Genomic DNA, 72,089 nt, shown 5'->3' on the forward strand with positions numbered 1-72,089 from the left:
TTTATTTGACTTATTCCTCACAGCTACTCTGGAATCGAAATAAGCTACAATAAAGTAGAAAGTTCTCAATATGGCAAAGACATGTGAAGTTAGGACATTCATAATAATATTGATACAGACTATTAGTTTTCAACTTTACAAATATATCTGTACAAAAGGTCAGACAAAATTATGAATATAGAACATAATGTTTTTTTGTATATTTTTTGCCTCTGAGTCCTTGTGGGATTTTTTTTTTTATTCAAACAGAAAGTCACAAAAATTATAATCATCCTCATCAGTTCACTCAGTCCCATCGAATTAATTTTTTTTCATCTTGATCTTTTGTTAGCACTTTTATGAATTCATCAGTTTTCCATTAGAGTTCTGAAAATGCTTATTCATTCAGTTCAGCAGTATAGTCAGTTACCAGAAACCTGTACTCGTCAGTCTTTTCCATGAATTCCTTGAAGATGAAACCCTTTTATAGGAACATTTTTGCGAAAGCATCAGAGTACACCCAGAATATAAAGTTAATTTTAATCTTAAAAATATGCAAACAAAGAAATATTTGAGAAAAGATAGAAGGTTAAATGTAGTGGGAGAAGATGGGATGGAAGGGCATGGGTGATGATATGTCCATCTTACCTTGACAAAACTATTATACTGACTGAGGTTAATGACATAAGAAATAGAGCTATAAAAATTTTATTCAAAATTACCAAAAAATGACATAAAGAGTGCAATTGTGAGGATGGTTGCTTTTCATTATAATTTTTATGTACTCTTTAATTTTTATTATTTCCCGGTATTACTATGATAAATTATTAATTTATGTGCAATATGGAGAATCAATTTGTTTGCTTTTTATGTTACTTTATCTCTTATGTGACACTATGCAAAAGCAACATTTTTCTCGGTGTAATTATTTCATGATAGCTGGAGAATGGCTCCATTTATAATTGCTCAGAATTTTTAATCCATTTTATTATCAAAAAACAAAATAAACCAAGGGTGATATAAAAAAACCAAGGAAGACTTAAACTCTAAAACTGATTCTGAAAAGGATTTAAGGGCAAGGGGAAGTGGCTGAATAAATTTACAACGAATGTGAATTTTCAGGCTGCCAATAAATCTGTTAATTACTAGGCAATTCATTGTGAAATATTTAACTTATATAAAAGAAAAGGAAAATTTAAGCAATTACTTTTATAGCAGATGGTTTTAACTCTCTAGTTACAAATCTTATCTCTTTCTGGCTCCCGTATTTATGATCTCTTTTCAAATGTACTGTTAAGACAATTTCTTATTAAAAATAGATTGAGTAACATATGCCTCCTAATATATGAGTTTACAAAGTCAATTGTAGTTGTATTATCACAGAGCTTTTTCCATGTCTGTAATAAGACTTACAGTCTTATTTAGATGGCAATATTAAACACATTCGTAACATTTAGGCACAAATATTTTAGGGATTCAATGTGAAAAACTCTGCAGTTTTCATTTTGGTGTTTCATTTCAGTATGCTGGCTGTCATTACGTACTACGTGATGTGCTTTGAGCTCTACAGCTTAACAAAAGATGTGGGAAAATGAGAGAGTCAATGAAAAGGATTAAAGAATTGACAAGATTTAAGATTTGGATATAGAAATTGGGGTTTAGTTTGGCAAAAATGATTTTTGGAGAAATAACTAGTCATTTGTGCCATTTTAACAGGGTGACTTGTGTAAGTCACATTGAGGGGGTTAATTTCTCCATCCTTAAAATTAAAGGATTATTTTAGAAAATCTTTAAGCTCTCTTCCATATATAAAATTGTGTAATTTTAGGAAGCATTAGCACAGAAAAGGTATTGTCTTAAAATATTTTAAATTGAAGCAAGAAAAGGATAGGCTACATATTGCAAAGCAAAAAAAAAACCAACTGTTAACTTAGTTATATTCTTTTAAAAGAGTCTCTTTACAGATTTTTGTAACATCAGGCAGCTAATTTGTGTGGGGAAAATGTCTACTTATATGTTGGGACAGAGTGGACTGAGTCCACTTTAAAAATTGATACCTAATCTTAGAAATCTAAGTTCTAAAGAAACGAAAGCCAGCCACAGCTTCAGTCATTTGCTTTAAATAGTCCAGACTCACAGACCTTCTCCTGGTCCTAAGTATTCTTCATCAACCCCCCCCACCTTCACAGGATCTTTGCACATGCTGTTGCCTCCATTTAGAATATTTTTCCATCACCTTTTAAGTCTGCTCATCCTGAAGATCTCAGTTTAAGCATCATTCCTCCCTTGGACATTCCTTAACTCTCCTCATTACATCAAACTGCCCTAATATGAACTCTTTTAGCAGCAAAATATCTCCTCTACAAAGTACATGTCAGAGTTGGAATCTTCATGTCATTTGTGTACATACTTGGATGTGTTCTGTCTCCTTCTGTTCTCTAACTCCATGAGGGTAGGGACGAATTAGGGTTTGATCTTAGTTGCATTCCCAGTGTCCTGAGACAGACACTGGTACAAAGAAGGCACAAAACACATAGATGTTGAATGAAGGGATGGATATTTTTAAACATCTATCCATAATTTTGGAGGTCCTAGCTCTCTTTGCAATATCATTATTTTCTAGAATTCCCATTCTGAGGATTGATACAGTTCTTTATAAACTCACAATTTCTTCCTTCACTTTTACTCTCAGATGGTAGGTAATCCTTATTAATATTCAGGAAATAAATTGTTAGAATAATGAGACAGTGGGAAGGGCAATGTCATACAATATAAAAAATATCAGATATCAGAAAGACATAGGTTCCAGTCCAAGATATAACGTATTAGCCTTGTCCTTTCTTCCTTGTTTATCTGTAAAATAGAATTAATAATATTTGCCTTACCTGCTATGCTAGATGGCTTTATGAATAAAGATGAAATACTTCCAAATTTTATTGTTTTTCTGTTGTTTATTAAACTGTGTATATTTATCTAAATATAACCAGGAAAAACAATAAGCAAATCATGAACAGTTATGTGTTATTAGAGCTCTTTCAATTGTAAGCAATGCAAATGAAATTCAAATAGGCTTAAGAAAAAAGGGACTGTATTAACTCATTCGAACTGAAATGTTCAAAAGAGATTTGAGCACAACTGGATTCAAAGGCTTAAATGAACTCTTAGGCTTCACCTGTACTCTGCTTCCATTGTATTAGCTTTAGTTTCAGGTAGGACCACCACATATGTTGACTAAGATGGCCACATGCAAATCCATTGCCTACCAGGTTAGCATCCCCAGCTGGAAAAAAAAAAAATCTTCCTTAATTGCTGCCTCAAACGTCCCAACATTCACTGGCCTGTCTTGCCTCATACTGTCCCCTGAACCAATCATTTTGGGATTTGATTAGTTAGGCCTGAGACAAACATGCTTTTGTTGAGTAAAGGGTAGGGTACGTCATACCCACACTTGGATTGAATTGCAGAGGACTGAATTGAGTTTTCTACAGCAAAAACAGTGGGCTCTTTGGGAGGATGAAATACTAAGAAGGCAAAAGAAAATATGCCTCCAATATTTATCTTGTTACTAGGATTACCTATAATCTGTTATCTACTTTTTGCTTCTCTGTGTTTTTCAATAATTGTACAATAATCATGTACTGTGTGGGCAGTAACAAAAATATAAATGAGATACTGTATACAATAGTGTGCTCTAAACTCTAGGGAGCTATATAATGAAAGGGATTATTAAGAAGACTGGATTTTTTTTCAAATAGAAGAAACAGGGTAAGCAAAAACCTCAGCCAAAATACCTTTAATCCCCATTTTAGACTTATTGAGAGTGTTTTTGTAATTTTTTTTAATGTGCTTGACCTAAGAAAAGAATTTGAGATGGTTTTTCCAGCATAAAGCTGTCATTGCCTCTTAAGGAAGATTTGGTCTATTTGCTGTGAATGCCAGTGAATAACTGTGGTTTCTTATGATAACTCAGCACCTATTTCTCTACACGCTTTATGGCTTAAGGGAGCATTTTCTCATTTTTTCATATATTTCCAGTCGTGTTCTATTATTTTATCTTTGGCACTGCAGACTGGTGGTAGATGGAACCCACGTATGGCTCTTAGAGTTGGTAGAGTCTAGATGGAAAGTGGGTCTCAACACTGTCATTTGGCTTTCCATGAATGTGTTTTATTTAGCCCATCATACTGAGAGAAACAATCTAAGTGATTATTTTCAACTGAAAGTTGCTGTTATGCTTGTTTTTTCTCACCCCCTCATCTTGCGCAGTATTTTCAAAGGACTCAGCTTTAGAAGGGTTCTGTGTATGATAAACTCTCTTAGGTCAGGTTACCCAGGAAATAGACTAGGAGACAGAGATTTGCGTGCACAAGGTTTTTTGGGGAGTGCCTTTCGAGCAACACCTACCAGGGAGGGATGAAATAAGATCACGCAGAGAAAAAAGTTGTACTGTGACGTTGTGAGAACAGAGGCTGATTCTGTGGGGAGCTGTGGAGCTGCAGTGACCCTTCAGACTTGTCCTGAATTCCGGTGAGGCGGCTGGACTTTTGTACCCAGCACAGACCAGTCACTGAATGTGGGGGTCCCTGGGACAGAGGTGCAATGGGGGTGAGGGAGCCCCTGTGAATGAGGGCAGTTCTTGAGCAGGTCTCTTCTGTGAGTGTTCAGTAGCCAACAAGTCTTGGCAGCTGAGGAAATAAGAACTTTTGTCCTTTAGGACAAAAGTGACTTAAATGGTTTTCCTCCTCTCTTTAACGTATTTAAGTTTCGTTTGTAATGTCTTTGATTTTTTGCATTTTGATTATTATGTATCTATGCATGTTTTCCTTAGAATTTATCCTATTTGGAATTTTTTGAGTTTCTAGATTCTATAAATTTATGATTCCCACCAAATTTAGCATATTTTGAAATGTTATTTCTACAATTACAATTCTGCCCTAAACTCTTTATTCTCTTCTTCTGGGACAACAATGTAACTTACTTTAGACCTTTTCCTATTGTTCCACAGATCCCTAAGTCTTGTTCAATTTTTAGGAAGTATTTGGGCAGCACGACACAGCTTCTACTACATATATCTAGTGAATTGATGGTTTCATTTATAATTGAAATTAAAATAACATTCGAACAATCTCCATAGTTAGGGCCAAAAATCTAACTTAAGGTTTTGATATTTGTATCTAGCTATCCAAATCAATTTCATTCTTTTTATCAGCATGCATTTTGTTAGAATTTTCTCAATCTCTTCATTTATTCCTGAAGATTAAATTTTTCCTCTACTATTATTTTCCTTCAACTTGAACTTCCTTAAATTTTTTCTTGTAGTTTAGATTGGCTGGCAACAAACTGTCTTTGTTGTTCCTTGATTTGACAACATCTTTATTTCCCTTTCATTCCTGAAGGATATTTTTGCTAGATATATAATCGGAGCTTTTATGTTTTTATTTTTCCTGTCAGCATTTTATTTCACTAACTACTATTCTTGATGGATTTTTGATAAGAAATCCAGTGATTTATTTAAATGGCTTTCCTCCTCTCTTTAACATATTTAAGTTTTGTTTGTAATGTCTTTGATTTTTTTGCAGTTTGATTATTATGTATCTATGCATGTTTTCCTTAGAATTTATCCTATTTGGAATTTACTGAGCTTCTAGATTCTATAAACTTATGATTCTCACCAAATTTAGCATATTTTGAAATGCTATTTCTACAAATACACTTCTGCCCTAAACTCTTTATTCTCTTCTTCTAGGACAACAATGTAACTTACTTTAGACCTTTTATATATATATGTATATATATATATATACATATATATCTGTTTATATATATACATATTCTGGTTTTGAGCCCATTCAGTGAACTATTTATGTAAGTATGATAGTGTACTTTTTACTTTTAGAATTTTCATTTACTTATTTTTTTTAACATCTTTATTGGAGTATAACTGCTTCATTTAGTTATTTTTTATAGTTTCATTTTCTACTGATATTTCTCATCTTTACATTCATTTCAGTACATTTGTTATGAAAGTTATAACAAATAGTGATATTTAAAATAGCTGCTGGAAAGTCCTTGTTGGATAATTACAAAATCTGGGTCATCTTGACCTTGGCATCTGTTGTCTTTTTGCTTAAAAATGAGTCTCTTTTTCCTACGTCTTTCCATGTCAATTTTGGGTTGTATGTTGGTCATTGTTAATGTTATATTTTATACATTCTGGTTTCTATTATAATCCTCTTGGGAGTGTGGATATTTTTGTTTTGGGAGGCAACCAGTCTGGATACATCTGAACTGTAAGATCTGTCTTGTCTTTTGTGGGTGGTGGTTTAAATTTCAGCTCAGTTCTTTCAGCTTTTACTATGCTGTTTTTTTTGGTTTTGGTTCTTTTTTTTTCTTTTTTTCATCTTGCTCTATTCTCAGTAAGTTATACTCATGAGTTGCATTTTTCCTTATCATCAAGCAATATCATAAATTACCAATTACAGACTGACATATCTCAGCTAAATTTTCTGCATGTCATTGAACTAAATTTACATTAGGGAAATCTTGTCTCTATTAGATTTATCAGACAAGATAATATTTTAATATTTTTGAAAGCTGGTCCATTAACTTCTACAAATATTTATTTTTTAAGCAATGATAAAGAAATTCTGCTTCTAGTAATGACTAGGAGTTTTCGGAACAACCTTTTTGCTGAGAACAATGAAATAAGCTAGAAAAATATTTAGAAAATTATCAGTTTTAAGACATAAAAAAGGTACCAATACATTGAAAACTTAAAGAACCAGGAGACAGAAAATGAGGAATACCAAGGGAGGTTATTTCAGTATCTGGAGCCACTTTTACCAGTAAAATTAATGCCAAATGCTAAAGCAGTGGTTGAGAGGATATCAAATGCCAAATGCTAAAGCAGTGGTTGAGAGGATAATCAACTGAGCAGAATATGGGCTGTCTTATGTTGCTGGGGAAACTATGGTATTAAGGGCTCTGGGTAAATACCCCGATCTGTCAGTTGGTATCTAAAGGTAGTGCATTCTACATGTGATGTTGAATGGGAACTAAATAAGCTCTCATAATAACTAATGCCCAGCTTAAAATCATCTCATCTCCTCTGTGGATTATGGCGATGTACCCCCCTGCTTCATGATAACAAAAATAATTCCTCTCTGGAGAAAGATGACGTTAGTTAAAGCTTCAAATGATTGATACTAATTTTCTATACAATGGTAGGCAATGTGGGTGAGCAATAAAAAGTAATCAGGCACTTATAAAATAAATAAGATACAAGGATGTATTGTACAGTGAATATAACCAATATTTTATAATAAGTATAAATGGAGTATAATCTATAAAATATCAAATCACTATGTTGTACACCTGAAACTAATATAACACTTTAAATCAACTATACTTCCATAAAAAACAATCAGGTGCAAAACATCAAGAACCGGCCAAAAACAAGAAAAAAAAGCCAAGAGAAGAACCACATATTAGAGTTATAAACTATAGCTTAATTAATATGTTCAGAAATTGTGACAAGATGGAGAATTTTAGCAGAGAACTGGAAATTTTAAAAGATGGGAATTCTAGTACTTAAGTAATAAAATGAGTGGTTAAGATCTCAACAGTGGAGATTTTATTAAACTAAGTGGTTGGGTTTATCAACAGACTAGATACAGCTGAAGAAAGAAGAAGCTGGAAAATAAGTCAAAAGAAAATATTCAAACTGAAGGTGAAGCTCCAAAAGGATAGAAAATTTAGAGAAGAACATAATGGATATTTAGAATATAGTACAAAAATGTCTAACAAATATGTAATTGGGGTCTTAGAAGCAGACAAAAGAGTGAATTGGGCAGAAACAATAGTTGAGAATATTGAGATTAAGAATGTTAAAAAAACTGAATAGAGTGTTCAAGGCAGAGAATCAAGAAGTGGTATAAAACCGAAGAAACACAGATACAAAGAAAAATATGAGCTATGTCATATTGCTGAAAACAAAAGATAAATAATAAATCACAAAAGCAGTCAGAAATCTGTAGATTCAACTCAGTCCCAATCAAAATTCCAGCAGTAGTTTTTGAAGAAATTCATGAACTTATTCTAAAATTAAAATGCAATTGCAAAGGATATGTATATTTACATAAAATATAATAAAATATATGTTTATATAAAAGCATGTATATATTTTTTCTTAATGAACAAAGTTGAAAGACATATTACCTACTATTGAGAACCACTATAAAGCTACGTTAATTAAGACTGTAGTATCAGTATAAGCAATAACAAATAGATCAGTTGACCCAAACGGAGTTGAGATATAGACCTATATATACAGCCAGCTATTTTAAACCAAGGTGCGAAATTAAATCCATGGGATAGGAAAGTTTTTTTTAAACAAATAATGCTGAATCAATTCCATATATCACTCCAAAATTAAATTAATTCAAGATAGATCAAAGGCCTACATCTAAAATCTACAACCATAAATCTGTAGGAAAATGTCTTTGTCATCTTGAGTAGGCAAAGATTTATTGGACAAACACAAAAAAGCACTAGTCATTACAAAAACTGATAATATGAACTTTATCAACATTAAAGATAAAACTTCTGGGCTTCCCTGGTGGCGCAGTGGTTGAGAATCTGCCTGCCAATGCAGGGGACACGGGTTCGAGCCCTGGTCTGGGAGGATCCCACATGCCGCGGAGCAACTAGGCCCGTGAGCCACAACTACTGAGCCTGCGCGTCTGGAGCTTGTGCTCCATGACAAGAGAGGCCGCGAGAGTGAGAGGCCCGTGCACCGCGATGAAGAGTGGCCCCTGCTCGCTGCAACTGGAGAAAGCCCTTGCACAGAAACGAAGACCCAACACAGCCATAAATAAATAAATAAATAAAATTTTAAAAAACAAATAAAACAAAAAAAACCCTTCTATTTTTGAAAAAAATTAGGAAAATGAATAGGCAAGTCACAGACTGAAACAAAATATTTACGATGCATAAATCTGAGAAAGGACTTTTATCTGGAATATATAAAGAACTTCTACTTATCAATGTTATAAAGACAGATTACTCAATAAAAAGGGTAAAACTTTTGAACAGACACTTCCCAAAAGGAGATATAAGAGTGATCAATAAGCACAAGCATGTAAAAAAACGCTTAACATCATTAATTATCAGAAAATTAAAACCACAATCATATATCATTTTACACCCACTGCAATGGATATATCCGTTAAGAGTGACAATGCCAATTGTTGGCAAAGATGTGGAGCTACTGTAACTTTCATAAATGCTGGTAGGAAGGTTAAATTGTTCAAATACTTTGCATAACTGTTTGGCAGTTTCTTATCAAATTAAATATACATTCTATCTCACACCCTGAGAATTCCATTCTAGGTATTTACCCAAGATAAATAAAAAGCTCTGTCTGCAAAAGATTTATAAAAATGTTCATCATAACCTAATTTGAAACAACTCAAATGCTCATCCACAAGGAGAACGGAATAAACAATCTACGGTATATTCATACAATGGAATATTGCTTGACAATGAAAAGGAAATTAATAATGCTGACACATGCCATGACAAATGTTATAAACACAACATCGAGCACACAATGTTGAGCAAAAGAAGCCACACATAAGTGATTTTATGCTGTAGGATTTTACTTATTTGAAGTCCAACAAGAGAAACTATAGTGACAGAAATCAGGACAGTAATTCTTAAGGTGAGAGTATGAAATTGAATGGAAAAAGGCAAGAGAACTTTCTGGGATAATGGAAATATTCTATATATTTTGCTTTGGATAGTAGTTACATGGGTAAATAAATTTGTCAAAACCCATCGATACTTATGTGCCTTTTGTTGCATGTATACTATACCTCAATAAAACAGGAACCCAGTGAGATGTCATTACATATAAAAAATGGCTAAAATTCAAAACAAAGTAAACATGGTAATACTAATGAGGGGTTTATGGACCCATGGAAACATCCAAGCAGTGCTTGCAATAGCGTAAGTTAGCACTATCAGTTTGGAAACCTAAAGGATGAGCTCCACAGTGCTTTGACCCAGCAATTCCACTCCTAGTTATATTCCAAAAATACATAAGTAGAAAAGGTGGTCCAGGCTATTTATAACAATACACTATTTTAATGGCAAAACTTGTGGTATATACATTAGAGCAATGAAAATTACTACTACATGTAACAACATGGAAGAAAATTTCACAACCACAATAATTTGTGAAGGAAACCCCAAAAGAAAGTATACATATTGTGTGAGTCCATTTATAAAAGCTTCAAAAATGATTATAAATTTCTGTATGCATTTTTGTGTGTGTATGTTTTATTTCAGTTTCAGAAAGTGTATTATAAAAGAGAGAAAGTAGAGGCTGTGCTAAAGGATGGGTTTGGGGTAAAGAGGAAGAGGAGACTTGGATGAGAAGCAAGTATTTTATATTTAATTGCCATTTTTATTATCAGAAAAACATAGTATCTCTCTTATACTTATGTTCAATTTTTTCTTCATTGATTTTTACTATATTCATCCCAGAAAAAAGTCACAAATCTTTAGCCATTGAAATTTTTTTTTGTTCTCTTCCATATGCACTCTGCATTACAATTTTTAAAGTTCACCAATGCTATGGGAATGTAAGTTGGTACAGCCACTGTGGAAAACACTATGGAGGTTCCTCAGAAAACTAAAAATAGAACTACCATATGATCTAGCAATCCTACTCCTGGGCGTATATCCAGACAAAACTATAATTCAAAAAGATGAATGTACCCCAAAGTTCATAGCAGCACTATTCACAATAGCCAAGACATGGAAACAACCTAAGTGTCCATCAACAGATGAATGGATAAAGAAGATGTGGTACATACAATGGAATACTACTCATCCATAAAAAAGAACAAAATAATGCCATTTGCAGCAACATGGATACAACTAGAGATTATCACACTAAGTGAAGTAAGTCAGAAAGAGAAAGACAAATACCATATGTTATCACTTATATATGGAATCTAAAATATGACACAATGAACCTATCTATGAAACAGAAGCAGAATCATGGACATAGAGAACAGACTTGTGGTTGCCAAGGGGGAGAGGGTTGAGGGAGGGTTGGAGAGGGAAGTTGGGGTTAGCAGATGTAAGCTTTTGTATATAAGAATGGATAAACAACAAGGTCCTACTGTATAACACGGAGAGCTATATTCAATAACCTATGACAAACCATAATGGAAAAGAATATAAAAAAAGAATGTGTGTGTGTGTGTGTGTGTGTGTGTAACTGAATCACTTTGCTGTATAGCAGAAATTAACACAACATTGTAAATCAACTGTACTTCAATAAAAAAATAAAGTTCACCAATGCCGTATTACCTTATTATCTTGCTGAATATTTTATGCATAGACACTTCTTTCTGTATTTGCTTTCACAACTTTGCAGGTTTTTCATTGACTTCCAAATGCTAGCTTTCTGCAGAGACTAATACCTTTTGCAAGTCTGTTAGACCCTTATCAGCTTTTGTAAAGTACACTGACCTTTGTGATTGCACTGTTAAACAGCGTGATTAACATACACATTTTTGAAATTAGGACATTAACGGGCTCTAAAAGAAGTCATAATTTAATTAGATTATTAATGTGTTTCATTTATGCATATTATTTACTTATAAAAACATGATTGCCTCAAATTATTGCACAAACCCAATTTTGTTCTATTGTGCCATTCCATAATTTCAGTGTGAATAACTGCTTTATAAAAAATAAATAACCTGATTAGGAGGACGGGTTAATTAGATATTTACATGATTCTAAGCATTTTTCTTCTGAAACTCCAGTATTTTAACTATGACAACAATATAGGATTCTGAAAAATCAAGATTTTTCCTTTTATAGATCCTTTCATGTATACATTTTGTCTGGGAAAAGTAAATTCTGTCTTAAATATGTGCATTTACAGACAAAGGCAAATGTAATTGGCAAACAAATGTAAAATGTGTTTATAGAAAATACAGCAGCTATAATTTAATTAGTACCTACTGTATTATGGCGCCACATAGACCATTTTCATATATTATTTTATACTGAGTGTAATTTTCACTGCAAATCTCTATAATATATCATCTCTATATTCTATTCCTTTTTGCAGATGAGTAAACTTAGTCTTAGGGAGGTAAAATGACTTGAACAAAACATATATGACTGTACTGATTTCCATTGTTACTGTTCATGGCTTTTCATGGTTCACAATGATGTGCTCAAGGGTTTGGCCATTCCAGGCCCCACCTGTTCATCCATACAGAGAAAGGTCATCAAGTAGCTCAGTGTAGTGGTTGGAAAGCTCTCAACCGATAAGTGGTAGAGGTATTTCTTAATAAGGTAAAAAATATGGAATGAATATTAACATAATGGACACCCTGGCTCATGGCAGAGGTAATATCAGTGGAGAAATAGTTTTGTTGGAGTAGTTTAGTTTGAGTTCTGAATAAAACTGTAGATCTCACATTTTGCTAAATCATTCCTAACCCCAAACACTGCACTCAAGTACATGAAAACATGTCTTCTACCTCTGCTCGCTTCCCTTTTTAATGCCCCTCCCGTCACCAGCCCCCCCACCTCTCTGTTCTGGGTACCTGATTATTCTGCATTCCATTCAGAGCCTATGGATTGTGCTTACTTTTCTAGATTCTTCCTCCTCCTCCCTCACAAAATGTTTCTGTCAGGTATCACATATCTTCAAAATTTTGATGTCTGATAAGCATATCATAATAGAGCTTTCATTACGTTTTGAGCATTTGTAAAAATACCTTGTCCTTGTGACTATCCTCTTGCAAGTGACAATAACCCATCTCTAAACAGCTTAAGCAAAAAGTGAACTTATTAACTTCAACTAACTGAAAAGTTACGGTGGTTCTTCCATTAGGTAGCACTTCACTCTTGGACTTAAATGATGCCCTTTGGGATTTGTCTTTCTGAGTCCCCTAACTCTGCTCTTTGTGCTGACCGCACCTTCAGACAGACTCTGCCTTTTTGGAGCAAATATACTCAAAGCTCCAAGGTTACCCATGAGCAGGTGGGCATCCTCAGTGGAAAGAGAATGCATTTCTTCTAAGAGTGGTAAAGAAAGACCTGTCTCCAGCTGGTTTGTTTGTCATATGCTGACTGCTGGAACAGATTGCCACCTCATGGTGACACAGTTTTCTCCTTGGATGGATGCTTGGTCGAGAAAAAATATATCGAACTCACTCAGTATATTTTCAAACAAGCCTTAAGGCAGTCTTATCAAGACATATGTAACTGTAGGATTAGTGAAAGCATTCCTATTTGCATTTTAGCAGTTTCAGTACCAGGAAATTGACATTCCAGGAGTGTAATTTACAGATATGAGGGCTGATGCAAATGCTCCTTTGGACTATTTGGAATTGGAATGGGGGCCACAACTTCTTTCTATAAGTGGAGCAACATGCAGAAATGAATGAATTGTTCTTAGTAAGATCTTAACTGGGAGATATGATTCTCTCATCCACATTGCAATCCTGTTTTCCTTGTCAACAGCTTTCTTGTGCTGATTTTAAAATATTCTAAGGATTGTAGTTTGTTTTGCTTTTCTGGTAGCCAAAAATGTGTTCCTCCTTTGAGGGGGACTATATTCTGCTCTGGCTTGGGGTGAACACTTATACATTTTCAAATTCATGGCTTTACTCTTGAGTTTGTTGAAAATATGAAAATTCTTAAGGTTTGTGTGCCTAACAGTGAAACATGGTGCATGATGAAACATGACTAGTTTATTTAAATAGCACAAGTGAAATGTCTGCAGCAACTTGCACACCATAGAGATATTTCTCAGTGGTATACCCTGCTGCCTAATATGTCTCATGTAACTGCTGGAAATTTGATCAGGGATTCCCTGTGCAGTCTAGAGTTTAGGATAAAGTATCAGAACTTGAATTTCACATCTAAAATATCCTCCTTCCACCCAATCAGGGAAGATTGGAGTAATCAGTTTGCGTGTAAAAAACGGAAACATTATCCCTAGAGTTTAATTCAGAATCAGGGAAAATACAGTATGCTCTTCCATTAAGCAAATAGCCTTCTTTATTGAAAGTGGGTCATCCAGAGCCCAAGCTGCTTAAGGAAAACAGATGAAACACAGTAATTCCAAGAACAGACCAATAAAGGCCAAGTGCCCAGTTGATCTTTCAAAGGACAAGTCCCTCAGTAGCCATGAATGCCTGTTAAGAGTTGAACATGTCTAATTTATATATGACTCCAGCGTCAACATGATTTAGTGGGAGGGGAACAAGGTATATATAATTTGTAGAAACCAATGCAAGGGAAACTGTTAAGGAAAGTTTTAAGGTTTAAAAGATTTTAAGGAAACTTTTCAAGAAAAAGTACATGTCATAGCCTCCAATTGACAGTTGCCCCACAGAGAGTAAATGAAAAGGTTTCAGCTCATTAACTCCTTTTTTAAAGGTCTAAATAGAAACAATATAAAGTAAGATGCCCTAAAGCAGGAGAGGACACTCCTGGCATCTCAACTGTTCTGAGGCAGCTTGCCTGATAAACACGTCATTTTCAAAGGTCAGTTTGAGGTATGATATCACATTCCTTTTATAGCATGAGAAATTCAATATGTATTAATAAAATATTAGTTTCCTTCCCAGTGATTTACAAGCTAGGAGAAAAATTTCTGGGTTTTTGGAATTTATCTTTAAACATTCAAATCCTCCTTGAAGCATGCATGCCATATTCTAGAACATGGCAACCTTTTTCTGTAGAGGACTGATAGCAAATATTTTCAACCTCTGGGGATAGATGGTCCCTGTAGAAACTGTTTAACTCTGCCATTGTAGTGCAAAGGCAGCAATAAGCAATATGTAAATTAATGTGCATGGCTATGTTCTGATAAAACTTTACTAACAAAAACAGGCATCAGGCTGGATTTGAACGATAGACCATCATTTGCCAAATCTTACTGTAGAAAATTGTTTACGTAACTGGTAACTTAATGACTGGCTGTAGAGATTGGTGGGTTGCCGGCATATGAACAGCCAAGTTTCAAATGACTGGTTAGTGATGTCCCAGTATGACTTTGAATAATTCTGATATCACTAGTAACTGATATAACTCATAATTCTGATATAACTAGTAAGAGCTGTGGATGGTTCTCATGTTTTGATTGTTAATAACTCTTTTGGAAACACTGATTTCTAATTTTCTGTGTACACACACATACACATCCATACATGTAAATATCTATTGTGAAAATCATTTTTTGGAACACTGTTGTATTTTGGAAATAAGGTAACTGAATTATTTAAGACACTATGATACTGATTTTGTCACAGATCGGTTATGGACATTATTAGTCAACCATATTCTACTATACTCTTCTGTTGTTACAAACAAACATCATTTTTTGAAGCCACGTAATGAAGTTATTTCACTTTGCAGCTTCTGTTTTCTTGTATTCTCTGAAAATAAGATATCAAGTTAGTTCTTATGGAAGCAGTATAGTGGTTAAGAGTCTCAAGAACCTGAACTGGGAAATCAGATAAATCCATATTGTATTTTAGCTCTGCCTTTTATTAGCTTTAGGGATTCTGTGCAAGTGACATCACTTTTTTGAGCCTCTGCTTCTTCATCTTTGGGTTAAGATAAAGTAGATAACATGTGTACAGCATTTAGCACAATCCCAGATGTATAGCAAGTGCTCAATAATTTACAGCTATTATTATCTTTAGTAAGATGGGGAAACCACTTTGTCACTTACCATTATGTCGTTACTGTTAATATTCGTCTTGATAAGGTGGATGACTACTGTTTTTTGCTTGCCAAATATTCATTCTCGAATCTTACAGTAATTTTACTGGATTTTCCTTGTGGTTTCTAGGTGTTTAAAAGTGAGGCTGCCTTCATCTCTGGTTCAAAGTATAAGCATATGGCCTATCTTGGCCATAGGACTGCTTCAAATGTGGCACATGGCCCTTTCTGGCCCATGAGATTTAATTCTGGGACATCTCTCTGGGAAAGTGAAGATGAGCGTATAAGCCTAGAGCTTTGCCAGCAGGCAAAGATATTTGCCTGAAGCCATACCACCCATGAACTTTTCATTTGTGCATATCACTAAATATTTTGTTGTTGGTTTTTTTGCTTTATCCATTTTGAAAGGGGTTTCTGTCACTTGTAACTGAATAAGTCCTAACCAGTACAGCTAATTATTTTACATTTGCTAGCAAGACAGATTCAATCAGCTAATCAACGTCTGAACTTTCTTATTTTGATTTTTTTATTTTTCTTTTGTAGAATAGCACATATGATTGACCAACTTTCTTTCTTTTCTTTTCTTTTTTTCTTTTCTTCCTTCCTTCCTTCCTCCCTCCCTCCCTCCCTCCCCCCTCTCTTTCTTTCTTTCTTTCTTCCTTCCTTCCTTCTCTCTCCTCCCCCTCCCCCTCCTCCTCCTCCTCCTCTCTTTCATTCTTTCATTTTTTTACCTTGGGGACCAAAATTCAAAGTAATCATGTGGCAGGACCTAAACCTGTTATAAAGATCAAATATTTTCAAAGAGTATTAACTCTGGGGGAGGGGTAATGCTAAAGACCAACAGCCCCTTTTTCCCATAAGGGAACACCTTGTCCTATGAGATTTGTCCTAAAGTGACCTGCCCAACGTCCCATAATTAGTTACAAAATAGGATTAGAATTCAGGTTTCCTATCCATACAGGACTTGGCTTTTGATGTGCATTTATATGTTTAGCAAGCCATCTTGTCTGTGCTACATGAACCCGAATTAGTAAGATTTCTTGGATAAAAACAAGGAATAAAAAAAAGAATAAAATACAAACAAACAAGGAATAGACACAGATATATTTCTTTTGCACATAAAGCCTAATTATACCTGTAAAAATAATAGCATCTATTTAAATGCAGGTAATAGTTTAATATAGATGTCAAAATGTGTTAACATTTCAAGTACTTGGGGTGCTTTGGATGGCTCTATAGCTGCTAGCATTTAACATACATATTGCTTAAAGTTTGCATGGGGTATCTTTGGACTCAGATTCAAAGTAAATAGGAGATGGCTTTGGAATAATAACAGAGGGACTTTGGGAAGTCACTTAACCTCAGTGAGCCTCAGTTTCCTCATTTGTAAAGCATTTATAATATTAGTAACTTTAGCTTAGTAATAATGTAGGTAAAGATCAAATGAGACAATATCTGTGAAGTATGTAGCACTGGGCATGGCACATAGTGTCTTAGTCTGCTCATGCTGCCATAAAAAAAGACCACAGACTGTGTGGCTTGTACAACAAAAATGTATTTCTCTCAGTTCTACAGGCTGGAAAGTCCAAGATCAAGATCAAAATGCCAGTCAAACTGATTTCTAGTGAGAGCTGTCTTCCTGACTTGTAGATGGCTGCTTTCTCACTCTGTCCTCACATGGCCTTTCCTCCATGCTTCTGTAGACAGAGAGAAAGAATGTGTGTGTGTGTGTGTGTGTGTGTGTGTGTGTGTGAGAGAGAGACAGAGAGACAGAGACAGAGAGAGAGAGAGAGAGAAAGAGAGATATCTTTCTATTATCATACCAGTAATCCCATCATGAGAATCCCACCCTATTAAAGAAAAAATTATTGTGAGCCTTGTTAAAGTGGTAAGGCAAGCTGTGTTCAGGATTATCAGGCTAGGTATGAGGGCTACTGCAATGAGGTTTTTGAAGTAAGAGAGGTGGCTCAACTCTAAATACAGCAAGAAATGGTGGGAATTTGTAGCCAAGGATCAGGGTGGGGGTCAGTAGATGGAATATTGCTAAGAAGAAACATCAGCGGTAAGAGAGGATTCTAGCTAAATGAACCTAACAGAATTCTTGCTTAAGGGGCCAGGGAGATCAGATGTCACCTGGGGTAAGGCGGGGAAGAGGAACCCAATTAGCTATTGAGGGTGATCAGATATTGAGGTGGGAAATTCTGGCTAAATTGACTTAGCAGGACTCTTGCTAAAATTGTACAATGCAAGAGGTAGAAAGAGTAGGACAAAAGTTGAGGCCCAGTTGGTAAGAAGATCAAAGGAACCTGACTAAAATTTGGTCAAGGAGAGACACTTTGTCAAATCTCATGACCTCATCTGACCCTCATACCCCACAAAGGCCCTCTCTCCCACTACCATCACATTGAGGGTTAGGGCTTCCACATATGAATTTTGAGAGGATACATTCAGTCCTTAATGATTAGTAAGTGTTCATTTTAAGATTATTATCATTTTGTTATCCTCATCTTTCTTTAGCTCAAATATTAAACCTGAGCCTAGGTTAGCTATTTGGAAGTTTTTTCTATCCTCCCATATGTTATAATGCTTTGTTTAGAAGTCTGGGATTTTGGTGAGCTTCCTCAGGTATTTTGTCATGTAATAGACTGTGTAATAAAAGTGGAGTGGAGCACGCGTCGGAAATGGGTACCAACCACAAGTTGATCTATTTGTATAATAACAGTACAGTTAAAAATAAATAGGCAACCATACTTCTAAAAAACAGAACTACAATTTCAGGAAGCCAGTGAGTTCATTAGTTTCTTTTAATGATCTAACAAGTAACATTTCACCGGGAACGCTAAAAAAGATAATTAAGCTTTTTGCGTCACAGCCTGTATTCTGTTGGTATGATACGTAGCAATCCTACTCACAACAGCAAGACATTAGAGAGGGATAGTACAGGGGAAAGGATGGGAAGGGAAGGCAGCAGGGCAATACCTGGAAATCATGTTTGGAAAGAACTGTAAGACAATCTTTTTCCCCCCCAGATGTAAAGCATTTGACTGGAACCAAGTGGTGTGTATATTTCACTGAGTTCCTAAGGGGACTTGAGGAGATCTCATAAAATTGAGGCCCAAATTGGTACCAGGCAATATCCTCATCTCTTCAGTCATTCTCTATATTGGAATTTTCTCTATGCTTTTCACCCCATTCAAAGTAGCAAATGAGGGGCTTCCTGGTGGTGCAGTGGTTAAGAATCTGCCTGCCAATGCAAGGGATACGGGTTCGAGCCCTGGTCCGGGAAGATCTCACGTGCCGCGGAGCAACTAAGCCTGAGCACAACTAAGCCCGTGCGCCACAATTACTGAGCCTGTGCTCTAGAGCCCGACAGCCACAACTACTGAGCCTGCATGCCACAACTACTGAAATCCACACACCTAGAGCCCATGCTCTGCAACAAGAGAAGCCATTGCAATGAGAAGCCCGCACACCTCAACGAAGAGTAGCCCCGGCTCGCTGTAACTAGAGAAAGCCCGCGTGCAGCAATGAAGACCCAATGCAGCCAAAAGTAAATAAATAAATTTATTAAAAAGAAAAGTAGCAAATGATTAATAGGACTCCATTAAAAGGTCAGTTACCTTTTAGAATATGGTTCTCAAACTTTAATATGCACAGGTCACCTAAGAATCACCTTCAAATGCAGTGTGGGACTTGACATTGTGCATTTCTGACTAGCTCTCAGGGGATGTCTGCCATGCTGGGGTCTGCAGACCACACTTTGAGCAGCTGTGCCAATAGAACTCTCTGGGACAATGAATATTCTGTATCTGTGCTGTCAGATAGGTAGCTACCAGCCACATGTGGCTTTCAAAATGTAAATACTGTGACTGAGAAATTGAACTTCTAATTTTATTACATTTAAACATAAATAGACATGTGGCTAGTGGCTACCTGATTGGACAGTGCAGCTCTAGGATAAGACTAATGTCAACTATAACACTGCCAGTGTCCTCTCCCCCATTAAAGCCTCCAAGAGGTTCCCTCTGTATTTGTAGAATGAAGGAGGAGCTAGTCTACAAGACTCAGCTGTCACCTCAATGGCTTCTTCTCACAATCTGCTTCCCCTTCCCTGTTGCTATCACACCCTGGGCTTTGTGCATTAGTCCTTCTCTCTGCAAGCTCCTTTACCCACCGTGTGATTTATGACATCATTTTCCTCTTGGCTGGAACACAACCCCCTTTTCCCCTCTTCCTGAGTTCATTTATACTCAGCTTTGGGTTTCAGTTCAGAGATGCCTTCCTTGAAATTCCTGCCCAACTGTCCGTATTTCTGAATTTCTCTCCTTCATAGCCCGGATCCCTGTTGAGAGTCTGTGCTTGTTTGTGTGGTGGTTGTTTACAAATATCTGGCTCCTCACTAGGCTGAAATTTTATGAGGACAGGGATTATATCTCTTTCTGTTTATTATTATATTCCCAGAAATCAGTATAGGAAATGGCATCTAGTAGAGGCTGAACATTTATTTGTTGAATAACGTTTAATGTATATATTATACACACACAAATTACTTGGGGGTACTTGTTAAAAATGCAAACCCTTTTGTCCTACCTCCTCAAATTTCAGTTCACTAAAAGGTCAGGATGAGGGGTAGTGGTCCTCCTTTTTTAACAAGCACTCAAGCTGCCTGTGATGCAGTTGTTGTCTGTGGGTTCTATTTTGAGAAACAGTGTTCTAGGTAGTCCTAGAGGACAGCTAAGTTTAAGTGTATTTTTGTTTTCTTTTGGTGAGAGGGGCAGTGAACAGTAGTTTCTGTCACTCCCTTTCAAGAACTAAAGGAGAAGCCCTCCTCCCTCCCTCATATGACATACTTAAGCAAAGCTAGAGCAGAGCTGGGCACAGCTAGAAAGTATTGCTTTCGTAATACAGCCCTGTGGAGTTTCATAATGCATCCAGCAAGCAACTCGTATCCCAATAAAAGAAATTATATTAAAGGGCAGTATGTATAGAGTGGCAAAAGAACACAGTATTCCAGTGAATTGAACACAGTTATGATGTAGTTGTTCGAAAACTGCTGCTATTAATAGTATACTAGCAAGTTGTGCTATATTTATTGAAAATTAAAAGGTAACATGCCCAAGTTAAAGGGAAAACACACTGGCTAGCAAAGGTTATTTGCTTTACAGATGCAAATCATTAGTGTGGAGCTGGAAACTGAGTGAAGGTGACGAAAATAATAAAGGAAAATCCAACATATTTGGACACTCAGCCAACAGGAAGGTGGCCCATCTCATGTTGAAGGTGAGATGAGAAATGAAAACCTCACTATTCTACCTTCTTGCCTGCATTCCTCTGGTGAGAAAAAGATAATCTTAGAAGAACTAGAATTCACTTTTTTTCAGAAGGAGGTAGGGACTACCAAAGAAACGTGATCCTGTTGATATGACAGCCCTTCCTTCTTTGGTTGGTTCAGTTCATTCAATCGATACATATTCAGTAGAAGCATAGCATAGTGATCAAGAATATTCTGTCTGGAGCCAGACTGCCTGGGTTCAAATTCTTTCACCACTTACTAGCATTACCAGTTGGGAAGGCTGCTTATGTATTTGAACGCCCCAACTTTCTTATCTATAAAATGGAGATCATAATAATAATCCCTATTCCATGGGTTGTGGCAGGAGCAAATGATTAATATATTTTAAAAGCTTAGGACAGTGATGGCATTCTAGGTTCTATATTAGTATTAGTTTTTTGTGTATATGGGTGTATTTTTTAGTGCAGTTTTGTTTGAGGAACACTTCAGGGTGAAAACCTACCTTTGTAGAATTTACAATCTAGTGAGAGGAGATGAGACAGTCCACAATAAACATAATGTATCAGTAAATTATAATAATAACAGTAATAACCAGTAAGTAATAGAGTATGCTATGAAATACAAATGGACTGTGGAAAAAATAGCATTAAAAAAAGAGCTGGGGACTTCCCTGGTGGTCCAGTGGTTAAGACTTCACCTTCCAATGCAGGGGGTGCGGGTTCGATCCCTGGTTGGGAAGCTAAGATCACACATGCCTCATGGCCAAAAAACCAAAACATAAAATAAATAGAAGCAATACTGTAACAAATTCAATAAAGACTTAAAAAAAAAAAAGAGTGGAGTTTGGGCCCTGAGAATAGTTATTGTTGTTCCCCAAAGGACAGAGAGGTTCAGCAGTTTTCCCAAGGTCACACAGCTAGTATGTGAATTCTGACTCCAGAGACCATGACCACAGTCACCTGATAGGTCATGGTACATCCCACAGAACTTTGCCATTTGGAGGAGGAGGTGGAATGAACCATGCACGTCAGGAGAGGAAGGACTGCAGGCCAAGGGGACAGCTACTATAAAGGCATTAACTTGGGTCCATCATGGCACGTTGGAGGAATTGCAGTGGATTTGTTGCGACCAGAGTAAAGTTAAGGAGTGGGAGGTAGTTGGGTCAGATAGATAATGAGAGGATGTAATTCATGTAGACCACTGTAAGAATTAGGCTCTTACTTAAAGTGAGATGTATGTTTATTGAAAAAAATTTTTTTTAAGCAAATGATTGGCATAGGAAAATATCAAATATAATAAGTGTATATTAAAAAACAAGATGCAGACGATTATATATACAATTCTAGAAAATAAATTCTGGAGAGAAATACAATACACTGTTAACAGTAATAACTATCTTGTGTTTGGAACATGGCAGGCTTTTATTTCCTTAATACCTTTCAGTATTTTCCAAATAATATAAAATGATATGCATCATATAGTCAGAGAAATAGAATATTATTTTCTAAAATATAGGTGGCTGCTAAGCAACCAGAAGTGAAATATTAACATCTGATAATATAATTATCAGGTGCTTGGCCACTTTACTGATGGTCGCCAAAGAAAACTTTTTACTGTGTCGAGGCAAGCTGATTAAGTTTTCTTTACTCAATTACAGAAAAAACACTTCACCTATATTATCTAGAAAAATAGGTTTATGTAGACTTGACTCTAGGACAGATATAATTTATTCTCTCCTTCATCTGAGGTGTTTTTGTGCCGTGTTTATAAACCTGGTATTAAATTTGTTCATTTTAAATTTAGTAGAGTTTTAGATAGTCTTTTTTTTTTCAAGTTAACAAACTGTAATTGTGTTCCCAAAGATACATTTTTTTTCATAAACATCCATCATACACTGTAACCAAAAAAAGCAGTGTACATGAAATAAGGGAAAATAAATTAAAAATCCATAGCATAGGTAAGGAGGCTCTAGTCTGGAGCACAGCTGAGTTTCCAGCCGTATAATGAGGCTCGAAAGTTTCTTTTATAAGAATGCCTGCTAGCAAAGGTTACAGCCAGGTGGCTGGTTGGTCTGTAAGTCCGTCTTGAGTACTTGAAACAGTTCTGTGTCTGTTTTTCTTTTTTTTTTCCTTAGCGTTTAGAATAGCCATCATTGTCCTGCAATAGGCAGAGCTATCATGTCCAGGAAAAGTGAGGGAGGGAACCACAGAGGCAGAGGGAGATCCAAATACAGCATTCAAAGATAACTGGTCCAGGGGCTTCCCTGGTGGCACAGTGGTTGAGAGTCTGCCTGCCGATGCAGGGGATGGGGGTTCGTGCCCTGGTCCGGGAGGGTCCCACATGCTGCGGAGCGGCCAGGCCCGTGAGCCATGGCTGCTGAGCCTGCGCGTCCGGAGCCTGTGCTCCGCAACGGGAGAGGCCACAACAGTGAGAGGCCTGCGTAGGGCAAAAAAAAAAAAAAAAAAGGTAATTGGTCCAGTGATGCCTAGGGAAGGAGGAAGGGGATGGCACTCCCGGGTTAGCCATCTTCCTTCGGGGGTGTGTACCAGCCGTTTTTTTCATGGATCTGCACCAAGGACTTGTAGGCCTGCTGTGCTCTTGTCAGGCTGTATTGAGATTTGTTGGCTCCAAACTGCACTCGTGCTTTTTCCTTCACCCGTGTGGCACTGATCTGCATGATCACTGACTCTATTGAGTAGGCACTGCTCCAGTCCTGCTTGGTGAGAAGTTCCATGCAGATGGCACCTCTGCCCAGAACATACCCTCGGAGAGGACTGGAGACACAACCCTGACAAACGGCACGTCAAAGGGAAAGTTATCTGTAAAAGAAGAGTTAAGTAGGATGAAGTCGGCTCCTTTCTCTGAGGATCTGGAGATGGTTGTGCAAAGCACTGTCCTGGTCAACTTTGAGGAGTTTGACATTCCAATCATACAGGCTGTCATTCACAAGTTCGACGGGATAGTTTCTGCCTTTGAAACTCAGTGATCAGTATATACCCCTGAGCTCCTTCATCACCTGGTCAGTAGCCTGCGCTGAGCCAGACACTGCACCATTTAAGTAATCTTGCCTCTGGTTCTTTTTAATTTTCTCTGGTATGGCCAAGTTTTCTTTTCCAATGCCATCATCTTCAGATTTCTTGCCCTCAGCTGGCGCTTCTTCTTTCATTTATTTCATAGTGATCTAGGTCTTCTGTGTCCTCAGGCATCTCTTCATCTTCACCTTCCGAAGATACATCTTCCTGTGTACACTGCTCTTCTGGCAAGGGCTGATCCAGCATCTCCACATCTGGATGCTGAAAGAGGTTACAGAGTTTACACAGGTCGGAGATGATCCTCTTCAGATGCTGCAACAGCAGAGTATTCCCTTTCTTTATGTCCACCAGCCTCTCCAAGAGAGCAGCCAAGTTAGGGTCATCGGACTCCGCTGACCAGATGGGGGGCACAGCTGGGTATGACTCCGTGATGTTGCAGTGGACGCAGACGGGATCCCCAGGCACCGACCCCTGTGGGGAGAAATGCAGCCCGGGCGCGGCCCTCGTCCCGGCCCCTCGGGCCTCAGCCAGCGGGAACTCGCATCTCAGCTGGTCCAGGAAGGCGCTGGCAATGCGGAAGCGCTCGTGGCCGCGGGGGAGAAGGAACTGGAGCAGTTTCAGCTCCCCACTCAGGCAGGGCCCCCGCTCTGGGCCCCGCCCCCATCCCGGGACTGTCTCCCTCCGCCCCGCCCCCCCAGCTGCTGCCCCGGCCCCGGCTGCTGCTGCTGCTGCCCCAGGGCCGGCGGGCGGGAGCCTCCGGCCTCCGCTCCAGGCTCCACTGTCGCCCCTGCTGTCCACACTTCCTGATCCCCCCTTCGACAAGATGGCGCCACCGCCACCTCCGGGACAGGCCCCCCCCCCCCTCCTCGCAGGCCGCCCCCAGCCGCCGGAAGCCAGGCGCCCCTCCTCCTCGGTAGCCCCGCCTCCCTTAGATAGTCTCTTATACTTCCTGTGAAGTTTGGAAGATTATAAATTTAGGTTGAACTGGTAAAATATTTTGGCCTGCAGGAAAAATATTATAATTCTATTATATCTTTGAAATGTTAATTTTACATTGGGATTTGGATAAACTATAATTATGTCAAAATGATACTCACTTTTACAAGAAAATTATATGAATAGAAGACTTAGACATGTATTTTGCATACGCTTTTATAATTATTCTGTTCCTGTGATAAATTCTTCTTTTTATACACATTACAGAATAACTGAGTGTTTCAGTTCAAATAAAGGAAAATTGTGTTTAAGAAAAATATTTTCTCTGGATAAATGCCCAGAAGTGGGATAACGGGATCATATGGTAGTTCTATTATAAATTTTTGGGGGAGAACCTCCATACTGACTTTCATAGTGGCTGCACCAATTTACATTCCCACCAACCTCATCCTCACCAACACTTGTTATTTCTTGTCTTGTGAGCACATTGTAGGGTATACAGAAGTATAATGCTGTGCACATGAAACATATAATGTTATAAATCAGTGTTACCTCAATAAACTAATTAATTTTTAAAAAGACAAAAAAAATATTTTCTCTATTTCCTATCCTTTAAATTGACACCATAGATACCGTATCCTTTACGAAGCTCTCTGTGGTCAGAGACCATTAACTCAATTAAAATTAGATTAAGGAATAAATGGAAATTATCAACACATATAAATATCCAGAGCTAGATTAATTTTCAGGTATAGTTGGGTTCAGAGACTGGGCCACCTCCTCAGGATTTGTTTCTTTCTGTTTCTTGACTCTATTTTCAACTTTGTTGGCTTAAGTCTAGGTAGCACTAGATTTCTCCTTGTGTCAGGAAGATGTCGGAAAGCAGCTTAAACTTCCCATTTTTCTAGTAAGAGACTATAAGGAAACAGTGAAATTCTTTTCTGGTAGCTTTTCCAGAAGTCCTGAAATTTATTGTGATTGGCCGAACTAAAATCTTATGTCCATAACTGAATCAAATTACAGTGACCAGAAAAATGCCAAGACTTGGTTTACCCCAGAAACTCCTTCCTAAAGATATGGAATGAAGGTGGATCTTCGATTAAAAATCAGGGAGACAAATGCTGGGGCGGTAAACATGAAACATCCATAGTATAAACATTTCTGGAAAAGCCTTTATTAAGGGAAATAGTAATTTCTGCTGTTAACAAACAAGTTCAAAAATCTCACTGTCTTACAACGACAAATATCTTCTTTGCTTTCAAGTCGTGGGTCAGCTCTGCATTTCTCTAATTAGTTAATAGTCACGTGAGGCATGTTTCTCTAATAGCAAATGGCATGAAAACAAAAAAGGTGAGCAGAGTTATGAAATGCCTTTAAAGGCTTCAGCTTGTGTCTAGGGCCCATCACTTTAATCCACATGCTATTGGACAAACAAGTCATGTGGCTAAACTCAACATCAGCTGAATGAGGAAACATATTCATTAGTGCGAGGTAATGCAAAGTCCTGTGACAAATGGTATGAAGTAATTCGAATACAGGACAGAAGTGAAGAATTAAGAGCAATGAACCGATTTACCAGAGGACGTTTCTAGTGCTCACTTGATGACAAAGTCAGCTGTCAGAAGAATTTTCTCCAATTCACGTCTCTGTAGAGTTTATTATTAAGATCCAAGAAGATAGTGTTCATCAGCATTACATTTCTGTTCAGATTAAATTATACACGAATATCTGTATATAAATTTGTTTTATAACAGATAAGTAACCAAAACAGTAACAAATGTAATTTATTTTTAAATTATTATTGATATTTTCCCATATTACAGTTTTTGAATACCAAACTTTATTGAAATCTTTTTTTTTTTTCCGTACGCGGGCCTCCCACCGCCGCAGTCTCTCCCGCTGCGGAGCACAGGCCCCAGACGCGCAGGCCCAGCCGCTCCGCGGCATGCGGGATCCTCCCGGACCAGGGCACGAACCCGCGTCCCCTGCATCAGCAGGCAGACTCCCAACCACTGCGCCACCAGGGAAGCCCTATTGAAATCTTTTATACTAGTTCCGGAAGAATTCTGATGTCAATTTCAGGTTTCCAATTAAGATTTTTATACTATCTTTGGTTTATTCCTGTGGAGTATATTTTCTAAATCCCCACAAAGGAAAGTTAGGTCAAATCACCATTAATTCTGAATATGCTTGTGTTTGGTTAGTGTCGTAACTTTAATATGAGCTAAGTGTATTTTTATGCAGTAATTTGGTAAATCATCTCAGTAGATGATAGCAAATTACCCACCTCTTTTCTGCCTGATGGATAATATGTTCTAGTTGAGTAATTAGGTATTAGTTAGACACAGCTGCAGCTTGTGTTCGACAAGTACTTTTTCAGTCACACATTTATCTCTCTCTTTGTGGATGAATTGGCAACATGCCTCATACGGGTCTTTAATGTACTGTTTTTATGCAGCTATAGGCTGCTGGTCCAAAGGGTATGTATACAGTTTGATATATATGTAATACCATCTTTGAAGAAGAGGACTTTTTCTTAAAAATCATACATGGTAATATTGATATATTATTATTTTTTATATAATACAATATTTTTGATCTTTCAATCATCCCTACATAATTCTTTCTTTTAGGCTGTCCTTTCCAACTGTGAGAGTTTAAGGGTTATATTTCATGACTTTGCAGATAACATTTGCCTATGCATAATTAGTATGTCTGAAATGCTGGAGACTATGCCATTGGCTGGAATGCCATTGTGCTACAGTGGTGCTCCTTTGAAGTGGTGTATGTCAACCTGGGCATAACTGAAATTTTGGGCCAGCAGATAATTTGTTGCGGGAGGCTGTCCCGTGCTTTGTGGGATGTTTAACAGCACCCTGGCCTTTACCCACAAGATGTCTGTAGTACTCTGCCCTACCCCAGGTTGTGTCAATCCAGAATGCCTCCAGACATCTCCAAATGTCCCGGGAGGGGCAAAATTGCCCCCACTGAGTGCTACTGCTTTAAAGTAATTTCTAATTAATGGTGACATATATTATAGCAACCTCTCCCTCCTATCTGCCTATCATACTTAAAATTGTTGTCCTGAAAATTGATAAAGGAATGAGGAAGAAAGAGGCTAATATGTCTCATTTAACATAAATCTCTGAATCTGGACAATAGTGAATTACATGTTAGAAAAAATTGTTTACATTCTTTTATTCAGGTTTTTCATGTAGACCTTTATAGGATAGGAAGGTTCTGGTCTACCAGTTTTCTCTTTCCTTTCATTAGAAATGTCTCTCTCCATTGTTATTTGTTGTTATTATTGTTCCCTTAATGGCTATTAATTTAAAAGGTTGCATTTATTCATTTTCTTTGCTGTGCAAAATATTTTAGAATAGATGTTGTAAGCGAATTCCGTTATGTCTATGAAAACTTACTCTGAGTAGGTGGTTTCTGTAAATTAGGAGGGTCTGGGGAGTAAGATTTTTTTACATTTGCAGAGAGAATGATTTGGGGTTAATTGAACATAGTTATTAAACAGTCTCACTCCTTCAGTGTGCATGTTGAAATGGATAACAGATGAGGTTTCATCTCATTTCTCTGCAAGAATATTTTGCCTTCTAAGTTCACGATTTTTGGAATCTAAAACAATTTCATGAGGCTTGAATTCTGGGCTCTCGAACTTAAATTCTAGGGAAAATCCAATCTAGCAGAAAGAACATGGGTTTTGATTAAACAGAACTGGATTCCAGTTCCAACCCCTAAGTACTTGCTGTGCAACTTTGGCTAAGTTACTCAAAATCTCTGAAACTGTTTCCTCCTCAGTGAATGGAGATAATACATTTTATTGCTGAGACTGGGGCAGGAATGAGTTGGTGGTGGGAAGGTGACTGCATTTATTCTCTCCATTTTCTTTTATCCTATTCTTTATATTTAGCATCAACCGTTTTACTGAAAACTCCTCTCACAGAGTCTCCCAAAACCTACTTGCTGATAAATCCAAAGGACTCCTGGTAGTCCTATTTTTAATCAACTGCTCTTTTGCTTTAAAAAAAGGACTGGCAAACATTTTCTGTAAAGAGCCAGATAGTAAATATTATTGACTTTATGAGATAATGTCTGTCTCAATTACTCAACTTGGTCATCATATGTAAAAGTGCCCATAGACAGTGTATTAATGAGTCGACTTGGCTGTGCTCCAATAATACTTTATTTATAGTAGTAGGCTGCGGGCTGGACTTGTCTCACAGGTGTAGTTTGATGATCCCTACTCTAAGCTCCTCATTGGCTTCTATTTCACTTTATATCCTCTAGTTTTCTGGCTACAAAGGATTCGTCTCGTCATTGATAACTCCTCCTCTATCTCCTTCACTGGGTTTTCTTTTCTTGCTCACATATTAATTGTTTAAATTAAGATAGTGCCGGTTGGGAAGAGGAAGCAGATGTGAATCAAAATGAGACCATCATTTTCTCTCTCAAGCCTTTATCCTCTGTGTGAAGGCCAAATCTCAGAGGCATATAAGGCTCTTTATTATTTAATTTCTGCTCAACTTTGCATCTTCTTCTCCTTAAATTCCTCAAAGCTGTTACCCTCCCAAGCTATTTACATTTTCTCAGTTTGCCTGGTGCTCCCTCTTATCCCTGAGCTCGGCACATATGACTTTTTCCTCTCGAAAGACTTTTTCTTTATCTTTTTTTTTTTTCCTGGATGGAGAAAGTTCATTCTTTATACTCTACCTTAATTGGCTTCTGCTCTCAGCAGATTTCTTTAAATCCCCACCCAAGACTGGATTAGAGCTTTTTCTACATGATTTCTTTGAGTGTATTTTAAATTATCTAGAAATAAAACTTTAATGAAAATATCAACGTAGTCTGTTCCATAATAGAGTTATGGTTGGATTGCTACGGAACTGCACAGAAAGGGTACTATCCCTATTCTTGGAGACAAAACTGCCAGGGAAGGCATAAGTGGAAAGTGATTTTTGAGTTGGGTCTCGACACAGAGGACCAGGGGAGGAAGGTTCTGCCAAGCTGATGGAATGTCAGAATTCAAGACTGTGGGGCACTGGGCAGTTCATGGGACAGTTCATATTCTGGACGACATTCTATGATTCACGTCTGTTCTCTGCAGTAAAGCTTCACTTAGATAACTGATGCTCAGTAAATGTGCATGGTGAGATGACAAATTTATTGTTAGAAGTTACAAGTTAGGCTAATTTTTTTTAAGGTAGGCATTTACTTTTGATTGATCTTAATACATTCATCAATTAAGATAATTTAAAATGCACTGACCTTTAATCACAATACTCTAGGTGAGCTTTCACAGATGTATGTATGACTAATTCATCTCCCCTCCACCCATTCATCTCCCCTCCATCAAAACCCAGCATAGTGCACAGAGAAGGTCTTCATAAATATTTGTTGAATGAAAGAAAAACGCTGAATGTTGCAAGGAGGTGGCACCAGATAGACGACAAAGAGTAAACAATTTGCCAAACTCAAGAATGCACATATGCAAGGCATAAAATAGATCTTGGTACTACTTGTTTATAACAAAATAATTACCTTTTAATCATAAAATGTAAAAGCAACTAGAATATTAAGCAAAGGAGAAATACAATAAAGAAAAATGCTTATGAAAATTCTAAACTCTGAGTTGAGATTTATAATAAACTTCCATTTTAACTAAGGCAGTCCAGTGATATTCATCATTTTCTCTTGACGTTCATTCATTCATGCATTCCAAAAATATCTACAGAATACTACTTATGCAAAGGCACTACTATAGGCTCTCATTACCCTTATTAAATTCTGAAATCTTGGTATTAGCTATGTGTATATTTACACACACATACACAATTATGGATACACATATGTGTACATATACATGCATTCAGTTTAACTAAAAAGCTGGCTATTCAGGATGAAATTGTTTCTCAACACCTGCAATTACCATGTCTCCTGTACTGTACATTCCTTGACTACTTCTGGCAAAATGGCCTTATATTTCACGCTAAGTTCTTCTAAAAGCTCTTCATGAAGTTATTTATGCTGGGAATAAAGTTTATGAGAGAAAATAGCATTAAAAAAATAATTCTTATTGCAATGTGACCAAAATCCAGGAAAAGACAAAAAGAGGGAAGCTGGATTTTCTTACAGACCCCCTTCTACTTATTCTCTGAACTGGAATTAAGAGATATAACTTATGGAGAACATACACCATTGAACAGGTGCCTAGGGAGTTAGAGCCAAATTCTTGTTTCAATGGGTGAACAGTCAGTCGCTGCCATATGGGCAGAACACAGTTTCTTCTCAGATGTCTCCTAGGTATTTTGTGCCCTATCAACTGTGGCTACATCCACTCCATTTCTAGGCCCAAAATATTAAATATAGTTCAAGTATCTTATGCTGTATTTTCCAAAAGAATGTTTTGATAAAACAATGCATATCATATATATTCATAACCCATTAAAGAGTTCATCACAGACTAATTAGTTGCTCATTTAATATTTGCTGAGATCAAAAGAATGCATTATAACTCTATCAATGTAAAAGATTTGTCAAAGTCCACAAATGAAGCAGGAAGTTATCACTCTTTACAGACATATACGATAACATCTGACTGTTGACAACTTCTTGATAATTCACAGATCACTCATGCTCAGGAAATAATAAGGGAGTACACACAGTATGATTTGATTTGGGGTGATTAAAAAATGAGGATGTTCTATCCTAGGATAGATGTAGTAGTAGAACTCGGTGTCTAATTTCAAGTAATTCTGCCAGCTAGCTGTAATCCCTCTGAATATAGGAATAATAATAATTTCCTCAAAAGTTTTTAGTGAAATTTAAGTGAAACAATGCAGGTAATGTGTTTGATTCAATACTTACCACATCATAGAATCTTATATAAGAGAAATACTAAGATGAGATCATGAAATCAAAATAAAATAATAAAAATAGTGTTCATCTGTAAATGTTTGTACTACAGTTTCCTGTGCTTTTAATAATTTTCTATAAAATAAATTTGTGCTAATCATTGTCAGGTTTTCAGTGTTCTGATACTCCAGGGATGTAATAGTAACCATATAATTTGAGAAAAGATAACAATATTGGTTGTAGCCTTTTCTGTAATTCTCAATGGCTATTTCTTTCTTTGCATCAATCTTGGGACCCATGAAGAGTGGGAATAAGGAACAAATAAAATCTTTAAAAATGTTGTCAGCTTGAAGGTTCTCCTTTTTCTATATTATTCCTTCAACACCCTAAGTGATCAGTGCTGGGGAAGAGGTCATCATCTGACTAGGAAAATGAATTATTTTTATAAGTGTGGGGATAAAATCACTTAAATTAAGTTATATAGAGAATGATAAAAGAAATTCCTTGAATATATGAATATTTACTATACATTTTTCTTTGAGCCCTTCTCTTTTCTATTCTTATTTTTTAAAGAAATGGTAAACAATCATTTTATGTTCTCCTTCTTGTTCTAATTTTCCTTAACCTTTCCCAATTCTCATTTTCTCATTTCCAACCACCCCATCACCATAAGCACCAAAAAAGAAAAAAAAGGAAGTCAGACTTTGTTATCATTGTCCCAGAAGGGAATTACTTATCACAATTTCTTTTCTTTCTATTCCACAGCTAGTTATTTAAAATTTCTGTTGGAACCAGAGAGATTACTTTATTCTAGGATTTCCCCTAAGACAGAAACCCTGGTAACCATAGCAGCATTGCCATCCAATCTCTTGAATCCACAACAAAATGCGGCTAGAAATGCTTAGCGCAGTCTCCCAAGGCAAACATTGCTATGATGAGTGACAAACTGAAACAGTAGGAGCTGCTCCTGTTGCCATGGAAACAGGCCTTTCCATCTGAGAGGTTCCATCCCAGGATTCACAATCTAAAGCTTTGTAAAGGTATGCTGGTCTTCACTCCCCTACTGGTTAGCACTTACCACCAGACTAACACTGCTGAGATGACTGACATGGAAAAATAAGGGCTATCCCTCATTGCCACAGTAACCCAGGTTTCCAGTAATTTGCCTTAATGGAAAGTTGAAAGAGCTTTGTAGCAGATGTCTACAGTAGCTAAATCAAATGACAGTTAAAGAGAACAAATTGTGATTTAAGTTCCTTAAAAGTTAAATGCACACCTTTTGGGGTATCACTGGGGCTGTGTTTTCTAAAAAAATATATACTCCACCATGCTTTTAAGGAATCACAATTTACATCATGAAGCACTGGAACAAAATATGTTTTATCCACTTGCAAAAATGTTTATAGAGAATACAAAGTTCTCTGAATATAAATAGAAAGCACTAAGTTATTAAACACTTTTTCTTTGGGAGTCCTTCAACAGAAAGGACTCTGTTGAACAACAAAGGACAGAAATCTCATTGAATTAACTGGCATATTTATGACTAATCATATATCCTAATGGCATTTTTTAGCAAATGGCTAGTCAAAATATTAGATTTGGAAAGTTATGATGAGCTGATAATCCATTACCATTACTAGGGGATTACCATTACCATTTAGATCCAAGTTACTAGGCTTTTTCCAACGTAACTGGATTGTCAAAGTGTACATATAGTCAGATGTGCATGAAAATTATAGCTTAATTATTTTATGCAACTGACCTAAACATTGTCACAGACTCTTATCCTTCTAGGCAGTGAGGAGACACATGTTGTTTATCAGCAATATTTCAGCATCTTCCAGTTTTAACAGCACCTTTCAGTTTTAAGTAGACCCTCTATGTTAAATATTTAGTCAGGTTAGAAGTCAAGGTTCTATCAGGGCTGCCTCACCTTTCCCCTTCAGTCTTCCCCCAGGTGGCATCTGGACGTAAGTGACAGGTCTTCACTATGTTTCATGGAGTAAGAGCTGTCTGAGGTTTTACCTGCTACTACTGGTCTGCTCTCCAGGGCGACAGATCTGGTACTCGTGTTTTCACTGGTGGTGTCTGCTGAGGTACAGTTAGTTGAGCTTTATTCCAGGACAGCCAGCTCTTTCTGCTACTATAGTCTATGGCTGGTGACCTTGGGGTCTGGTTTCTTAGCTAAGGCTTGATGATTTAGCCCCACCTCAGTAACTGCTGGTGTTACAGATCCACCCTGAAGGTGGCTGTGACTGCCTCCGAGCTTCATCCTTAATGACCAACCTTCTTGTTCTCGGCTACAAGGCCACTCTGGCCACACTGTTCCTAACAGTGATTCTCTTTTGGTAGTTCCCCCAGCAAGATTTTTAATTCATTATCTCACTATTATTAATTTGTGATCCATATCACATATTTCTAACATTTTGTTTATCTTTACATTGTTTCTAAACTCAAACCCAGTTTTTGTTAAAAAAAAAAAAGGGAAATGAAAAAGACATACACACAGACAAAAGTTAGCTGAAGTTTACACAGCTTATATCCATTGAACAAGGTAACTTTTGCAATGCCTTTCAGGCTCTGTATGATCTATTCATCAATACTTTTACCTATAGGAATAGGATGCTGCAGTTAACTTTGAAATAAAAGACTACTTTTATTTCAAGTAGAAAGAAGATGAATAACTTAAACTGGGCCAATCATATTTTTTCCAAAGGTGCCCTTATTTATCAATCAGAAGCAAAAGGAAGAACGGGTAGTTTCTCAGAGAAAAAAAATAGAGATCAAATAATTCCTGTTTTCCAGATACTTTTCTCTTCCTTGTTACCATCCTTCTCTGAGGCCTTGCTACATCCTCACCCTTGGAAAATACAAAACACTTTGATTCTTCATAATGAATTCCCATTATATCTCTATAAGCTAGCTCAAGTTGATTTCTAGAATATTTAATTAAAGAGTTATGATGAACACATCTGTGGGGTTTATTTCTTTCATGGCCAAATTACCTCGCTGAAAATGAAATGGAAATTTTGGCCTTTATTTTGGATTCTATACAAGAACAATGGCTCTAAGAATTTAAGGAAGGATAATCTCCATTTGTAATTCAAAGGTGTGACAACGGTTCCAGTGGTGAGTAGAATCTTTCTGTGTTCTTCAACTGAGTCTCCATATTGTCTGCTTTATATTACCATATTGAGTAATTCAACCAGTTACTGCAGGTACAGCAAAAAAGAAAATCTATTTCTGTTGGCTGATGTTTGAACATTTCCTACCTGTCCTTAATATGGGTATGCTGGTGAACATTTTGCTTTAACTACTGCTGGAATTTTTTAAAAAGCAAAACAGTATTATTATAATTTTTTTATTCTTAATGTAGTCTTAGCAATGATTTCCTGCTGTCTTGGATGGTGATACCTAATAGCTTTTCCTACCTACATCCGTTTCACTTTCTTCCAGTTGCTGCAACTCTATTTTCCTTTAGGGAACTGTTCCTCATTTCTTACAGCCTTGGTGAGACTGATAATCCAGGTACTCTAGCTTGATCTGAGAAAGTCTATCAGCTCCTCTCCTTCTCTAGATCCTGATGTAGTTACTGGACTTTCTGAGCCCAGGTTGTGCTAACTTTCCTTCAAAATTTGCTACTTTCCATTTATTTGTGTCATCTTCAATTTCTTTCATCCATGTCTTATAGTTTTCAGAGTACAGGTCTGTCACCTCCTTGGTTAAATTTATTCCTAGGTATTTTATTCTTTTTGATGCAATTTTAAGTGGAACTCTTAATTTCTTTTTCTAATAGTTCATTAGTAGTATATAGAAAGACAACAGATTTCTATATATTGTATCCTAAAACTTTTCTGAATGCATTTATTAGTTCTAATAGGTTTTATGGGATTTTGGGGTTTCCTATATACAGTACCATATCATCTGTGCATAGTGACAGTTTTACTTTTTCTCTTCCAATTTGGATGCCTCTTCTTTTTTTCTTTTTTCTGATTGCTGTGGCTGGGACTTCCAATACTATGTTGAATAAAAGTGGCGAGAGTGGACATCCTTGTCTTGTTCCTGATCTTAGAGGAAAAGCTTTCAGTTTTTCACTATTGAGTATGATGTTAGCTGTGTGTTTGTCACATATGGCCTTTATTACGTTGAAGGATGTTCCCTCTATATCCACTTTGTTGAGATTTTTTGTATCATAAATGGATGTTGAAGTTTGCAGATGCTTTTTCTGCATCTATTGAGACGACTGTATGATTTATATCCTTAATTTTGTTATGTGGTGTACTGCTTGATTTGCAGATATGGAACTATTCTTGCACTTCTGGAATAAATCCCACTTGATCATGGTGTATGATCCATTTAATGTATTGTTGAATTCACTTTTCTAGTATTTTGTTGAAGATTTTTGTATCTAGGCTCATCAGGCATATTGGCCTATAATGTTCTTTTTTGTAGTGTCTTTATCTGTTTTTTTTTCATTTATTATTATTTTTTAACATCTTTATTGGGGTATAATTGCTTTACAATGGTGTGTTAGTTTCTGCTTTATAACAAAGTCAATCAGTTATACATATACACATGTTCCCATATCTCTTCCCTCTATCTGGTTTTAGCATCAGAGTAATGCTGGTCTGGTAAAATGAGTTTGAAAGCGTTCGTTCCTCTTCAACTTTTTTGCAGCAGTTTGAGAAGGATACGTACCAACTCTCCCTTAAATATTTGGCAGAGCTCATCTGTGAAGTTGTCTGATTATGGACATTCTACTCCTGAGTTTGGTTAGCATCTTTATGAGTATTACTTTGAAGTCTTTATCTATTAAATTGTTTATCTTCATTTTGTTTAGTTCTTGTTCTGAGGTTTTGTCTTGTTCTTTTTTGATTGTCTTTTGTTTTGTTTTTTTTCTTTTGGAAGGTGGTTTGTCTCATTTTGCCTAACTTTCTGCATTTGTTTCTATGTACTAGGTGTTATCCACTACCTCTGTCGGTCTGGAAACAGTGGGCTCATGTAGAACCTGCTCTGTGAGGCCCAGTGGCGCAATACCCTCTGGTCTTTAGAGCCAGGTGCTCCAGGGGTATCTCCTGTGTGGACTGTGTGTGCCCTCCTGTTATGGTTGGGCTGCCATTGCTACATTTGTGCTGGTGGGCAGGGCTGGCCCCCGGCTTAGCTAGCTGTGTGGCTTGGCCTCAACTGCTGTGGATTCCTTGTTGGGCAAGTCTGGCACCCGGCCCAGCTGGCTGAGAGGGCCAGCTATGACTACTGCAGGCACGCTGATGTGTGGGACTGGCCCTTGGCCCAGCTGGCTGTGAGACTTGGCTGAAATTCTTAGGGGCACACTGGCATGCAGGACTGTCCCCACAGGATGGGAGCTGCTGTGGAGGGGTGCCAGTGCTGGTAGAGACGGCCCACTGGGTGAGACAGGCCAGGAGCCATGTTGAAGGGGCAGGCCTGGATGGGCAACTTAGGCAGGTTGGGTCCTTGGGGGAACTCTGGGGCGGGGCACAGGATATTAGTTAGTTGATGGAGAGTGACAGATATGCACAAAAATCATAATGGCACCTGCAAGCACTTCCATCTCAAGAGAAAGCTCCATCAGATCCCTGCCTCTCTAGCACACACCCTAAAATTAGTCAAGGAATTTCCTTCTCATATAAACCAGGTGCTTTTCAAGATGCTGCCTCTGCACTGTGAGTATCAGCTAGTGAGTTTGTGCAAGAGTCAAGAGTGGTGTCTCAGTTTCCCACAATCTTCCAGGTCTCCCAGATGCAAGCCCTACTGGTTTTCCAAGCCAGACTTACGGTGGCTCATCTTCCTGGTGCAGGTCCCCTGGGCTGAAGAGCCAGACATGGGGCTTGGAGTCCTTGCCTCTTGGGGAGGGGGGACCTCCACGGTTGTGATACCCCTCCTGTTTATGGGTCACTGCACAAGGGGTGTGTGTTCTGGTTAGACCATGCCCAAGCTCATCCTCCCTGTCTTGACATGGACTTTGCTTTATATCCTTAGTTTCAGAAACTCTATTCTGCTAGTCTTCAGGTTGTTCTCAGAAATAGTTGTTGTGTATGTAGTTGTAGTTATCGTGTGTCCATGAGCAGAGGGAGGTGAGCTCAGAATCCTCCTACTCTACCATCTTGATCCAGACTCCACTTCTGTAATATTTTGAAGCAAATCTCAGACATATATATTTCCTTTGTAAATATTTCAGTATACATTTGTCAAAATTAATAAATGTTTCTCTTCTTTAGATATAACTGGAACAACATTATCACATCTAAAAACAAAATGGAGTTTCATTTCTGGTAATGGTGGAATAGCTGATATCAGACCTGCCGTCTTGATGAAATAATTATAAGCTTTGGACAAAACACATTAGGAAAAAAAAAAAGAACAATTGTTTCTAGTCAGATAAATCTAGAGGGTATGCTCCATAGTGAGAGAGACCGTGACTCAGCAGCTTGCCTGGATATGGGAAGGCCAGGCTCTAGGGTCAGCAAAACTCCTCATTTGAGGATTAGGATACGTAGGATCTGCACCCTGTCAAGTTCCCTGGTCAGGGTACACCCAGAACTTGGTTCTGCAGGTGAGTGAAGCTGCTGGTTGGGATTACAACTTGGGCACTACAGAATAAGAAACAAACATGTAATAATGAGGAGGTGCTTGCTGTACTAAGCCATGAACTGGGGCACTGGAATTTGGGACACACAAAAATATCGTTATTAGCCAGATGAATTATTTCCTGTGTTTTTTCTTGTTTGCTGTACTAATTGATTGAAAAAGAGCTTTTTGCTGTATTTGGTTATTATGGCAGCCATTATGCTCTAATTGGACTACTGATCATCTTCCAGTTTATTTTTCCACCTTATCATGATGGTCTTTCTTTTCACCTAACAGCCCTAAGCCACAGATTTGACTTTCAAGCTGATGCATTTGCTAAAAAACTTGGAGATGCTAAAGACACATGCTGCTTTAACCAAACTAAACAAAGGTAACTTGGGATTCCCTGTTTTTGACTGGCTGTTTTCAATGTCACATTATTCTCATCCTCTAGTACCAGGGAGACTTCAAGCTTTGGAAAATTCAAAACAAGACAAGTTGTCCAGAGTCTGTGACTGAAGACACTTCCGATCGGTTTTGTCCTGGTGGCATATTCTAGCTCTTCCTGCTTTTAATTTTTTCTTTAAGAAAAATTATTAAGTACAGAAAATCCAAGATTTAAATAAATTTAATATCTCATTTCAAAAATGATTTTAATAATCCATTTCTTAAAGAAAATGGATGAAATTTTTAGGCTTAATGTTTTAAAAGGCATAGTTTTTCTTGAAGTATAGTTGTTTTACAATGTAGTGTTAATTTCTACTGTACAGCAAAGTAATTCAGTTATACATATACATACATTTTTTAAAAAAGTTCTTTTCTATTATGGTTTATCACAGGTTATTGAATATAGTTTCCTGTGCTATACAGTAGGATCTTGTTATTTATTCATTCTATATATAATAGTTTACATCTGTTAATCCCAAACTTCCACCCCATCCCTCTGCTATCTCCCTTCCCCCTTAGCAAACACAAGTTTGTTCTCTATGTCTGTGAGTCTGCTTCTGTTTCGTAGATAGGTTCCTTTGTGTCAAATTTTAGATTCCACATATAAGTGATATCACATGGTATTTGTCTTTCTCTTTCTGACTTACTTCACTTAGTATGATAATCTCTAAATCCATCCATGTTGCTGCAACTGGCATTATTTTGTTCTTTTTTATGGCTGAGTAGTATTCCATTGTATATATGTACCACATCTTCTTTATCCATTCATCTGTCGATGGACACTTAGGTTGCTTCCATGTCTTGGCTACTGTGAGTAGTGCTGCAGTGAACATAGGGGAGCATATATCTTTTTGAATTACAGTTTTGTCTGGATATATGCCCAGGAGTGGGATTACTGGATCATATGGCAATTCTATTTTTAGTTTTTTGAGGAATCTCCATGCTGTTTTCCATAGTGGCTGCACCAACTCACATTCCCACCAACAGTATAGGAGGGTTCCCTTTTCTCCACACCCTCTTCAGCACTTGTTATTTGTAGACTTTTTAATGATGGCCATTCTGACCATTGTGAGGTGGTACCTCATTGTAGTTTTGATTTGCATTTCTCCAGTAATTAGCAGTGTTGAGCATCTTTTCATGTGCCTCTTGGTCATCTGTATTTCTTCTTTGGAGAAATGTCTATTTAAGTCTTCTGTCCATTTTCCGATTGGGTTGTTTGATTTTTTTGTTGTTGACTTGTATGAGCTGTTTGTATATTTTAGAAAATTAAGCCCTTATTGGTCATATTGTTTGCAAATATTTTCTCCCATTCTGTAGGTTGTCTTTTCATTTTGTTTATGGTTTCCTTTGCTGTGCAAAGGCTTGTAAGTTTGATTAGGTCCCATTTTTTTCTATTGCCTTAGAAGACTGACCTAAGAAAACATTGGTACGATTTATATCAGAGAATGTTTTGCCTGTGATCTCTTTTAGGAGTTTTATGGTGTCAGGTCTTATGTTTAAGTTTTAAAGGAATAGTTTTATCTTTAAAATCAAATTTATCATCAACTTGTAAAATTATTTGAGAAAATACAGAACTTGTTTTACTTACACACTTATATGGAATCAGGTCAGTTTGGGGTCATATGTTTAAAAGAGGGAGCATCACCTCTAAGTCCTCTCTGTAAGACAGAAATAGTAGTCCCAAATTATTGTGCTCATACCTGAGTTGAGACTTGTTATTACTTTCATGCTTTTATGATTTAACCTGCAATCAGTGTTTTAAATGAAAAAGAAAAGTAACAATTGGTAAGGCTGATGTTATTTAAATGAAAGTAGCTAGAAATATGCTCTACTGTTACACCAAATTTCTCTGTTTGCTCTCTTGCTACAAACTAATCAGGAGTTTCTAATGATGCTTTGAAATTAGAAATTATGTGTAGAATGTTTTACATCATTGGGCTTTATTTTTGTTTCTAAGAAAATCCCAGTCTTTATTTTTCCATCTACGTACTGGGAATGATCCCATTATGGGTAAATTAGTATTTTTTAAAAATATTCAGCTTTCTCCTCATTCATAATCTTTTAGTCAATAAACAGTGCATCTTTTCACTTAGCAGAAGTTGCCATATTGAACAGCTTTTACTGTTTTTAAAGTGGCAGAATGTGGATAGAAGAAGAAATGACATTTTAAGAGACACAGGGCGAAACACTGGTGGCTCTCCTATAATATTGCAGGAAAAAATATAGTCTTCTATCTCTTTCAAGGACAGAAGAGTTTCACTTTTTATTTATAATCTTATCAGTAAGTTGTAAGTACTGTTTAAGCAGGCCTGATTCTGTTCTTGATAATTATAGTTTTTGATATGCAGATAATTTTTATTTTCAAATCAAATGTCATAAAATTTTTCTTTTCCAGTTTTCAAGGCTCCATATTTGACTGCTTTAAATTTCTGTCCACTTTCTGAATGAGAACTGACTTTGTCCCTAGAGCTCCCACCCATTGGTGATATCTGCCTTCTGGGGATTTATTCCAAAGTAAGATCAATGATGCATCCTTGGTATCTGCCCAGAAAGTCTGTGGCTCAGCAGATATTTGGGTGATGTCTTTACATGGAAATATAATTAAAAATAAATATCTAATTTAGTGCCACATTATTTATTTTCCTAAGGCTAAAGAGGAGCAGTCCTATGATTTTATCCAGCATCCTATATCTTTGAATTCATGCTGTGACAACTGCCTTTCCTTCCTTCTGTGACTTTAAAGACAAATTTCAGTTGTGCACAAGTGAAACATTAAAAATTGCCAATGCAAATTAAAAAAAAAGTTTGAAGGCATTAAAGAGGCACCAGAAGCAGAGAGAACAGAGAGAAATAGAACTCTTGAAATGAAATAAACTAGGTGAGATCCACACTTAACTGACTTTTCCCTGAGGGAATTCTCCAGTCTTTGTGAGCACCCCAGAGTTCAAGGTGAAAGATGCAGTCTTACTTGACTGTAGAGTTAGACATAACAATGTGAAACTGACAAAGAGATTAAAAATTGAGAGGAAAATGATAGAAAGTAGTTAGACACAGAACAGGGAGACCTAAATATGCATACAGACTCCTGTAAATTTTTCAGTTTATTCCTAAAGTGTAACTGTATAGAGCAAGACTTCAAGGGACCCAGCAGACAGCAACAAATAGAATCCTTAAAATGTGAGCAAAGATTTCATCAGCTTCAACACTGGAGAATAAGAGTTTTGTATCGGAGTCCTGTCAAGTTGGGGTGGTTAGATAAAAACCTTGCTTTCTGTGTAAAACTTAGAAGGGGCATACTTTAGGAATGAAGTCTCCAGTAAGGGCCATGCCCAAGGACCAAGGGCAAAAGCAAAAGAGTCCTGCCCTAACAAAACCTAGTAAAAACTTTCGCAGAATTAAAGTTATCTGTAAACAATATAAATGTGTGCTAGAAAAAATTCTGAGATACCTAACAATATCTAGCATTTCTATAAAGCATTATATTCAAATTTTCAATATAACAATACTATAAAAAATTACTATACACATGAAAATATCAGGAAGTGCCATCACATTCAAGAGAATAAAGAGTCAATGGAAGCAGATCCAAAGGTGACTCAGATATACACAGGCTTTATAACTTATTAGTATGTTAAATAATTTACAAGAAAACATGGACATAATGGGTGAAGGCATTTTCTCAGGAAAGGAATAAAAAGTGTAAAAATGAAGCAATCAGAAATCCCAGAACTAAAAAATACAACATCTGTAGAAAACATCATTAGGTGGGATTATGAGCAGATTGGACATAGTTTAATAAAAGCATTGAACTTGAAGAAGGGTTAATGGAAAATTTGTGGGTTCTTTAATCTTTGTATTTGTAATTGGCAACTCTGAAACTCTAACTCATGTTTAATTTAAAATCCAAAGCAAATATACACATACAAAAATTAAAGTTTGAGAGTTTAAAATGTTAAATATACATAAAACTTAAGTTTTTAAATTTGAAGGAATTTCCACTATTTCTCCATTTCTTTTGATGTGTTCATGACTGCTTCAGTCACAAAGGCTTAAACTCTACTAGACATGGCTCTCTTGACAAATTCATCTAGTGAATCATTAAGTCAGTCTCATGGCAAAAAATTTCTGTTCATTCTTTCAGTTTCTTTTTTTTTTTTCTGCTGAAATTACCCTCCTCCCTAAAAAGAAATACGCCCCTTGTCAAAATATGAATATAAATTGATAGGTGAATGAATGGGATTATTCAGTACTTAAAAAATGAACAGTTTTCCCATGGCATTGAGTAAATTAATAAAAAGGAAGATCCTTTTCTTCTGCTCAGGGAACGCAGAGCTCCTTCAAGGTTTACGTGAGAGACCTTACTTATTACTTATCTACAACTCCCCCTTTCTTGCTGGCTATCAGAACCACAGTTGTTTTTTCATTTTGTTTTGTTTTGTTATTTTGAAGAACAGTAATATGTCCAGTATCAGGGAGTAAATCATGACTGTTCTAAGTGAACCCCTGTCTCCATCTTTCCTATTTGCCATGTACAAATTTTCCAGTGTCACTTATAGCCATGTGAACATTTTCTGGCCCATAAGATGTAAGGAGATATCTTTTTTTTGGGGGGGGGGGCGGGTCTTCAATTAAAGCTTTTATTTCCTGATAAGAAGACATAGACTCAGGAGGAGAAAACCCTCCCCTCTCTTTCTAATTTTAAATATAATTGTGACATCTGGAGCTTGCAGCTATGAGGCAAGAAACCTAAAACAAACAAACTAAGGCAATGAAACATACAAAACCAAAAGAGCCAATGTGTCAAAAAGAATGGGCAAATGGAAAGAGTCTAAGTCACTGATGATTAGATTAAAATTTGAACTAGTCTTTAACTTCCTATCTCTGGACTTCCTATTAAGTGAAATAATTATAGCTGTGATTTTAGCAACAGTTAGTTGGATTTTTGTTATTTGCTGCCCCCAAACTCTTGATGAATAAAGATTACCTCCATGAAATAATTTAATACCAACGCAAGAAAGCATGTGATTGTTACCAAAAATCATGATGGATTATTGTAATATGGAAAGACAAATTTGATAAATGTGTACTTTTGAGTCAGAAAAACTATCATGGAATGTTTGCCTGTAATGACCACGAGTTGCTGATTCTTAAAGTTTTCCTATCTCAAAGAACATGAATAGTACGTGAAAGTAAACTCAAAACTTTTCCCATGTTCTATTTTTATGAAGGTTGAATTTACTGGATAATAAAGTTCTGTTTATGAAAATTACCTCTGCTATCATTATCCCTAGTAAATGTGTAAAATGAGGTAATAGTGTATTTATGTTTTTCTCACAAAGTTTCTGGATTGGAAAAAGATCTTCTGAGCACAATACCTTTCCAGTTGTTCAATTCCCTTTACACATTACTGATAAACGTTTGCCAGGTCTGTTCCTAAGTTCCACTGGTAATGAGGAACTGGAATCAGTATACTTTATCTTCTAGCAGTACTGGACTTATGACAACTCTCTCCTTCTGTGGACTAGAAATATGTATTCTGTAGTTTCTTCCCATTGGTGTGAATTAGTATTGGAAATGTATAAAGATAGCTATTATTTCCTCCCTGACACTTTTTCAGTTTACTCATCCCCAGTTCTGAAGAGCAGTTTTATAGTAAAGTTTTATAAACCTTAGTCATTTGTGGGCTACCTTCATGTTTTTTTCCATATCAACTAAACTATCATTTATTCAATAACTTATTAATGTGACTCCTTGTTTTACTTAAATAATTCTACCTCCCCCCAGGCAGTAATAGACATTAAATCACTAGTTTGATTCCTTAGTTATATTTTTCTAATAGGCATTATAATAAATAAATATTAAAATAAAAATATTCATGTTTAGCCTAAGTAATATGTGTAACACATATTGAGAAATACTGCATTAAATATATTCCTATAAAGATTTTGTGTGTCTTAAAACCTTTCTACTTTCTCTGCTGACTATGTTAAAGCCTCTTTTTCATTCTTCGTTTCCCTCCCTCTCTCCCTCCCTTCCTTCCTTGTGACAAAACAAATTAAACTTATTTACCATGAAGCTAAAAAGTATGAGTTTGAATCTTTCAACTTGAAGAGAGCTCTCATTTCATGACTACAAATACGTAGGTTATTTTTTCTCTTAGCTACCATAGAAATATTCAGGTACCCTATACTTGTTGAAGCATGCATTCTTTAGGACTGAAGTAAACATAGTTTTTTATTAAAAATTAAGAAGAAAAGTGAGATAATTTTTATCCATGTTATTTAAATTGATATAGGAATACCTCAGTTGGAAGGATAGCTGTTTTAATAATAGAAGTTCATTCTATTTTTAATCAATATAATAAGGTAGACATGGTTGTAATTATTTTCTAGGAAACAGTTATGGCTATATCAAGGAAATTAAATAAATCTTAATATAACATTTTCCAACATTTTTAAGAATCAAATCCTACATTTTAAAATAAGAAAATACATTGTAGATTATAGCCATTTTCATGTGTGAGATGGTTCCTTATTTCTTTTTCTCTAATCAAGCTTTTAGTTGCTTCACATTGTCTGGCCAATTTTAGGTTTATGCCCATCAATGCTTGGCAGCCTCCAGCATGTCATAGTCTTGTTTTATGAAGACCCTAGACAACCATTCAAACAGATTGTGTGATTCCAGAGAGGGCTGAAGGTGAGGTTTAAAAATGTCAGTAACTCAGATTTATTACACTTCAAGATGGAGGAGGAATAAGATGTGGAGATCACCTTCCTCCCCACAAACACATCAACAATACATCTACATGTGGAACAACTCCTACAGAACACCTACTGAACACTGGCAGAAGACATCAGACTTCCCAAAAGGCAAGAAACTCCCAATGTACCTGGCTGTGTGGCTGAAGGGTCTTGGTGTTCCATCAGGGTGTCAGGCCAGAGCTTCCGAGTTGGGAGAGCCGAGTTCAGGACACTGCACCACCAGAGACCTCCCGGACCCATGTAATATCACGTGGCGAGAGAGCTCCCAGAGATCTCCATCTTAATGCTAAGACCGAGCTCCACTCAACGAACAGCAAGCTCCACTGCTGGACACCCCATGCCAAACAACTAGCAAGGCAGGAACACAACCCCACCCATTAGCAGAGAGGCTGCCTAAAATCATACTAAGCTTACAGACACCCCAAGACACACCATTGGATGCAGTCCTGCTCACAAGAAAGACAAGATCCAGCCTCATCCACCAGAGCACAGGCACCAGTCCCCTTGGCTATGAAACCTACACAACCCACTGACCCAACCTTACCCACTGGGGGCAGACACCAAGAAAAATGGGAAATACGAACCTGCAGCCTGTGAAAAGAAGACCCCAAACACAGTAAGTTAAGCAAAATGAGAAGACAGAGAAATACGGAGCTGATGAAGGAGCAAAGTAAAAACCCAACAGACCAAACAAATGAAGAGGAAATAGGCAGTCTACCTGAAAAAGAATTCAGAGAAATGATAGTAAAGATGATCCAAAATCTTGGAAATAGAACGGAGAAAATACAACAAATGTTTAACAAGGACCTAGAAGACCTAAGAGCAAACAATGATGAAAAACACAATAAATGAAATTAAAAATTCTCTACATGGAATCAATAGCAGAACAACTGAGGGAGAAGAATGGATAAGTGACCTGGATGATAAAATAGTGGAAATAACTACCACAGAGCAGAATAAAGAAAAAAGAATGAAAAGAATTGAGGACAGACTCAGAGACCTCTGGGACAACAATAAATGCACCAACATTCGAATTATAGAGGTCCCAGAAGAAGAAGAAAATAAGAGAGGGACTGAGAAAATATTTGAAGAGATTATAGTTGAAAGCTTCCCTAATGTGGGAAAGGAAATAGTCAATCAACACCAGGAAGTGCATTCCAAGGAGAAACATGCCAAGACACGTATTAATCAAACTATCAAAAATTAAATACAAAGAAAAAACATTAAAAGCAGCAACAGAAAAGCAACAAATAAGAACAAAGGGAATTCCCATGAGGTAGACAGCTGATCTTTCAGCAGAAACTCTGCAAGCCAGAAGGCAGTGGCAGGACATATTTAAAGTGATGAAAGGGAAAAAACTACAATCAAGATTACCCAGCAAAGATCTCATTCAAATCAACGGAGCAATTAAAACCTTTACAGACAGGCAAAAGCTAAGAGAATTCAGCACCACCAAACCAGCTTTACAACAAATGCTAAAGGAACTTCTCTAGGAAGGAAACACAAGAGAAGGAAAAGACCTACAAAAACAAACTCAAAACAATTAAGAAAATGGTAATAGGAACATACATATCGATAACTACCTTAAATGTAAATGGATTAAATGTTCCAACCAAAAGACACAGACTGGCTGAATGGATAAAAAAACAGGACCCATATATATGCTGTCTACAAGAGACCCACTTCAGACCTAGGGACACATACAGACTGAAAGTGAGGGGATGGAAAAAGATATTCCATGGAAATGGAAATCAAAAGAAAGCTGGAGTAGCAATTCTCATATCAGACAAAATAGACTTTAAAATAAAGACTATTACACGAGACAAAGCAGGACACTACATAAACATCAAAGGATCAATCCAAGAAGAAGATATAACAATTGTAAATATTTATGCACCCAACATAGGAGTATCTCAGTACATATGGCAAATGCTAACAGCCACAAAAGGAGAAATCGACAGTAACACAATAAACGTAGGGGACTTTAACACCCCACTTTCACTAATGGACAGATCATCCAAAATGAAAATAAATGAGGAAACAGAAGCTTAAAATGACACATTAAACAAGATGGACTTAATTGATATTTATAGGACATTCTATCCAAAAATAACAGAATACACTTTCTTCTCAAGTGCTCATGGAACATTCTCCAGGATAGTCTCCAGGATAGATCATATCTTGGGTCACAAATCAAGCCTTGGTAAATTTAAGAAAATTGAAATCGTATCAAGTATCTTTTCTGACCACAACCCTATGAGACTAGATATCAATTACAGGAAAAAAACTGTAAAAAATACAAACACATGGAGGCTAAACAATATGCTACTAAATAACCAAGAGATCACTGACCACATCAAAGAGGAAGTCAAAAGATACCTAGAAACAAATGACAATGAAAACACAATGACCCCAAACCTATGGGATGCAGCAAAAGCAATACTAAGAGGGAAGTTTATAGCAATACAATCCTTCCTCAAGAAACAAGAAAAATCTCAAATAAATAACCTAACCTTACAGCTAGAGCAATTAGAGAAAGAAGAACAAAAAATCCCCACAGTTAGCAGAAGGAAAGGAATCATAAATACCAGGTCAGAAATAAATGAAAAAAAATGAAGGAAATGATAGCAAAGATTGATAAAACTAAAATCTGGTTCTTTGAGAAGATAAACAAAATTGATAAACCATTAGCCAGACTCATCAAGAAAAAAAGAGGAGACTCAAATCAACAGAATTAGAAATGGAAAAGGAGAAGTAACAACTGACACTGTAGAAATACAAAGGATCATGAGCTATTACTACAAGCAACTATATGCCAATAAAATGGACAACGTGGAAGAAATGGACAAATTATTAGAAAAGCACAACCTTCCAAGACTGAACCAGGAAGAAATAGAAAATATAAACAGACCAATCACAAGTATTGAAATTGAAACTCTGATTAAAAATCTTCCAACAAACAAAAGCCCAGGACCAGATGGTTTCACAGGCAAATTCTATCCAACACTTAGAGAAGAGCTAACACCTATCCATCTCAAATTCTTCAAAAATACAGCAGAGAGAGTAATACTCCCAAACTCATTCTATGAGGCCACCATCACCCTGATACCAAAAGCAGACAAAGATGTCACAAAGAAAGAAAACTACAGGCCAATATCACTGATGAACATAGATGCAAAAATCCTCAACAAAATACTGGCAAACAGAATCGAACAGCACATTAAAAAGATCATATACCATGATCAAGTGGGGTTTATCCCAGGAATGCAAGGATGCTTCAATACACACAAATTAATCAATGTGATAAATCATATTAACAAACTGAAGGAGAAAAACCGTATGATCATCTCAATAGATGCAGCAAAGCTATCGACAAAATTCAACACCCATTTATGATAAAAACCCTCCAGAAAGTGGGCATAGAGGGAACTTACTTCAACATAATAAAGGCCATATATGACAAAACCACAGCCTACATCATTCTCAATGGTGAGAAACAGAAACCATTTCCACTAACATCAGAAACAAGACAAGGTTGCCCACTCTCATCACTCTTATTCAACATAGTTTTGGAAGTTTTAGCCACAGCAATCAGAGAAGAAAAATAAATAAAAGGAGTCCAAATAGGAAAAGAAGAAATAAAGCTGTCACTGTTTGCAGATGACATGATACTATACATAGAGAATCCTAAAGATGCTACCAGAAAACTACTAGAGCTAATCAATGAATTTGGTAAAGTAGCAGGATACAAAATTAATGCACAGAAATCATTTGCATTCCTATAATGCTGAAAAATCTGAAAGAGAAATTAAGGAAACACTCCCATTTACCATTGTAACAAAAAAAATAAAATACCTAGGAATAAACCTACCCAAGGGGACAAAAGACCTATATGCAGAAAACTATAAGATACTGATAAAAGAAATTAAAGATGATACAAACAGATGGAAAGTTATACTATGTTCTTGGATTGGAAGAATCAACATTGTGAAAATGACTCTATTACCCAAACAACCTACAATCTACAATCCCTATCAAACTACCAATGGCATTTTCTACAGAAGTAAAACAAAATATTTCACAATTTGTATGGAAACACAAAAGACCCCGAACAGCCAAAGCAATCTTGAGAAAGAAAAACAGCTGGAGGAATCAGGCTCCCTGACTTCAGACTATACTACAAAGCTACAGCAATCAAGAAAGTATGGTACTGGCACAAAAACAGAAGTATAGAACAATGGAACAGGATAGAAAGCCCAGAGATAAATCCATGCACATATGGTCACCTTATCTTTGAAAAAGGAGGCAAAAAAAATGCAATGGAGAAAAGACACCCTCTTCAAAGTGGAAAACTGAACAGCTACATGTAAAAGAATGAAATTAGAACATTCCCTAACACCATACACAAAAATAAACTCAAAATGGATTAAAGGCCTAAACGTATGGCCAGACACTATCAAACTCTTAGAGGAAAACACTAAGAACATGTAGAACACTCTTTGACATAAATCACAGCATGATCCGTTTTTTTTTTTTTTTTTGCGGTACGCAGGCCTCTCACTGCTGTGGCCTCTCCCGTTGCGGAGCACAGGCTCCGGACGTGCAGGCCCAGCGGCCATGGCTCACGGGCCCAGCCACTCCGCGGCATGTGGGATCTTCCCAGACCTGGGAACGAACCTGTGTCCCCTGCATCGGCAGGCGGACTCTCAACCACTGTGCCACCAGGGAAGCCCAGCATGATCCTTTTTGACCCACCTCCTAGAGAAATGGAAATGAAAACAATAATAAACAAATGTGACCTAATGAAACTTAAAAGCTTTTGCACAGCAAAGGAAACCATAAGTAAGACGAAAAGACAACCCTCAAAATAGGAGAAAATATTTGCAAACAAAGCAGCTGACAAAGGATTAATCTCCAAAATATACAAGCAGCTCATGCAGCTCAATATCAAAAAAACAAACAGCCCAATCCAAAAATGGGCAGAAGACCTAAATAGACATTTTTCCAAAGAAGATAGACAGATTGCCAACAAACACATGAAAGGATGCTCAACATCACTAATCATTAGAGAAATGCAAATCAAAACTACAATAAGGTATCACCTCACACTGGTCAGAATGGCTGTTATCAAAAAATCTACAAACAATAAGTGCTGGAGAGAGTGTGGAGAAAAGGGAACCCTCTTGCACTGTCAGTGGGAATGTAAATTGATACAGCCACTATGGAGAACAGTATGGAGGTTCCTTATAAAACTAAAATTAGGGCTTCCCTGGTGGCACAGTGGTTGAGAGTCCGCCTGCTGATGCAGGGGACACGGGTTCATATCCTGGTCTGGGAAGATCCCACATGCCGCTGAGCGGCTCGGCCCGTAAGCCATGGCCGCTGAGCCTGCGCATCCAGAGCCTGTGCTCTTCAATGGGAGAGGCCATAACAGTGAGAGGCCCGTGTACCACAAAAAACACCAAAAAACAAAACAAAAAAAGAACTAAGAATAGAACTACCATACGACCCAGCAATCCCACTGCTGGGCATATACCCTGAGAAGACCATAATTCAAAAAGAGTCATGTACCACAATGTTCATTGCAGCACTATTTACAATAGCCAGGACATGGAAGCAACCTAAGTGTCCACTGACAGATGAATGGATAAAGAAGATGTGGCACATATATACAATGGAATATTACTTGGCCATAAAAAGAAACAAAATTGAGTTATTTGTAGTGAAGTGGATGGACCTAGAGTCTGTCATACAGAGTGAAGTAAGTCAGAAAGAGAAAAACAAATACTGTATGGTAACACATATATATGGAATGTACAAGAAGAAAATGGTCCTGAAGAACCCAGGGGCAGGACTTGAATAAAGATGCAGACATAGAGAATAGATTTGAGGACACGGGGAGGGAGAAGGGTAAGCTGTATGAAGTGAGAGAGTAGCATTGACATATATACACTACCTAATGTAAAATAGATAGCTAGTGGGAAGCAGCTGCATAGCACAGGGAGATCAGCTCGGTGCTTTGTCACCACCTAGAGGGGTGGGATAGGGAAGGTGGGAGGGAGACACAAGAGGGAGGGGATATGGGGATAAATGTATACGTATAGCTGATTCACTCTGTTATACAGCAGAAACTAACATGACATTGTAAAACAATTATACTCCAATAAAGATGTTAAAAAAAAGGTTAGTAACTCACACATGAACCTCTCTAAATCAACTCTCATTTCATTTGCAGAAAGACAGTTTTGAAACTTGATTTCTAAGGATTTAATAATAAGTAAGCTCACTGCTCTCAGGATCACATGAGATAGACTAGGGACATGCTCACATTAATATATCTTAACGTAATGTTTTTCAAACAAATATCACTGTATATTTTTAATGTCACATAAATGAGAAAAAATATCCTCTGATGTGAATTAATATACATGAATGCAAAGAAAGTCAACAGAAATTTACAGAGATTGATAAACTGGAATAAAGTAATGAAAACTTTTTAAAAATAGCTTTATATGAAAATTATAATATGTTCTTAAAATGAAGAGAAAGAAACTCACATAATTAAAAAGTGAACTGGTTTGGCTGCAGATATTTCAATCAGAAGGACACATTTTAGTAGATAAAATTATGTTAGATCCTCATGTCTACTCATCTTGCAGGTGTGACTATTTGGATATACAATATATTGAGATGAAAATATTCAACGTATATAGTTAAGATACATGGATTAGCCTCAAATTCAATTCCTTTCATCTAGACTTGTTGTGGGAGATAAATAAGTGATAACTATTCAAATGCTTGAGTAATGAGAATTCAAGTCAACAGTTTCTTTTGATACTACTTATTCTCCAAAAGCCCAATCGAGTCATGAAATTTCAAAACAAACCAAACAAAAAAAATTTATACGTTGCTTACATGAGGGAAATCTATGGACCTTTTGAAGATGTCAGTAATGTGCTTCATCGTGAGAAGCAGAATTCTTCAAATTGCACAATGTTTTTTATGGTTGGTATTTAAACATAAGCTTTTGGCTTAGGTTGACTCATGGGACAATCCCACCTCATCCTAATGGGTTTTATTTAAAGCAACACAGAGATTTTTTGGTTGAATCTTGCTGCTTTTTGTTGTTGTTGAATCTTGTTTTCATAGGTCTAAATCTCCCATTTAATCAGTTTCACAGTAGCTTCTCTGTACTGCTGAGAAATCATATATAAATTTTCCTCTCTGTTTTTAGTTTTCTCTTCTATTTAAGTGAAGGATTTGTGAACCTTATTAAAATAGGATTTATCCATTCACTTCTGCTTTATCCAACTACCTGTGCTACTTTGTGATATGGAAGTTGCTTAGTTGCTTTTATACTTTGGGTGCAAGTATCATATTTAAGATCATATAAAGATGTGGTAGGCCATTTGCTTTGTGTTCCATGGAATGAAATCTTTAAGAAACCAGAAATAAACACAATTATTATCAGTATAAGTTCTCTGCCAAGAAACAGAAAAAAGATTCTTGAATAAGAAAAAAATACTCTGAGTGGGTGATATCATGGTCTGTGATCCATATTTGTGCTGAATTAGATGTTACTGATGGTCTAAATCAAACAATTTATCAACAGATTTGAAATCTAATTTTTTTAATCATAAAGATTTGTTTACATTGATTTCTCTATAGTCTTCTATTCAGTCATCCCAATGGTAATGATCTATATTTGGGAATCAAAGTTAAAAGTCAAAACATAAGCCAAGAAAAAAAAACAGGAGTAGGAAAATTTGCCTTTTATCTCATTAACTGATTATCTAACCATCCAAAGTTAAGGTTTAAATATTATTAAAATGGGATTAATTTTCCCCTTTTCTAAAACCACCTTCTTATCACAATCTATACTTAAATTGTAATTTATATGTTGACCTCTGTAGAGTTGGTTGCCTGTCTGTTATAAAATAGGTTTCATAAGGACAGATACTTTGTCTGTTGTGGACTCTACTATACCACTGGCATTTAGCACAGTACCTGGCACCCGGCAAATGTTTGTTACAGTTGAGTGCACAAATGGCTTAGGATAATGGTGCCATAAACCAGGCACTATCCGTGTTTGCAGACCATAACCCAAAGTCTTAGGTTGGACAGGCATTTAAAGCTCACCAGTCCAATTCCCAATGAAGAATTCTACACGTTGTGTAATTAAAATATTGTCATATGGATTTTGCTCCTTGGAGCAACAGAAATGAAGACACTACTGTAACTGCTTGAGACAACTATCATTGCTTCTGCTGTCTCCTATTGTTTTCTCTCTGACTAAAGCACCAGAATTTCATTCTGCTCACTCTCTTTTGAGTTCTCTGGTGTGATCCTCTAGTGTTTCAACGCTTGACTGTGAGAGAAAAGAGTCCTTGCTTTTAGATACACTACGTTGCTGGATTCAGTTAATACAGGTGACTGATTACGAAGTCCACTAGGTGATTAAGTCTGGCTGGAACCAGAAATTGAAAATCTTAAGAAAAACCTTTATCAGGGTTCCACAGTGGAGAAACACCAACTCTGAATGGCTTTACAATGTTACAAGTGTAGATAATAGAAACTAAAAACGTTATTAAAAGGAGTATAGAAGTTTTCCATTTCTATCAAGACATCTAAATTTCTGATTTCTTTGGCTCTCTGATTAGGAAAAAAGTACATCTTTACATATTTATATATAAAAGATACAAATAACAGTTTGACTATAAAGTTTCCAAAGTTATTTATAATTTAAAAAAAGCACTTGATAATGCAAATGCCTCTCTTATTGGTTTACTTTAAGAATGAGGAAGAAGTGAATGATTAGAGAAGAATTCATTTTGAAAAGTCATCTACTTAAGATGACTCTGGAGGAGTAAACATAAGCTTCTTTAAAATAAGCATGATTATGAGACAACAAATAACAACAAACTAAAGTCTGAACACATTCACACTGAGAAAGAATTCTAGCCCCTGACGTGCAGCTAGAACCTGGTGTTGCTGCAGGCTGATCTGATGCTCGCAGTCATGCCGCGGAGTTCCCCTGTTGAACATAAACTGACTTAGAGAACATCAACATCAGACGCAGCAACCCCATGAGCATGATGGATCAAGACAAAAATAAGACCAGTGTGTAATCACGCTTGAACACGGACTAAACATGAACATTGTCTAAACCATGAAACACCAAACACTTCATTCTCCCATATGGTATGCGTGACTGTTGCTCTAGAGCTGAAGGATTTAGTCTTCCCTTCTTCTAGATAAGATTTATTAATACATCCATTCATAGAATTACCCCACCTCCTGAGAATATCCAGTCCAGACCAGAGCCCCACATCCTTAAACTCTCCCCCAGATCACTTAACATGATCCCAAATTCTTTAACAAGAATATAGTGTTTTCTAACACTCTCTTACTGAGTCATCCCATGATTCCCATGGCAAGTGTTGTCTCTCACTGTTGTGGATAATAAACCTAACTTGTTCACCTACAGCTGTAACATTGGGGGGCTTTGGCTGGAGAGCACTAGCAGCAGATAGGTGCCTTGGACACTTTTGGTACGATGGTGCTTGTGGTAAGGGTAGGAGTGAATAACCCTCTTACAGTTTTAACTGACACCATCTTCCTAGCTAACACTGGGAGGTGTTTGAGCCATTTGCACTGCCCAAGTGCTCTACACTTAAAGCATATCTAACGCATGTAAAGACAGATTTCTACAATAGTTAAAGCAGATTGTGTGTTACCTCCAAGGATTACTAGTTGTGCAGTTCACTCTTAACGGAGAGTCCTTTTAAATAACAAATTCTCTTAGTGCTTTTGAAGTGTGGTTGATTATCAGAAATTTGATTTAAGAGAAACTTTTCATGAACACATTGAAAGCAGAATACAGCTGTAAGGGGAAATATTAGAACTTGTTGGTCTAGACAGTAATTCGATTTGCATTCATTTTTTAGTATCTAGATGCACTATTCTAAACTTAATTAAAGCCAACAGGGAAAAAATTCACTTGAAGAAAGGATGTTTCTTAAGGGCCCATGTGAAATATGAAAACACTTCTGATTTTTTAGATGAACATTTTATCACCTGAGGTAGAGAGAAAAATGCACTTTTTCTGTATTTCCCAGAGAATAAGTTGGCATAAAACATTTTTAGTAATTCAGTTTTTAAAGATAAACAATTCCTATTTTCTTTCCTATGTATCTTAGTTCTTTTTCAATGTTATGTAACAATAAGACACTCTTCACAGCAGATGCCTTGTATGAATGAAACTGGCTTTAAAAAAATTATATTAGATCTTGCTTTACAAGGATTTTATTGGAAATATGTATATATTTTTAATATTGCTGAAAATGCTTCATTGCTATAAAATGGTTTCCTTTCAAATTGTTGCCATTGTTTCTGACAGAAGCTCACCAGCCAGAAAGAGCCACATTTCTGCTCTTTTCTGCTATAATATACCTGATGAAGAAGTGAATTCTCATGGAATCTATGCAAAACTTGGTCACTGGATTTCATTCATCGTATGGATGGCGAAATACAATGTTTTAAAATTTGAATCGCAATTTCTACCTGCCTTTACTGTCACAAAAATAACCATACAGTTCATCTGAGTGAGCCTTTAAAATGTAAGAATAGAAATGGCAAGGTGAACCTCTTAAGTTTCATTTCTATTTAAGGTCAATATTGTGTTCTGAGGAGGTGGCTGAAGGTAGTGGTGACTTGAAGAATACCTAGGATGGCAAAGGTGCATGGAAGTAGCTGGTACATGGTGCACAAATGCCTTGGGGGGAAGCATAACTTGGTTCACGTATGCAATCGTTTGTGCCTTGAACTTCCTCTATCTTTATGTTCCCATTTTTTTCAGATAAATTTATTTATTTAAAAGTGATTTAAACTAATGATTTAAATAAAGTAATTTAACCAGTGATTTAAACTAGTCATGCTAGAACATCTGGAGATTATCATTACCAGTTTTTTATTTCATCTTAAGAAAATGATACTTTTAATCTTAGTTTTGAAGAACATAGATTTTTTTTTAATTAATTAATTAATTTAATTTTGGCTGCATTGGGTCTTCGTTGCTACACGTGGGCTTTCTCTAGTTGCGGCGAGCAGGGGCTACTCTTCACTGTGGTGTATGGGCTTCTCGTCGCAGTGGCTTCTTTTGTTGCGGAGCACAGGCTCTAGGCGTGTGGGCTTCAGTAGTTGTGGCACTCAGGCTCAGCAGTTGTGCCTTGCGGGCTCTAGAGCGCAGGCTCAGTAGTGGCGCATGGGCTTAGTTGCTCCACAGCATGCGGGATCTCCCGGACCAGGGCTCGAACCTGTGTCCCCTGCGTTGGCAGGCGGATTCTTAACCACTGCGCCACCAGAGAAGTCCTAGAACATGGATTCTTAAACTGCTGTTTGAAGATGAAGTCTTCAAATCAACTAGTCCAATGGTTTACAACATCATTTTAGAGACAGAACCCATTCTTCTGTTAAAGCTCATTTGACATCCCCAAATGTAAAATACATAACATCAGAACTTATGCATTATTTATAGGTATTGAAGTAGGAGAAAGAGACATAAAGCTCTTCCTGCTCCAATATCCTGTTTATTCCCTCTCTCCTTCTCTAGCTGGGTAGTCACTGAGGCATTCTATGAAATTCTATGATCTTCAGGAACGTGGGTAGGAAACTTCAGAGGATAAAGGCCTTCATTGTATCAGGGAAGTGATTCAGTTCTTTCAAGAAGAATTGAGTTTTTTGAGAGGCAACAGCCATTGAATGATAAAGATTGAACCCGAGTACAAACACCTTCATTCCAAGCCTGGTTGTTTTCGATAAATCTTATTACACATTAGTGTAATTCTTTAATCATTAGGTCATTTTTAGAAAAATAAGGTGCATGTCAGAAGGAATTGAAAAGTATTTCCATTTGAGTAGAAAAGAGAATTATGAGGATAATGATTTATACTCTTGTTCTTAAAATCTTCTATTATATTTCTTCTTGAAATTATAACTATAATTACTTTGAAACCAACATACAATCAGTTGCCTATATCATAGAATCTCCTTGTTGAGCAGACTTTGATATGGGACCATAAGAACAAGTTAAGATCTCATAAAATAAAATTTTTGCTTCATGTCTCACTCTAACTACTACTAACATATTTAGTAAAGAAAATAATAAATTGGTGTCTTTGCACAGCTAGCTGCTTCTCATCCTTCAGGGACCAAGTTAAATTTCATTTCCTCAGAGAGGCCCTTCTGCAGGTTCTGCTTGTCATTTTCTACAATGACATTTGTTTACTTCCTATAAATGAAATAATCCAGATTTATCCTTTTTTTTTTTAAAGGGCTTCAAATGCTTGGCTTTTTAAAAAAATTAATTAATTATATTTATTTTTGGCTGTGTTTTGTCTTCATTTCTGTGCGAGGGCTTTCTCTAGTTGTGGCAAGCAGGGGCCACTCTTCATCGTGGTGCGCGGGCCTCTCACTGTCGCGGCCTCTCTTGTTGCGGAGCACAGGCTCCAGACGCGCAGTCGCAGTAGTTGTCGCTCACGGGCCTAGTTGCTCTGTGGCATGTGGGATCTTCCCAGACCACGGCTCGAACCCGTGTCCCCTGCATTAGCGGGCAGATTCTCAACCACTGTGCCACCAGGGAAGCCCCAGATTTATCCTTTTTGTATGTGCTTCCTTAGTATTTATCTTTCTGTACATCTGTACTGTAAACTCCATCATACCAGAGTTCATGTCTTTTGTTCTTGGTCATTTTTGTATCGTTAGCAACTAGTATATTTCCTGTCACATGGCAGGTCCTCAATGCATAATTATTGAACAATAAATGAATATATTATATAGATGGCTATCGCATGTGTGTAAATTGATCATATATAACACATTCTAAGATGCACATCACATATATTTATGTACACGCATTCCCAAATTGATACTCAATTTTGAAAAGTTAGAGTTGTACATGTTCCTACACTTGTTAGTGGCAATTTTTGGATGATATCTTGATGTGCATTTGTGGTGCTTATATTCACTTACAGAGTTCAGTGAACAAACTTCATGAGGAAATATTCAGCCATATGCTGCTTCAGAATTGCAGTAAGAGTGTGACTAATCTCTGCAGCTCTTTCTTTCAATAACTCTGAATTTCCAAATGGTTCAGTTACTTTCATTTTAGGTTTCATTTTTGGCTTTCTCTCCAATTGCCGCAAAATTACAAGGAAAGATTGGACATAAATAGAATGTTTTCTATCCCTTGGGTACTTATAACTTTGAAAATAATAATGTACAAAAATTACTGGATTATGTTTAATAAACAGCTCAGAGTGTTCTAATCAATCAAGTAATCAATTTAGCATCTCTTTATTGAGACCCCATATGGGCAGCACTATGATACAGACACATAAATATATAAACAAAGGTCCTTTCCTTTAGAGAATATAGTATCTATTAATGATAAATATCATCCTACAAACCAATTCATTAATTGCTTAAGCCAACTAGCACTAATTATGTGTGTAATCGAGGTAACTGAAAAAATGAATGATCACTGTGTGCTGGAATAATGATGAAAGGTTTAATGGAAGTTAGAGTTAATCTTAACTTTGAGGGATGGGAAGTATTTGGAGAGGTTCTGGCCTTTTGGCTTTTTCAGGACCTGGTAAGGGTGGGAGGGAGCAATGCACAAAAGTTCAAGCTTCCAAGGTTAACGCAGACAAAGATGGTTGGTTGAATATGGCAGACCCAGCATTCTGAGAAGGAGAGAGAAATGAATGGGTGTTTTTAGGATAAGAAAAGTTTATGGAAGACCTAAAATGTGAAACAGTCTCATGTAGTACGTAATAGGGAAGCATCTTTTATCCCTAAGTAATTCAGTGATGGGACGCAAAATGTATTTTTAGAAAAATTAATGTGGCAGTGATACGCAGAATTAATTTAAAATCAAAAATGGAGTTAGGGAGAGGAAAATAAAAATATATGCTTAACTATTTTCTCAATACGTTCTAGTTTTTTAAAAACACTCTTTAGTCATCCAAGACATAATTTCTGACTAGAACAATATACGAATCACTCACAGCTTAAATATGACAAGGTGTGTACTAAACAAATCCCAAAGTGCAGATGTATAATTTAGAGACATTTTTGTTTATGAAGATATATCCATTTAAGTACTTCTTACCTACAGTTATATTGAAACAAAACACACACAGACATCTCTGTGACAGCTCTATGTAGATGAAATGTTTTCATTAGGTTTATAATAATAAACTAAACTCAGAACAAATTCATAGAGTGTGTTTAATGGTAGGAGATGAAATGAGAAGAAATTCATAACAATATCTCAGTAGCATTCAAATTGAACAGTAGATAGCAAGTGGGTGATTACCATTGATCTACTTCATATGCACGTACAACAGATATTATCTTTAAACACCTCCAAAATTATGTTTCTTGCTGAAATCCACAATCAATAGCTTTAAAAATACTGAAGATTTGATGCCAGGGACGGAAAGCTGCTGGCAGCATCTGGGGCGTGTTGGGAGGAGAATGAGCATTTCCAAAGGTGACAAAAACAGTTCAGCCAATTTGTTCTTGGATTTAATTCCAGGATTTAAATGTAATTTTTTTTTTTTTTAAAAAAGCTACATTAGATTTAGCGACATCAACAGCTAGGATGATTTTATTCCCAGGATTAACCAGTTACCTATCTATCCAGCTGAGCAAACCAGAAACCCAGGACTCACTCTGGATGAGTTTTTTATTTGCACAGCCCGCATCCATTCCCTTATTAAGCGCTGTTGGTTTTACATATACCACTGTAATCAGTCAGCTTCTCATCGTCTCCACTGCCTCACCTTTGTCTGAAATAGGATCATGTCTTCTGTGATTATGTACCCTGCGTTCATGCTGGCCCTTGTCTGGTCTGTTCACGACATAGCAGCCAGCATGATCTTTTCCATACCTCTCCCCATTCCCACATTTAAATATTTCCATGACTTCTTATTCTCAGGAAACAATCCAAATCCTTAACAGTGGCTAAAGGCCAAGTGTGTTATTTTCACTGCCTGTCTCTGCAGACTCCCTGCTCACTACCCCCTCCCCCAGTCTTGTCCTAAGAGCCGTTCTCTTCCCCCACATGGGTTCTGTGCACATACTGTTTCTTATGTTTGGAAGGCCCTTCTGCCTCCTCTTTTCCTGCTTGACTATTATCTGTTCCTTGAAAATTAGCTTCAACATACTTCCTGAGGGAAGACTTCTGCGAACTCCTAGTTTAGAACAAATGATATTACGTGTTATATGATGTCCTAGGATCATGTTTCTTTTATTCAAATCACTCAACTTTTCTATAATTATAAACTTGTCAATGTGACTTTTCATTTTATTGACATTTTATTGATACATTTGTCTCCTGTACTATATTTTGTGTGCCGTGAAAGCAGAGGTCATGGCTCCTTTCTCTTACCGTTTTATCCATAACACCGAGCAACATGTCTTGCACACAGTGGGTATCTGATCTGCTTTTACTCCCACATTTATGACTGGTACTTCTTAGATCCACTGACAAGTCCCTTAACCACGAGTCATTGTTTTCCAATCAATAAAATGGGTAGTAGCACTAAGTCCCATTTCTGTCAAAATGTTTTCCTTTTGACAGTATGTGCTTAAGCTAAATAGATGCAGTTTGACTCAGGAATTTCCCAAGACCCTCTGACTCATGAATTCCACTCCTAGGTATAAACCCAAAAGAAGTACATACCTATGTCCCCTAGTAAATATGTATAAGAAAATGTTCATTGCAGCATTATCATACTAGCTAAGTTCAGAAAACAGCCCAAATTTTCATCAAGTACAAAGTGAATAAATAAATCATGATGGATTCATGCAATGAAATATTACCCACGATGAAAATGAAGAAAACAAAAGTGGATGCATCTCATGAGCATAACAATAAGCAAGAGAAGCCAGAAACAAAACAGTACATACTGTGTACTTCCAGTTACGTAAATTTGAAAAATATGCAAAACTAATAGGAGTTAGAATAATGATTAAATTTAAGGGGATACTGACCAGGAGGTGGTGTGGTAAGAGCTACTGAGGTGCTGGTAAAATTCTGTTTCTTGATCTGAATGGTAGTTACGTGGGGGTTTTTATTCTGCAGAAAAATTAATGAGTTTAAAATTCACCACTGTGTCCATTTTCTGTATGTTTGTTATACTTTACTATAATGTAAAAAAATCCATGATTATAGATAATTCCAAGTCCTAATATAATGGGTGAATATGAGAAAACAGGTTTTATCTAAGGTATGTGAGGATATTTATGAAGGTGTTAAAGTAATTTTCTCAAGAAAAGACTATATGAGATGTACAGATTAAGATACTTAAAAATAAACAAGTTATTGTTCTGGATGGAGTAAGCTATTTAAATTTTGAATCATTTCTATGTTGTTATACTAGATTAACTAGAAAATGATAATTTATATTTTCAAGATATTAACTTATGTACATTCTCCTGATTGTTAACTGAGACAAATATTTTTATTGTTCTGCACTTAGACACTGGCTAAACTCTGTAATTATGGCCAACATTAAGTGAGCGCTTATTATATGCCAGACATTGGGCCAAATACATTATATACAATATATTATTTAATCTCCATGACAACCATGTACACTTGGCACTATCATTTTCTTCAACTTAAAGAATGAGGAGGGACTTCCCTGGTGGTGCAGTGGTTAAGAATCCACCTGCCAGTGCAGGGGACATGGGTTTGATTCCTGGTCCAGGAAGATCCCACATGCTGCGGAGCAACTAAGCCCATATGCCACAACAACTGAGCCTATGCTCTAGAGCCCCGCAAACCACAAATACTGAGCTTGTGCACTGCAACTACCGAAGCCCGCATACTCTGGGGTCCGCGTGCCGCAACTACTGAGCCTGCGTGCTGCAATTACTGAAGCCTGTGTGCCTAGAGCCCGTGCTCTGCAACAAGAGAAGCCACCGCAATGCAAAGCCCACGCACCGCAACGAAGAGTAGCTTCCACTCACTGCAACTAGAGAAAACCTGCGGGCAGCAACAAAGACCCAACGCAGCCAAAAATTAATAAATTTTTTAAAAAAATGAATGAGGATGCTGAAGTTGAGAACTTAAAATACCTTGAGGAAGGTGACAGAATGAATTGATGGAGCACTGAATTTAACTGAAATTGAGGGTTCTAGTTCCAGTATCTTAACTGTTACTCTGGCTCTCAACAGATGCTGAATAAACTCATCAATATTTGTTTAATATAAGAAATAAACTGAAAAATTTTTGCATAGTTATATTTGTTAAAGACTTTCTTACACTGCCTAAGAGATAGGCCCTTGAAATCTAAGTGTTTACATGACTAGACCACTTATGAATTTTAGGGATTTAAACTAATGTAATTTTTAGTTCAGCCAGAATAGAATAGCTAGAGCTGACAAGATCTTTAAGAATGTGGGCAAAGCGAAGACAACCTATGGGATGGGAGAAAATATTGTATATGATGTGACCAAGAAGGGATTAATTTCCAAAGTATACAAACAGCTCATACAGTTTAATATCAGAAAAACAAACATTCCAATCAAAATGTGGGAAGAAGACTTAAATAGACATTTCTCCATAGAAGACACATAGATGGCCAACAGACACATGAAAAGATGCGCAGTATCACTAATTATTAGAGAAATGCAAATCAAAACCACAATAAGGTATCACCTCACATGGGCTGGTGAAGCCACTATGGAGAACGGTATGGAGGTTCCTTAAAAAACTAAAAATAGAGTTACCATATGATCCACAGATCTCACTCCCGGGCATAAGTCCAGAGAAAACTCTAACTTGAAAGATACATGTACCCTGGCGTTCACAGCAGCACTATTTACAATAGCCAAGACATGGAATATGCAATGTATATATATGTATGTATGTATATGGAATATTACTCAGCCAGAAAACAGAAAGAAATAATGCCATTTGCAGCAACACTGGTGGACCTAGAAATTATCATACTAAATGAAGTAAGTCAGATAGAGACAGATATTATATGATATCACTTATATGTGGAATCCAAAAAATGATACAAATGAACTTATTTACCAACAGAAATAGACTCACAGACATAGAAAATAAACTTATGGTTACCAAAGGGGAAAGATGGGGGAAGGGATAAATTTGGAATTTGGGATTAACAGATATACACTACTATATGTAAAATAGATAAGCAACAAGGTCCTTTTGTATAGCACAGGGAACTATATTCAATATCTTGTAATAACCTACAATGGAAAAGAACCTGTAAAAGAATATTATATATAACTGAATCACTTTGCTGTATACCTGAAACACTGTAAATCAACAATACTTCAATTAAAAAAAAATTTTTTTTAAAGAATTTAAAGAAGAATATGGGCAAAGCTATAAAAGAATCCCAATGTTTCTCTAAAAATGAGAAATAATATTTATCTGACTCGTGCTACTACATTTTATGAACAGAATAAGAAAATAAATTATATATTTGAATGAGTAAATATAATTTATCAAATTGCTAAATCTTAGTAGCCTGTTATAGAATTAATAGCCTATTTTTCAGAGCAAGTATTTTATGTCTGTAAATGTACTCATTATATAAATTTTGGTATACTCCCACCAAATAACTTTTATAATGATACATCTGAAATATATAAAATAGTTAGTACTCTTCAATAATTTTTGCAAATGAAGCAAACTATTTAAAATCTCCATGTAATCTACAAATGATTAGGAGCATAAAAAGACACAGAGAGAATAAAACTGGATGCATTTGCAAAAGATGTGTTAGCTCTAACTTTATAATCAATCATATTTTTTATCCCGGAGAACATTCCAAAATGAAGTAAAATAATTTGTTAAGTTTTCAACTGTAAGAAGTTATTTATAACTGCTTGTATAAAAAATAACTATAAAATATTTATTAGAAGGTGAAAACTGCCAACAGTGATAGTACAGTGATCTGTGTTGATATTAATGCAAAAATAATAGTAACTTTCTACTGAAAGTTTCCTCCAATTAAATAGGGGGAAAAAATCACATGAGCTAAAATAGTTACAGATAATGCCTTGCAGGCACTGAAGACAATAACAGTTAATGTGACTTTCAGAAATAAATCTTGGGAATTCCCTGGCGGTCCAGCGGTTAGGACTCCTCGCTTTCACTGCTGAGGGTGCGGGTTCAGTCCCTTGTTGGGGAACTGAGATCCCACAAGCCAAGCTGTGCAGTGCAGCCAAAAAAAAAAAAAGAAACAAATCTCCTAATTCTGATTTTCTTTCAATTTGCTATTGATCCATAAGTCCCCTTGGATTTAATGAACAACCAGTATTCATGCTAATAATCAACATATTTCCATCATTATCTCTAAGAAGTGAACTAGCCCTATCGTCCTATCATTGCTAATAGAATATATCATATATGTGTGTGTATGTATATATATATGTATATGCACACATATATCATACATTCTACTGAAAAATTATTTCAATATTTCCTTGACTACATTGATAAATCAGGAAGCTAAAAACTTCAAACAAAATGGCATTATTTTATTTCATTATATTATAAGCTTGGTTTCATATCAGGACTAATGTTATTCAGATTCTTACTGTGGCAAAACACTTCAATGAAATTATCTTTACTTTCCTGGAACTCACTTCCCTGGGATTGATGATGTCTGCTGGATGGTAAATAAATTTCAATGACCATGAGTTAAGTGCACAAAATAGATGCTTCAAGGATTCACTGAAGGGAAATTGGGACAAGTATTGCAATCCCTAAGGATGGGATGACTTATCATTCATCTCTCAGGATAGAGACGTAACAAAGAGACAGTGTGTTCTGCCTTCTCTTCTTCTTGTAGGTGTTTTGTCTGGAAATAATCACTGTTATTTGATTCAGCATCTGCTGTTAACATTAGAACTTAAAAATCTTGTCACTGATTTCCTCATTCTGAGACCTAGCAGGAAGAAGCGAAACTCTTTCTCTTGTAATCCTTTAATAGAAGCTGAATGTAATAACTACAGTGATGCAGAGATGAGCAAAGTTAGCAGAGACTGCCTACAGAGACTCCCATTCTGGGTCTGGCCAGTTCCTTCTTTATTTATTGTGTGACGTCCGTGAGCTGGAGTCGACTTGAATAGAAGCGTCTTGGCCCTTATTATTCTTCCCACTCACATAACTCTAACTCCTTTTGACCAGCTCATATCTGCCTATCTCTAGCTGATGCCCTTTTGCTCTGCTCATATTTCCAGGATCCCTTTTAGAAGAATGGCGCCCAAAGGCTCTCATTCACATCCTTGTTCAAGGTATTGCCATTAGGCATAGAAGCTGCTTCCCTTGGAGGGGCTTGGGAATGGAGCCCCCTAGCTGACTCAGAGCCAATGACTACATGGACAGGAGATACAAAAGCTCAGCTATTTGCTTCCAGGCAAAAGAGATTTCCTATGCAATTTGCACTCCCTTGTGGAATCAGACTGTGGCTAGACATCACCTGAAACCACATCCTTACTTAGCTTCTTCCTTTCTCCGGAAAGGAAAGCGCTACTTTAATGAATTTCTAGAATGAGAATCCTCATCTCAGCCTTTCTTTTTTAGGGAATCTGACCTAAGATAATACATAAATTGTATTTGTATGTTTAAAACCTAGTACAAATGGCATTTTGTCAGCAAATCTTTCACTAATCGCAGAGAAGGAAAAAACTGCTTTCTCTCTGGGAATGCTGTACATTGCTTAGAGCTTTTATTACTTCCTATCATTAATCAGAGCTATCAGTAATGTGGGTTTGCTCCTCACTAGAGTGGGTGCTCCTTGAGACTAGGAAATGGTTACAGCTGTGTCATGTTCACTGCTTCTACCTCTTTTTTTCATGCTGTAATAGCGAAGAACCTTTTGTATTCTATTACAAGTTAATTACTAAAGGGATGTTGCCTATAAGCTTAAATTATCCATAATGGCCCATATCTGGGAACCCTGCCTTCCAGGTAATGAGCATTAAGCTGAAATACCTTTGTTTAGCTCTCAGGGAACATCCTGACCAGACCCACCTGTGAATGACTGCAGGGAGGAAGAAATTAACACATCCCCTCTGGAGTCTGACCGGAACCAGGATATGTTTGACTTTACTCCCTCCTCTTTTAGTATAAAAGAAGCCTGAATTCTGACTCAGGCAAGATGGTTCTTTGAGGGCGCGAGCTCACCATCTCTTGGTTTGGCCTGTTGTGTGGCGAACAATATGCGCTTAGACTCAGTAACAGTGCATCTCAACCTCTTGGTCTCTCTCTTTGTCTCTCCTCCAGCCCCCACTGCCTTCCTTTTAGTTCCTCCAGCTCTTTTCTGATTCTAGACCTTTGTTCTTGCTATTCCTTGTGGCTGGCATGTTTTTCCCCTCTGCCTTTTTTACAAGCTGGTTCATACTTCAAGTCTCCCCTTAAAGTCACCCTCTGGCAGATGCATTTTTCCTGACCACCCTGTCCTATAGCTCCTGCCACACTGTTTTCTGTTATACTCATCTGTTTATTTTCTTCAGGCCTTTTGTATTAGTTTCCCACAGCTGTCTTAAAAAAGTACCACTAACTGGTGGCTTAAAGCAACAGAAATTTGTACTCTCATAGTTCTGGAACGTAGAAGTCACAAATCAAGTGATGGCAGGGCCAGGGTCTCTTCGAACAGTCAGGGGAGGACCCTTCCTTGACTCTTCCTAGATTCTGGAGGTTGCTGGCATTCTTTGACATTCCTTGGCAGGTGGGCACATCATTCCAATCTCTGTTCTGTCTTCGTATGACCTCATCTCTATGTGTCCATGTCTCTACCCAAATTTCCCTCTTTTTATAAAAGCAACAGTAGTATTGGATTTGGGGCCCACCCTGATTCAGTATGATTGAATTAGATGCAGCTTGATTAGAATGAGAACCCATTCAGGGGTTCTCAGCAAACATGAATTTTGGGGGACACTAGTCAACCCAGTACATCTTCTTAACGTTTAACACAATCTCTACTTTTGGGGATTAGTCTCCTGTTTGTTTCTTGTTTGTCTCTTGGCTGTGTCTGCTATGTTCACAGTTGTATCACCTGCTCCTAGATTGAGTACCAGACATATAGTAGGCACTCAATAAATGCTGATTGAATGATTACAAGAAAGCATTTTTCAAGCACCAGTTGATTCCTAAATAAAAATTGTCATACTCACTAGTTATACATGCGATTTAGTTGATAATTCAGTGCCTGCATTATAACAAATAACCTTCTGCAGGCATGAGTTTTGTCTACCTGCTTTTAGAGAAAGAACAGTTCAGTTTCAATCACAAAACACTGAAATTTAAGTGATGACTCATCAGCTTACTGATAAATATCATTAAAAAATCTGCATCTTTTGCTTGGAACTCAATGTTTCTTTGCTTGCATTAAATACACATATTTATATGTCTCTATAAACAATGGAATTTAACCAATAGAAGTTGGTTTAACCAATAGAAGTTGGTTTAACCAATAGAAGTAAAGGCAGCTCAAAACATCATAAAGGTCTGTATTCTGGATAAGTTATCAGACATGTGATTGTTAGTTGCCCATAATCTACATATTCAGTCTACTCTGAGTATGAACTTTTTTGGAGAATGTATCTTCTTTCAACACGGAGAATGATTTCATAAATAGACAAGGGCTGTAATTTGCAAAAACAATGAGATGTATTCAGAAGCTCAATGGGGCTGGTGCTAATGAGAGAAAAAACAAACATAAACAAAAACCTTTGCATATAAATGATGTTTCAGCTATTAATTTAAATTAGCTTGATGGGATTCAATATATGGTACCACTAGCCTCCAACTTTTAGTTTTTTTAAACAATTCTAAGCCCAAAGGGTATATTCAAGTTAGTACCATCAAGGTCACTGGGTATATACAACACAGAATTAGTTGCATAAAACACATGGATTCAATCCACAGAGCCCAGAGACCTATTGCAAGAGTGTTTGTTGGTACTTGCAAGTAATGGTAGAGCTGTTCAGCTGTAGAACCGGGAGTGTAGCTGTGTGACCATTAACAAGTCATATAACCTGTTTATAACTCAGTTTCCTCTTTTATAAACTGGAAATAATCATAGTACTTCCCCATAGGGTTGTTGTGAGGATTTAACAGGTCACTGCCTGTAAAATGCTCAAAGCAGTGCCTAGTAATCAGAGCTCATATGAAGCTATTGTGATCATTATATGGTAATAATGATAAATAACATCAGAAGTTATTTTCAAGAGTGCAAACATTTTTTATCTTGAGGCAGGATAGGTTTCGAATGTCCATCTGGATAAGACCTTTCTTTGGCTTATTTTTCTTTTTTCCACAATTAACTTATTTTTTTCCATTTAGTGAGCATGACTTCAGATCTTTAGTTTCAGTTTTAGCCTTTGGTAAATAATGGTTTTAACTGAGTGGCAAGGGTGAAGAATAAGTGTTTCCCTTCCTGGTGTACAACTATCAAGAATTTGGGGTTTCTCAGGTTTACCATGGGGCATCAATGGACTAGCAAATGACATGATAAAACCTGGAAGACAAATGTGAAGTTCCAAATCTGTGAATGGATGTGCCAATGTAAGATAAATATGATTCGAGGTGAGTACATTTAGGAAGCTCTAAATTTGTAGCTTCCTAACCTTTGTGAAAAGCTTGTGTACTGGGGGTTGGCAGCCAGATTTAGATTTAGTCTGCAATGCATCTTGACCATGATGGCATGGGATAGCTTCACTCTAACGTTTGCTGGGCAACAGTGTGTCCTCAATGGTATTATTCTGAGAACCCACAACTACTGTGCAAGGGGCTTGGGAGCAAGGGAGAAAACATCGTACAGTGTATTCAGCTCTGTTCTCTCCGTCTGGAGCTAGCCTACAGGTTGATTATATTTTAATACTTTTTACATAATATTAGAATGGCACACATTGTCATCGTTTTGATGGGAAGTTTCACTAATCTGGCAGCTATCGTGTTTTTACTCCTTGTATTTTCCCCTTTTAGTTCTATTCTTTTCAGCTACAAAGATGAAGTGTTTAATACTAAATGTGGGGGGAAAATAATCATTTTTGATCTATTTTTTCCTCCCACCCATTGCTTTTCTTTCAAAAATATTTTTGTACTTTCTTTTGCTTCTATTTTCACGACAATATATTGCATCTGAGCTCTTCCTGCTGTCTTACATTGTTTGTCATTAAATCATCTGAGATTTGCTCCCAAGAGCAAATTTATTTATTTTATGGCATTCGCTTCCAATAGCAATTCGTTACATTTATCCATTCCATTGTTAAACAGTTCTTATTAATGAGAGATTCTTAAACTTAATGTTTTGAAGGACTTCAGGATCCTCTCACAATTCAGACTACCTTAAATGTAAAAGTTAATTTACTTGACTTATCTAATGCAAAAACCTAGGAATAGATTTCCTGTCTTTAGGCATGGCTAGAACCAGGTGCTCTACAGATTACCTGGTTTCTTTCTTATTTTTCAAATCTGCTAAATCATTATCAGAGTCACGTGGTCATTTAAAACAGGCTTCCATTCTCTCATGTGCAAATCTGTTGAAAAAAAGATTGCTTCATTCTCACCAGTTTGAACAAAGGCATTGGGCCTGGTTACATTGGTCTAGTGGGTGATATGCCTAGCAATAGGTATTTGAATTGCTGCACCTCACTCAAATATCCACTACAAAAGCTTCATCTTTCAGATGGTTATGACTTTTCTCATTGAAGATGTAGGCTTTCCAGCAGTTACCCAATAATTCTAGACAGCCTTTCTTTAAGTCCACAACTAGATGGAAGCTGCATCAGCAAAGGCTTGATTATACTATACTATACGCATAGTATAGTATATACTATAATATACTGTACTATAATATTTGAGGAATAACACGTGCACATTATAGTATTCTGCTTTTTTGTTATGGTCTTATATTTTTGCATTTAATATGTCATAAATGTGTTTATAATATTAATGATAATTGTAAGCTATTTTTTAATTGGTAAAAATGGCCGACTACTTTGTTTCATCATGTTGTATTCTATGGGAGTCCGAATAGTCTTTGGATTCAGACTTTTGAGAGTCAAATTTCAGAGTCAAACAAATTTGTTTGAGAGTCAAACAAATTTCTGTTTGTTAAGCTCCCTAAATATCTGTCTGTTATCAGAAAAATGGACACAAAATTACTGGGATTAAATCACTAATTGAGATAGTGACTGAAAAGGATCAATGTGGTATGTATTATCTTCTGGCTTAGATTTTATGCCATGCTTCCCAAGGACCATTCCTCTACTTCGAATATATGAATTCTTCATAGTTTCCACTTTATAACCAGTATAGATATCTAAGGTACAAATCTGAATCAGATCAAAAAGTTTATAATTTTAGAAGAATGTTGTGGTTGAGTAACGTGTACTTTTGCTGTGATTTGCGATCATCTGTCTTTTCAGTGTATTCTGTTTTGTTTTTTTATTTGATTTTGTTTTTAATTGAGGATTCTCCTTCTATGTTGAAACACGGTGGCTGGTAAAGTGATCACTGAACAGACCAGGTGCTGTTTTTTGGATTCTCCAAATTCTAGAAGCTGAGATTAAACTTTTACCAGAGTGCCGTAGTACTTGGTCAATAGGCCTCTTTATTTTTTACAAAAACGTCAGGGCTCTGAAATATTTCTTTCTCTAAGCACCTGTCAAAAGTCAATGAAGAAAAAGGGGATATAAAAACAGATGGTTGACTCATATTTATAATCTTAACAACTTTGATAGTTTGCTGAAAAGTATCTTGCTCTTGGTAAAGACTGACAAAAAAGAGAACACCAAATGCTGGACATCTGGAGGCCAAATAAAAATAAAGACATATGCCCTTTGTGGGCCCTCTTGCCTTTTTAAGACACTGTTTCTTTGGAAAAGATATATAGTCCATGGGTCACTATTAAACATGTGCTATAACTTTTATTTTCTTATATTTGTGAAAAATGAAGTGAGGTCTGATAGCTTACAGGCAACCTAAACTACCTGGTGAGACGGAATGATATATCTTGATGGTAGAAGGGGAGTAAAACAATATTCAACCACCCCAGTGATCTGCTTTGTCCTATATAACTCATCCTCAGTCTTCCTCTCTTTGTTATGAAATAGAGGTTTTCAGAGAAATAATACTTTGATTCATAGGTTTATTATGTGAACATAATAGAAGTTGTCAATAGTTACAAGCAAAGATATGAAAAACAGTAATACCTAAAACTTAAAGAATATTTCATTGCTTTAAAAACTGTTTCAGATGCACAGTATAATTGATACACTCTGCAAAATTTTAAGGGTTGTGGGGTATACATTTTCCCATATTATAGGTAAGAATGCAAAAACTAAGAAAAGGTAAGTGTT

The 72,089-nt window shown here is 36.7% G+C and overlaps 1 pseudogene; it reads right to left on the minus strand.

Annotated features, from left to right (window-relative positions):
• Positions 1-23,511: 23,511 nt before the first annotated feature.
• Positions 23,512-60,653, minus strand: LOC111174149 (ubiquitin-conjugating enzyme E2 Q1 pseudogene; annotated as a pseudogene).
• Positions 60,654-72,089: the final 11,436 nt, after the last annotated feature.

Source organism: Delphinapterus leucas, chromosome 10 (assembly GCF_059928025.1).
Source record: "Delphinapterus leucas isolate spDelLeu-1000000601 "Yukka" chromosome 10, BTC_Dleu_Yukka2, whole genome shotgun sequence".
Taxonomy (NCBI): domain Eukaryota; kingdom Metazoa; phylum Chordata; class Mammalia; order Artiodactyla; family Monodontidae; genus Delphinapterus; species Delphinapterus leucas.